Source organism: Malus sylvestris, chromosome 7, assembly GCF_916048215.2.
Source record: "Malus sylvestris chromosome 7, drMalSylv7.2, whole genome shotgun sequence".
NCBI classification, from domain to species: Eukaryota; Viridiplantae; Streptophyta; class Magnoliopsida; order Rosales; family Rosaceae; genus Malus; species Malus sylvestris.
In genome coordinates this window covers 7279631-7340578 of record NC_062266.1, presented here as the reverse complement: position 1 = coordinate 7340578, position 60948 = coordinate 7279631, and the positions used below count along the sequence as shown (strand labels likewise).

At 35.6% G+C, this 60948-nt stretch overlaps 2 protein-coding genes and 3 long non-coding RNA genes across 9 annotated transcripts; 3 read left to right on the top strand and 2 right to left on the bottom strand.

The window, feature by feature from the left end:
• The first annotated feature begins 7588 nt into the window (after positions 1-7588).
• Positions 7589-11288, top strand: LOC126627989 (probable 2-oxoglutarate-dependent dioxygenase SLC1). Its single transcript, XM_050297572.1, has 4 exons — positions 7589-8099; positions 8349-8596; positions 9905-10247; positions 10865-11288. The coding sequence occupies exons 1-4, from the start codon at positions 7800-7802 to the stop codon at positions 11117-11119; spliced, it is 1146 nt and encodes a 381-aa protein (XP_050153529.1). The 5' UTR covers positions 7589-7799; the 3' UTR covers positions 11120-11288.
• Positions 11289-13382: 2094 nt separating this feature from the next.
• On the top strand, positions 13383-24076 carry LOC126627906 (uncharacterized). The gene is made up of 2 exons (XR_007625172.1): positions 13383-14138; positions 23942-24076. It is a non-coding gene; the product is annotated as an uncharacterized LOC126627906 (long non-coding RNA).
• LOC126627905 (uncharacterized) lies at positions 14457-18602 on the top strand. The gene is made up of 2 exons (XR_007625171.1): positions 14457-17805; positions 18355-18602. It is a non-coding gene; the product is annotated as an uncharacterized LOC126627905 (long non-coding RNA).
• Positions 24077-26975: 2899 nt separating the features above from the next.
• On the bottom strand, positions 26976-33783 carry LOC126629389 (uncharacterized). Of its 3 annotated transcripts, none has more exons than XM_050299419.1 (8): positions 31928-33783; positions 30959-31077; positions 29976-30018; positions 29392-29894; positions 28992-29304; positions 27738-27903; positions 27474-27576; positions 26976-27365 (listed from the first exon to the last, which is right to left on the bottom strand). In XM_050299419.1, exons 1-8 carry the CDS (start codon positions 33083-33085, stop codon positions 27248-27250), a joined length of 2523 nt encoding a protein of 840 aa, XP_050155376.1. In that variant the 5' UTR covers positions 33086-33783; the 3' UTR covers positions 26976-27247. The 3 variants fall into 3 exon arrangements, with proteins under 3 accessions (XP_050155376.1, XP_050155375.1, XP_050155374.1); XM_050299418.1 differs by having other exon boundaries at positions 29392-30018; positions 31928-33389; positions 33520-33782; XM_050299417.1 differs by having other exon boundaries at positions 29392-30018; positions 31928-33782.
• Positions 33784-42462: 8679 nt separating this feature from the next.
• Positions 42463-52070, bottom strand: LOC126630524 (uncharacterized). 3 transcript variants are annotated; one of them, XR_007626022.1, is made up of 9 exons: positions 51690-52070; positions 51448-51607; positions 51274-51342; positions 50517-50575; positions 44837-49475; positions 44595-44754; positions 44421-44489; positions 43664-43722; positions 42463-42674 (listed from the first exon to the last, which is right to left on the bottom strand). It is a non-coding gene; the product is annotated as an uncharacterized LOC126630524 (long non-coding RNA). The 3 variants fall into 3 exon arrangements; XR_007626024.1 differs by lacking the exon at positions 43664-43722; XR_007626023.1 differs by lacking the exon at positions 50517-50575.
• Between the last annotated feature and the right edge of the window lie 8878 nt (positions 52071-60948).

The window sequence follows — 60948 nt, the reverse complement described above, 5'->3', positions numbered from 1 at the left end:
ATTTCATCACAAGTAAATGAACAAAACTGTAAGCCTTCAAACAGTAGATTAGATTATTGGCTTGATCGTGGATGTCATCCTCTTTCCTCAGCAATGGCATGATAATACCGTTAAGCCTCTGTCCAAAAATCACCTTGAAAAAAGTTGAGATTATATCATAAAAACTAATTGGTAATTAAGTAGTTCAATTACTTTTACGCAAACGTACGTAAGGTCTGCTCTTTTCCCAATGTAAGATTCAAAGCTAACACGTGGGCTACATAAATTGAGTGACATGGAGCATATATGTGACCGTTAGGCTTCATATATGAGACAACATGATCCGATATCATAAAAAAAAAAAGTTGAGAACTATAAAACAATTTGGCAACACGAATGAATCTTTTAACACATGGATATAACAAGATAATATTTCATGGGTTGACCTACTCTCCACTTTCTTGTTCTTTTTTAATATTCATGATGGTTGACATCCATCCATGTTTTGCAAACAAACATAGCAACGGCGACCCAATTCACATTTCCTGGTTGAAAACTTCACCATGCTGATAACCTGCTTGATTAATTTGATTAAATACAATCAAAGTCATAGGTTTGATTAAATACAAACATAGCAATGGCGACCCATTTCACATTGCCTTGTTGCACATGCTTAATGCAATCGTTTTGCTAGCAAAAATAGTCTGATTAGATTATACTGTTTTGTGTGTTTTTAGTTTCAATCTTGGTTGAGGAACTTCTATATAATGCAAAACATATTCTATATACGTGATTGTGAATCTCTTAGATGAATTGCTTATCACTTTTTGGTTAAACTCCTCCATATGTATAATCATCCACACACTTCGCTCTTTATAACTTTAACATAAAATTCCTTATTGTTTCAACTTTCATGGAAGAATTCATACTCTAGCTAGACTCAGAAATTTCATTATGTACATATATGTGTGTGTACATACACAATTCTTTTCAGTTGAAGGGATCCTCCAGAATAGTGTGGCCTTTGAAAATGTTAACTTATGCCTGTCGAATTGTACTCGAGAAAATATGCGTCTGCAGGTGAAAAAACTCTTGAAAAACGTGACTTCTAGATTTGTTTTAGAAAAATAAGTGATGTAGAGTTGGCTTCAAGATTTCTAAGAAGTCCAGAATTTTCTATAAAAAGCCCAAGGCAGCATTACATGAAATTTAAATAGAAAAAAGGCCCATGATTTGTGACTTGAATTTGAGAATCGATCGCTCTTCTACAATATCAATTTAGGATAACACTATTCACACATTTATTTTTTCTTTTTACATGTTTTTGTTATTTTTTTGTCATTAAACTTCTTTAATTCATTTAATCAAGGGCCGAAATTGAGAGATGTGTGTAAGAAATAAAATTTATATTTGTCATTCATTTGTGAGTTATATCTTATGTTGGAGAATAGAATTTCATATAAAAAACTTTATAGAATAACATTATAATTTACACTAAATGGTACAATTTCTAATTGCACCAAGACAATTTGTAATAAAATTTAATACGTGTTGAATGTTATGAAATTAAGGCGACATTTAACGTAATTACTTATGTACCGCTGACTTCATCTAATGCATACTTGCAGCCATAGAAATTGAAAGAATATTATGGCAAGGCTTGGAGCTTCTAGTAGTATTCAACCGGAAAGGGCCACGTACGGACAAAAACTAAAGAAAAGGTCACGGCCACGTACCCAAAGAAAACTTCAGAAAGGGTGTCGGCCGTCACAAACACTGATGGCTTATGTGCATGCATTTACATTTTACATTTACACCGACGAGATTGGGATTAGACATGACATCAATAGAAAAGAAAAAAACAAAAAAAGAAAAACAAAACTAATGTGTGCCTTAAAATTAAGACAAAAATTGGTGTCGCTTTGTTGGTAGTGGTGAGACGCATTAATTAAGAGATTTAGTTGTGATAACATCAGTATATTGATGCCATTAGATCAACGGATGTTAAGAACATTAAATTTGTAGATAAAATTTAAACAATAAAATGATATAGAAATTGATGGTTAAATTATTACTTAAATATTGATTAATGTGTTTATTTCTATTGGTAACATATCATTTAATTTGCAAATTTGGTCTACAATTTGATCTACCTAACATTACTCTTACATCAAATGTTGTGAAATTGTATTTTTGTGACAATTGTGTTTGTGTGTGTGTGTGTGTGTACACAAAGTCTTATGTTTTATTTTACAGAATTTTGCTCTGGTGTGGTTTACTAAACTTTTTGAAAAGCGGACAGATTAGAGGTTTGGTTAGTTAATTGGTTACTCTTGTAGTAAAGCATGCATGCATAAATAGCCTAAGCTTGTATTACTTGGTCATTAAGAAATATATCAAGAAAGTTAGTTTTTATCTCCTTCTTCCTCTACAAGATTCTCTCTGTATTCATACATAGCTGCACAGGTTTACATGGTATCAGAGCCAGATTGCCTAAGCAAGCTTTCTCGATTCTCCTTTTGCTTCTGCTATCGTCATCAACGTCTTTGTCTTCCTCTATTTCTTCGTCTTCCTCTGTGAATTTCTGTATTTTGCCTTCGATTTCTTGAACAGTTTCACAGTCGGTGGTTTCTGGGGTTTCTCTATACTTCTAAAATCTCTGAACTTTGCAAGTTTGGTGACTACATCGCAACTCTAGCTTTTTCAATCTCCGATTACAATTCTTATCTCGACGATTTCAACTTCAGTTAATGTTATACTTGATGACTCCAATTACATGAATTGGAAGTTCCAGATGCAACTTCTCCTGGAAATCAATGGTATTCTTGGTTTTGTTGACAGTTATGTGCCTCATTCGGCTCAACACTCATCTGCATCGGATGAATCTAGTATAAATTCTCCACATTCGTCCTCTTTATTGAAACTGATGAGTTTGTAGTATGGAAAATGCATGATAGGGCTATTATGCAATTAATTACTGCAACTATTTCACCGGTTGCTTTATCTTGTGCAATTGGAAGTACTAGTTCGAGAGATTTGTGGATTCGATTGAAGGAACAATTTTCAACTGTTTCCAAAACTAGTATTTTCCAAATGAAATCCAATCTTCAAACAATCAAGAAAATAACAGATTTTGTTTCTGAATATTTGCATAGAATCAAGGAAGTTAGGGATTACTTGTCTGCTGTAGGGGCATATTTTCTTGAAGAGGATATTGTCATTCTTGCTTTAAATGAGTTACCCTCTGAGTATAACATTTTTCAAATAGTAATTAGAGGCCCTGAAAGTGTGATATCTCTCAAGGAATTTCGATCTTAGTTACTTGTTGAAGAGATCATTGTTGAAAATTCTACAACTGCCCCATTACTTACTGAAATGGTGGCTACCAATCTGTCCAATGGTCTAATGGGAGAAATGAAGAAGATTATATGAAAACCAACTTGACAGTGAAAACAACGTAGAATTGTTTTGAATTGTTTTGTTTCTAGTTTTCATTTCATGAACATTCTTTTGATATTGTTCATTCTTCCTTTTTCATAAAAAATTTCCTCAGAAAAATTAAAAACAAAATGATTATATCAAACAAGCCCTAGCATCAGTCAATATCAGCCAACTCCTTGCGTTGTTACCAAAACCTTTAGTTTTGGCAGCATCATTCATCATACATATATAAGATTCAAAATTTTCTACCTTAAAGATGATTTACTTCGGGCTAATTTGGTATTGTTGTGCTTTTTAAAAAAAAAAAACTGATTTTGTTGTGCTATAAGAATAAACAGCTGTAAAATAAAGTAGTTGAGTGTTTGGTAAACTTTTTTTATAAAAGTGCTTTTAAGTGTAAGGTGTTTGGTAAACTTTTATATAAAGCTGCTGTGATTATGTCAAATAACAAAAATGAGTATGATATTAAATGTAAAATAAGAATAATTTTATGTATATTTGACAAAAAATAAAGAATAATAATTTTATTTATTAATACTCTCTCTAGAGTCTTTCCACTTTATTTTCTCCATCTGCATCGAACTAGCCTTTTCCAAAAACCTAAAAAATCTCTCTAGAAGTCTCCCCCACTACCCCAATTTTCTTAGTTTTTATTTTTTCTGCTCCGTCTTCTTTTTTATTTTCATCTCCATGGATTTCGAAGGCGCCAACGCCGTGACTATGCCGTCTTTGATGGGTTGTTCGTCAATCTCTCTCACCTGTCTCACTGCATTTTTCTTCCTCATTTTCTTCGTCTGGGTAATCTGGGCTCTCCTAATTTGCAAAAATATGAAAATCAATCTCCTGTTAGTGGTGCAATCTAAGAAATCTGGGCAAGTCCACGATGCCAAAACCGAATCTGAATCCGAGTCTAGTTATCACCGAAAAAGATGGTGGTGTTTCTCGGCGCGATTTTGTAGGCGTGGGAGTGAGAGAGGACGAACAAGAGATGGGTGAAAGGACAGAGACATAAATGATGTCGTATGGTATAAAATCCAAGGTCAATAACGGTGATTGTTGAAGCTGGGAGTGAACGGCGTTGTGGCAGAGTCGATGAGGACAATCTCCCAATTGAAGTCGGCGACGTCTTCCAATTTGTATTATGTGTACTTTATTTAATTGTTTAAGGCCATTTTGTGTATTTGAAAGTTTCATTAAAGGACTCAGCGCCTTTTGCAAATTAGGTTTGTGCAGAAGCTATGGAAGCAAAAAAAGCCGATTTTTCAAAGCTAGCTTTTGCTGCTTCTGTTTTTTGGCTTTTTCACCCAAAACAGTGAAAAAAAGTTGAAGTTGAAAGTTTACTAAACACAAAAAAGCTCTCAGCTTTCTTTGATACCCGTTTTTTTTTAAAGGCACCTCAATACCAAACCAGTACTTCAACGACTAAGAAATGAAGAGTTGGAAGACAAAGTTGATTTACTGCTAGAAGCTAAGCCTATAGGAAATATCTAGGGCTATTTTGGTATGGGATACCAAACCGAAACCCTTGTCCCGATTTCCAAATCGAAGTTTTCGAAAAATCCCAATTTCAAGACTGATCCCAAACCAAATTTTCAGGAATCCAAAATTTCGAGAATCCCGAAATAGTTTCGGGATTTCGGAACAAATCGGGAATCTCAAAATAATTCAAAGGATGGGAACTTCTACAAGCATGGAAACTTCTACAGAGAAAAACGAAACAAATGAGCCAGACATTCTAATTAATTCAAAGGATTATTAGTATCTATGACAAACAAATAGCACGTAGCATTGGAAAACAATTCGTGGATCCTTTGAATACAAATTGAATAATAGAAGATCACCTTTCACCACATTCAGCAAGCATGTATCACTTGATATACTTAATCATTCCATATTAAACAATTGAAGCATCTTAAATCATGAATCATACACCAAAACATAGCTGCTTTCAGGCCTCAGCTAATAAGAAATCATCACAAACTAACCTTTCTTGATTTCATCAGTCCCGAAACATACAATCCTCAAACCCTTACACATTCGACAAAATGCTTAGAAATCAAGTTAATCAACATGAAATTTGACCCTAAACCCTAAAAAACAAAAACCTAGTGAAAATCAGAAACCTTTACCTGGATTTGGGGACTCGATTCATGTCGGATTCGCATCTTCCTGCATTATACCCACCCAACCTGAAACCCTCCCAAAAACCTGCATCCATCCTAATCTGAAACACACAATCCTTAAATCTTCACACATTCGAGAAAATGCTCATAAATCAAGTTAATCAACATGAAATTCTACCCTAAACCCTAAAGAACTGTAATACCTTGAAAAATTTTAAAATATGTGGCTAGGTGAATTTTTTTCGACAAGTAGAAATGATAGAAATGCCCTAATGGGGGGGGGGTTAAACGTAATTTTTCAAGGATGTATTTTATCCTCATGTATTTTGTTATATTTCTTGACATATTTGGATAGAATTCGATCCTACGAGTGCGTAGGCGAAAACCGTTTGTGAAACAGAATTATAACGAAAGAGTTATTAACATTTAAAACAAGGGTTGTATTTGTAATTTTTGCTTCATCTTGAAGGCTCCATATTTTGAGCCATTATAAGTGATGACACGTGGACTGCTCAGATTAAAAGAAAATAAGAGAAAGGAAGAAAAGAGAGTGGTGGATGGGGATTTTGGCCCAAGGAGGAAGAGGGAAATGAGACATGGGAGAAAAGAAAAGAAAGGGATTTGTAAGTTTGTAAAATAAAACGTCGACCATCACTTGATGTTGTGATTGGTGGAGATCCGACCGTTGGATCGAAATAAAATTTTAGTATGTTGATCTAGAAGTGAAATGTGAACTACAATTGGCTTGATCCCTTAGTGGGGTACGTAGACAGTCTAACGAGAAGGTTAGATGTGGTCATAATAAAATACCTAAGATTTTTTTTTCTTTTAGTGAAATTTGGCTAAGAAAATAATTTTGGGCCTATCTTAGTAATTAGCTTCCGAATTAGAAATTTTGGGTCGTTACAAGAACAAAAACCCAGTGAAAATAAAAAACCCTTACCTGGATTTTGGGGCTCGATTCGTGTCGGATTCGCATCTTTCTACGTCTATGTGTGTGGTCGGATGAGCACCGTTGAAATGGACAGAGGAGCGACGTTCAAACTGGACGGACTCAACGGAGGAGAGCTAGAGCGGCGTTCGAACTTGTTTTTCGAGAGAGTGAGCGATTGAAAGAGAATCTGAGGAATTAAGAGTGAGCGATTGAGAGAGAGTGAGGAATTGAGAGTCTGTGAAGGTAAGGGGGAAAGAGTGAAAGAGTAGAGGTCGAGAGAGAGAGAGAAAGAGAGAGAGAGAGAGAGAGAGAGAGAGAAAGAAAGAAAGAGAGAAAAAGAGAGAGAGAGAGAGAGAGAGAGAGTTAAGGAGTGAAGGTGGGTTTGGGGCCGGGCGGAGAGTTTCAGACTCATATAGTCTGAAAGTGAAGGTGAGGACCATGAGGTCTGAGAAAGGGTTTCATTTTGAATGAACGGCTAAGATTAATTCTCTACCAATCCAACAAACTATAATATCTAAAACTATATATATTTTAACTTCAGTTCGGTTTGGGATTAACGAAAAAGTCAGATTGTGAGATTGATTTTCGTACCGAAATTTCGGGATCGGTTCAGGATTGAGTACTAAATTTTTCAGTTCGGTTTTGGGAATTTTTCGGTACCATTTGAGATTTTCGGTAAAGGAGAAATTTTTATTGTGACGGAAACACAGGTGGTACACCACGTATTTTTATGTAAGTAGTGGGAAATTTTACTTTTTAAGTTATTAACTTTTTAACACACATATCTCACAATTTGTATAGTAACACATTATGTATCACCTCGTATACTGATCACACTAAAAAATCTTTTAGTAGGCCTAGGAAATGTTGACTTTGTAATTCTACGCGGTCCACTTGTAGATTGTCGAAGTTCCTCACCAGCAGTCATGCTCCACCGCCTCATGATTTAGACTCAGCTTTCGATCTTTTTGCGATATATAAGGTCAGACTAAACTTGGTCAAAGGTCTCTCTGCACAAAGAATATGGAAAATATATATATTTTTTTTATGGGACCAGGCCGTGTATAAATCTCAAAACTTGCTACTTTCTAACAAGTCCATTATTTCCCTCCCTTTGAGTAGTACACCACCTCTGAAATTATTCATTAACTTATTACCTCTAGTGCCACCCCCCCCCCCCCCCCTTTGCTTCCCAGCCACCCCTTTTCTTCTCCACACATCTCTAGAAATAAACGGTTCAAAGCCACCCAATATTTTCCTTCTTGCCATCCATTGATTTGCTTTGTATTATAAATATATTAACTCTCTTTGATAATATCTGTATGTTACGTGAAATGGGTTCAAATAGGACTGCTGACGGTACATACAATATCGAAAATGAAGAAACAGAAATCCAATACCTCCAGAAGGGAGTTAGACATTTATGTGAAAGAGGGCTGACTAGGGTTCCAAGCAAGTACATATTGCCCGTCCAAGAACGACCCGACTTGGGAGACACTTGGAATGCTAGCAAGCATAACCTCAAGTTGCCAGTTATTGATTTTACTCAGTTGCAAGGGTCCAACAGATCCGAAGTAATAGAGTCCCTTGCAAACGCTTGCGAAGAATTCGGGTTTTTTCAGGTTGATGTTCAATCGTATGCATGTTCCTTCCTTCTTTAATGTGATCATCATCTAGTTCATATTGTTGTGTAACTGTCCATATGCATGTCATATAATTCTGCTTCTCTAACGGGATCCCGCTTGGTTTGAATAGCGCATAAATTTTTGTGAAAAGGAACCCTAAATATATATAGGTCCATATGCATAACTAGTCATATGACAAAACTTATGAAACTAAATATAAACTCGTAATTATTTTTATTGCTGCAGTTGATAAACCATGGTATCAAAGACGATGTTATTCTTGAAATGATTGATGTAAGCAGAAGATTTTTCGAGCTCCCTTTCAATGAGAGATCAAAGTACATGTCAAAGGATATGTCTTCCCCAGCTAGGTGTGGAACAAGCTTTAACCAGAACAATGATAAAGTATTTTGCTGGAGAGACTTTCTGAAACTTAGCTGCCATCCTTTACAAGACACTGTGTCCTGTTGGCCTTCTTCTCCAGCGGATTTAAGGTGATTCTTCGCTTTCTTCTCACACACACACACACACACACACACACATGTATATATATATATATATATATATATCTCAAGTTTAGGGTTCTGTTAGTCATCGATGAGTAAAAATTTCTATCATGAGCTGTATTCGACTATTGTATTTCTCATCAAGTGACCTAGCACGTGTTCAAAGAGATCAGCACATAATTATACAACCAGTGATTGTATTTTTTTGGTCATGCATCGACTTGCTACCGTAACACACACATTTGGATATTCAATTTGTTTTGTTTACTTATATTGATTTTTATGTACATCCTAAGAGCACTTCCAGCGTGGTGGAGGCCGCCTAGGGCTATCCACTATGTTATCCATCATGTGAACAGTAACTGCCTTTAAAGAACAGTAATCGATTTTTGCATCTCCACCTTTACACTGAATAGTCCTGACAATTAGCAATAAAATATTATTATTTTATTTATTTATAAAATAATATAAAATAATTTTATTTGTAATTTCGAATAAATTTTTTAATCTTTCTCCTTACTTCCCAATTGCCAATTGGGATTGGAATTTTTGGATTTTTGAAATCGTTAATTCCAAAGCGACAACCCAAAGCCAAATACTATATAACCCTCCAATCCAATCTCACACTTGATTTCATCACACCACCATTAATATTAGAGAAAGAAAGAACGAAAGAATCAAGAGGAATGCGAAATGCCTCCGCCCCCGATGAAACTCAAGCAATCTTCTGCTTCCGCTTCTTCTACCAATCAATCCCTCACCACAACCGCCACCAGCGCGCAGGAAGCGCGCCTTCTCGTCCGTGAGACGCTGCGTATCAGTGCCACCCTCGCTTCCTCCTCTCCTTCCCAGTCCCAGGCCCTGCCTTTGGACGCCCAACCCCCCAAGCAGCATCTTCCCCAGCTGCTCCACCACGATCAGGATTTTGTGGGCTTCAGCTTCCGTTTGATTTGCTGCGGGGAGATCGACTGAGGCAGCTGTGCACGAGGGCCCCAGCAACTGACGCAAAACAGAAGAAAAAATGTGGCTGACGTCAGGGCGACGTCAGCCTTGCATTAAACCCACTCCAGGCTCTCGGGCTGGCAACTCTCCACGGGCCTCTTACTACGGCCTGCTCGGGCTCCCTTGCCAGCACGCTGGACTTGATTGCTCGGGCTCTCTAGCCCTATTCACTCGCCTGTCCCTCGAGCTCTAGCACACGCTGAAGCTGCTCTAATAATATTTGGATGCAATCACTTTGATTTTTAATAGAATTCTAATTCGAATTTTAAACATCTTGTCATTATATATGCATAGGGAAGCAGTGGTAAACTACTCGAAGAGCACCAAGTTTTTGTATCTAATGCTAATGGAGGCCATCATGGAGAGCCTAGGATTGGTGGAAACTACAAAAGGCGGTGAGGCTAAGGGCAGTTTGGAGGATTTTGAAGATGGAAGCCAACTCATTGTGGCGAATTGCTACCCTGCGTGCCCTGAACCTGATTTAACACTAGGCATGCCACCACATTCGGACTATGGCCTCCTCACTCTTCTACTTCAAGATGAAGTTGGAGGTCTTCAAATACAGAATCAAGGAAGCTGGGTAACCGTGGAACCACTTCCAAATTCTTTCGTTGTCAATGTTGGTGATCATCTTGAGGTTGGTAATCATCAATTAATTAACCGTGAAGCATGCATGTGATATTGAATAGGTGCATCATATATTGTATCGATCCCTGCATTCATCTCTTATAAGATTTCCAATTGTCATACCAATCATAACACAGTTTCTTTCAAGCTCTTGGAGACACAGAAACCTTATTAGCTAGTTACAACTATTTGGCTGTACATGACTAATATCCCCAAAATAACGTATTAGTAAATGAAATCTAGCTGAATCCAAAGTAGTGAACCCTAGGCACAGTTTAGGTGTTATAATTTGTATAGATTTGTAGTGCCACGTCGACATAAGGTCACATGTACACAAAAAAAAAAATTCTTCTTTGAGTTCCACAAACACAAGCTAGTTACAAATGTTGGCTTGCTTCAATTACAGTCATGCTGACTATTTTCCACGAACTTAAACTTTTAAATTTCATGGTTGTCTAACAGATTAACATTATTACTAGCCCTTTAATTCCCATTTTTTTGGGTTGAACGGTCTTCCAATTAACAACACTAATCATGTCATAACTAAGGGCATATATATATGGATTAGTAAATTGAGTTTGATATATATGTGTGTGTGGTGAACTGTTGGGGATGCACGCAATGCAGATATTTAGCAATGGGAGATACAAGAGCGTGGTCCATAGGGTTCTGGTCAACTCTTGCAAGTCTCGAATATCTGTAGCTTCATTGCACAGCCTGCCATTCAAGAGCACAGTTCGGCCATCACCTAAACTCATTGACGAAGCAAACCCTACACGTTACAAGGATACAGACTTCGCCAGTTTCCTCCAATACATTTCTAATTCTTCCCATGACGAAATGGACGCCAAGACTTTCCTACAGTCCAGGAAATTGACCTGATCGTTTACCCAGAAAGTAGATTTCTCAAGATTCTTGGCGTATTGACTTCCCCATGCATGCTCCTAACGACTTCATATGAGACAAATTTTACTGGAAATATTGAATTTTTTGCAATCTTTGACTTTTCCCTTTTTTTGGACCCCATAATCAGAAGTTATATTGAAGATCACCAAGTTAACTTAAGATTATTATCAAAGATCACCAAAAAGGGATTCTGTAGCATGGAATATCGGATATGAATTTTCTAAACGTTCCACTTTTATTCAAGAGCACAAAATCGAGATTTAATGGTTAAAAGTTCGAAATATCTTATACTCTTAAACACCATACAATTTTTCAACAAAAATAAGAGCGCACAAGTATAACTCACCCCTTTGAAAGGCCTAGTGTATTTTGAGTTTTCTTGGGATCACTAGTCTGCATTACAAGCTACGGCCTCATTGTTAAAGAATCCAGATCCTCTTTGTGAGGATCTTAGGGATTCGTGAATTATGTTCGTTCATTGTACATCATACGGTAAGAAATTATTTTAAATATTTTCATTTAAAATTATACACAAATAGTATTTGATAAAAATTGATCGCACGATGTATAATAAATAAACACGATTCACGGATCCCTAAGATCCTCACCAAAAAGATCCGAAGAGAATCCTGTTGGATTGTTAAACAACCTTCTAAAGGGAAAAAGCCCGTAAAGTAATGCATAAAGGCATCTTCTAAACAAAGGGCTATTTCATGCCAAATTACGTAAAATCTTTTTGGCTTATTTACTAATTCGTCATAAAAAAAAAAGGAGGCATTAATGAGTTGAAGAGATCAATTGAGGAAGAATGGAGATCATAAATTAGAATCGAATTCATGTTGGAAGTGTTTGTTAAAATATTATGAGATCGAGGTAGGAATGATATTAGTTCACACAAGCAGTTTACTAATCTAATATAATCCAAATAAAAACCAATATGATTATTAAAATGCCAGTGAAAAAAATTACCTGATATGCTAATTAATGAAAAAAATTAATAAATTTATTTTCTCACCAATAGTAAACACACTTTTTTTAATACATACGATATAATCTACACTAAGGGATGGAGAAATTCACTAAACTTGACAATGGTGTCAAATCCTAGACCGACTCCGTCGTAGCACGATATTGTCCGATTTGGACTTACCATTCCCTCATGGATTTGTTTCTGGGAACTCAGACGAGAACTTCCCAGGAGGTTACCCATCCTAGGATTGCTTTAGCCCAAACTTGCTTAACTTCAGAGTTCCAATGGAATCCGAAGCCAGTGAGTTCCCAAAAGGCATCGTGCTATAGGGAGGGGAGCATGTACATATAAGGCATATCACCTCCTCTCCGTTGGTTGATGTGGGATCTTACAATCCACCCCACTTAAGGGGAACCCGACATTCTCACCTGCACATCCGTACTGAACGGCAAAGTAGCACGATATTGTCCATTCTGGGCTTACCATTCCCTCATAGATTTATTTCTGGGAACTCAGACGAGAACTTCCCAAGGGGTCACCCATTCTAATGGAATCTGAAGCCAGTGAGTTCCCAAAATGCCTCGTGCTATAAGGAGAGGAGCATATACATATAAAGCATATCACCCCCTCTCCGTTGGTCGATGTGGGATCTTACAAATGGGCTAGTCATAATAATTTGTTCTAGTTCGTCATGGGTGAGAATTAAATCTAAGGCCTCTCACTTACAAGTAAAAAGAATACCACTAGACCATAGTAGTAAGTGGTCCAAAAGTAACACACTTAAACACACTACATTATTAAATTTTAGTAATTACTGATATATTTAAAGTTTCATTAGCAAAAACTGATATATTTAATTTAAGAAATTTTTATTACGATAACTGCTTACGTCGCATCTGGACACTGATACTGGGATATGTGTAGTTGTACCATCAATAGCTCCAATACAATCATGAAAGAGTGTTAACTTTATCTTTTGGAATAAATTAGAATGATACAAAATAAAAAATAAAAAGAACGACATACTATGCGTACCTTCAAGTAAGGGTAAAACCTTCTACTTTCCCTTATTTCATGTGGCACTGCTAATCCAGGTTTGGCCATCATCTCCAGTGCTATTATGTTCAAGGCCTTCAAAACTTTGTTAAAATTTCTACTGATAGTCCAATGTGATCGGCCATACGCATCACGTAGTAGGCAATATCTATTATTGTGTCCAACAATGAGCAAAAATGTTGCCAACATTTCTTTTATGTAAATTAATCTTGTATCTCATAAGAGTTTTTTTGTCTAATAATAGTGCATAATTTCATAAACACATCAGAATACATTCTATACCTTTGTCGAATCCTCTAGGTGGTCATCTTTCAATACTTTATGTATATAGTTGCATCCTTCCATAGTAGTTAATCGTCGATTTAAGGGACGTTCAATAGGTTGTCCACTTGTGATTATAAACTCTTTTAGGACGTGGACTACGACTTGAATTACCATCACTAAATACTTAATGGTTTCATAAAGTTTCTTCTTCAATTTTGTTCTTGCAAAAGATCTATAGTTTAAACAATGAAGAATAACATGAACTGTGATGAAAACCCATTCAGAATTTTGTAAGCTAATGACAATGGAGAACTAAACACAGATTAACAACTAAACCCAAATATATTTCCAATAAAAAAGAACAATTCTTGAATTCTCACAAACCACAGGTATATGTTACTAAATAATGAAAATTCATTAAATTTATCCAAGCCCCTTTCAATTATTTGGAACAAAATATCAAAAGTTCCTCACACAAGTGCAGTGCAGCAGCATAACTTTCTAGGTTTTCTCTTTTCATTGCATAAATTCATGGTTTTTCCTACTATCAAATAGAGAACCAATACAATTGAAAAATAATAAATTCAAAAACATGAATTTGGAGTGATGAATGATGTAGGTTGTTGTTAAGTGACTATTAAAGTCTGTTAAGAAAACTGTTAGTAGTTGTTAGTTTGTTAACACTGTTAACAGAAAGGTTGTTAGGTGGTTAGTTATGTTAAAACAGATATCTTAGAGTGTAAGCCATGTGTGGCTATATAACAAGTGTAATAATTTTGAACAGATTACGAAAGCAATACAGAAATACAATCTATAATTCTTTTCGTTCTCGCTCTAAGAATTTTTCTTCTTTCTTCATTTGTTGTTTTCACTGCAACATTGCTACATTATCTGCAATCAAGATATCAATCGCCGGACGATTCTCGGTGCCGATCTTCCGCTGGGTTCTTTGAAGTTTGTGGAGTAACAGTTGTGCTTTTCTGTGATTTGGGTCACGATTTCAACTACCATCAGGTTCTTTTGTTTTCTGGTTTCTACAATGCACATCACCTGTTTGTATCAATGTATCAGTGAACACTTTTTCGTGTGTTCTTGGTTAAAATTCAAGGCCAATAGCCAAGTGTGAGTCTTTGTAGTAGAGATTTGATAAGGTCGATAACCAAGATTGGTTTTTCAAAATCAAAGAGTTTGATAAGGCTGATAGCCAATTTTCTTTGGAGAATTTAAGTAATTCTTGATTGTTGCCTTCTGTAAGGCTAATAGCCAAAGTGTATTGTCTGATAAATCTTGGGATTTTGAGTTGGTTATTGGATATAATCTGCATTTTTGTTTTTGCAAGATTCTTGAAATATCATCATGTTTGAGTCTATGAAGATTGAGGGGTTGCTGGGAATGCTTACAGTTCAGCTTCAAGATGATAATTTTGTGAAGTGGAGTTTTCAATTTCAATCTGTTTTGAGAGGTTATGATCTGTTTGATTTCTTTACTGGAGATTCGCCATGTCCACCAAAGTATGTAGTCAATACAAAAACTGGAATTACCAAAGAAATCACTACGGTGTACAAAAATTGGGTAAAGAATGATCTTGCATTGTTAAGTCTATTCATTGCTACTCGTTCTGATGATGCCATGGAACATGTCATTGGATGCAAGAGCTCACAAGAAGCTTGGAATTGCCTACAGGAAAGATTTGCATCTGTATCAATGGTTTGTGTGAATCAGATGAAAACAGAATTTCACATTGCACAGAAATGAGGAGATTATGTGGACAAGCTCATGCTTAGACTCAAGGGAATTAAAGATCAGTTAATTTCTGCTGGTGAAAAGGCATAAGATAATGATTATATCATTATTGTTTTGTCTTGACTGCCTGTTGATTTTGAATGATCAAGATAATGATTCTTGCAAGGGATTCCATAATGTCACTTAAAGATTTCAGAGCACAATTGTTGGGTGCAGAAGTTATATTATTGAGTCTAGAATGCAGTCACTATCCAATTCTATGTCTGCAATGTATGTACAAGGATATGAGGCAAGCTCTAGCAGGTTTCAAGGAGGAAATCAGAATTATGAGCAGGGACAAGGTTCAAATTCACAAGGGTATAATAATGGCTCAAACTTTCAAGGAGGATCAGGTTATATGAGTAATGGGAACAGATTTCAACAAAGGGGTAATTTCTCAGGAAATTCAATGGGAGTAATGAAGGAAATGGAGGCAATTTTTTTTTTTTTTGGAAACAATGGAAGTAATTACTCTGGAAACAATAACTCAAAGTCTTTTTCTGGAAATTTCTTAAATAGATATGGTAACAACTCTTTTTCTGGTAATGGGAACAAGGAAGGTAATTCATATTCTGGAAATGGGAAAAGCCCTCAATTCTTTGGTAATAATTTTGGAAAATGAGGATCTTGGAATGGCAATACTAACTATAAGAATGTTATTTCACCTAAGTGCTAAATTTGTTCGAGGAGGGGACACACTGCACCAAACTGTTATCATAGAGCTGACAACAATGGACAATCTTTAGGTTTTGTGATATGTCAAATATGTGGAAAGAGGGTGTCATATTGCCCTTGAATGTAATCATAGGAACAATTTCTCCTACCAAGGTAATCCACCAGCACTCTCTCACAACTTTATCTGCATAAACCAATATGAGGCAAGCAAATATAAATGTTGTCAATGACAATGGATTCAATGTTGCTGAAACTCGGATTCTGGACACTGGTGCAACACGCCACATGACTGCCGATGCTACCAACATAAATCAAGTTGCACCATACAATGGAGACGAGAAGATTATCATAACCAATGGTGAAGGTTTGATAGTCAAAATCATTGGTTCCTCTGACATTACTCCTTCCTCAAATCAATCTTTAATATTGAAAAATGTTTTACATGTGCCAATGATAACTGTCAATCTATTATCTGTTAAGAAACTGTGCAAAGATAATGGTTGTTGGTTCATATGTGATGATGTGATGTTTTTCATACAGGACAGGCTCGAGGGTGATTTTATATCAAGGAAAGAGTGATGGTAAGGATTTTTTCAGAATTCCAGTAAATACATTTTCAGATTCATTTGCTGCAAAGTTGAGTAGATATGTTGCTTTCATTGGCAAAAAGGTCAGTACTTCAATTTGGCATCAACAATTTAGACACCCTTTAGAGGAAGTTTTACAAGCTATATTAAAGTCTGCAAACATATATGCTAGTATAGATATAAATCCTACTGTATGTTCTTCTTGTATTCAAGGAAAAATAAGTAGGCAACTATTTCCTAGTAGAGAACATAGAGCTAGTTATCTGTTTGAGAAAATACATAGTGATGTAGGGAGTCCAGCTCTAAGTCAATCTATACAAGGTTCTAGATACTACATAAACTTTGTAGATGAATATTCAAGGTTCATGTGGATATTTCCCATGACGAATAAATCAGAAGCTTTCTCAAATTTTGTCAAGTTTCGAGTTTTTTGTGTTAAATCAATTTAATGCTACTATAAAATGTTTACAATTTGATAGTGGAGGGAACTACATAAGCAAAGTATTTGTGGATTTTTTGGCAAGCAAGGGTATTACTCATATGATTTCTCACCCTTACACCCCACAACAAAATGGGATTGCTGAGAGGAAGTATAGGCATGTAGTAGAAACTGCAGTTACATTAATGTCTCAAGCTAATCTTTCTCCAAGGTTTTAGTACCATGCATGTGCATATGCTGTTTTGTTGATTAATAGGATGCCATGTAAGGTGCTAAAGATGAAATCTCCATATCAGCGTGTTTTTGGTCATAATCCTGAAGTTTAGCAATTCAAGATTTTTAGGACTGCATTGTTTCCTATCTTGAGATCATTCAATAGTAACAAATTACAACCTAGATCAAGTCAATGTGTATTTTTGGGATCTTCCTAGGGGTAGGTTCAAAAAATTAAAAACAAAAAAAAACAAGATCGAAAATTGAACTGAGGCCAAAAGAAACATGAATCGAACTAGGTTGGTTCGGTTCAGTTTTTTAGGTTTGAAAATCAAACTGAACCGAAATGTTGTCAAAACAACGTCATTTTATAATTAATTATTAATTAATAATTTTCACGACTAGAAACGGTGTCGTTTGTTCTCGTTTCAGTCTTTCAGACTTGCATTTATATTGGTAACCCTAAACATCGTTCCCTTCGTAGCCTCTAAACCATCTCATTCCAAGTTCCCAGCCTCCACCACTCCACGTAAACCACTTGCTCTCAATCAGTCTTCATCTTCTTCTTTCCCAACAACCTGCGACTTTCGTCGCACCTAGTCGATTTGGAAGAGTTGTCATCTCACTCTCAAACTCTTAGTCTCTCACCCCCGTGACCCGCGACTTCCTTTGCAAGGTTAGTCTCATGGTAATTTCTCTCATGTTCTGCAGATTATCTTTTCAATTTCATGGGTTTTGCATATTTTATTTTCAATTTCATGGGTTCTGCAACTTTTCAATTTCATGGGTTTTGCGATTTTCTTTTATTTTTAGTGGTTTTTGTTGGTCATATAGTAATGCTGACTATTGTTATGAATTAGAAGAATCTGATTGAAAACCACGATTACAGCTATGTATGCATTTTGAACTGCTTAGTGCTTATAACAAAAGAAATGCATATCTCGTTTGTTCATATAGATCATTATTAACACAACTATTTGGCTTATTCAAAGAATCACTTTTACATGGTTTATTTAGTATGAGTCAATGGATATAACAGTCTTAACAAATATCTTGAAAAAAAATAAGTAACAAGGCATAGTCGCACAACAAGCAATTCAATGGAAGTTTGAATTATATGTATTCAAGAGGTTTTGGCTGAAGTTATGATATAAGATGCATGAATGGCGCTATAAGTGTAATCTATTGAGAATGTGTTTGACAGATAATGATTTGTTGTTTATAGTGTCGAGATATGAGGGCTCAAGTGGTACATGTTTGTTTGCTAAATTTAAGAGCTTTGACCATCCAAATCTATTTTTGAGCGAGCAATCAATCAGTGTAAGGGGCCCCTTACAACTCCTCATTGGATGTTTTACGTCGAGGACCTTACAATCATCCCTAATATCACCTTATAAAGTCTGATATGTTGGTTGCGTCTGGATGGATTACTAGCTTATTTAATTGAAATTTATCAAAGTGTGGATTTTTCTACCCTTTTCTGTTGCTTCCCCCTCCCCCGGGTCCCTAATATCACTTTCGTATCAAAAGAATGTTTTTTTTTTTTATGTATGTAGAAATGGCATGTGGAAGTTCAAGGAAATGTGTTATGTTGCCTCCTAGGCTGACACGCCCCGACCCTGATGTCCTCGGGACATCGGGATGGTCACGTGCTGGCCGACACCCAAAGTGTGACGAAAGCCATTTAATTTAAAGCTAAGAAATAAGCCAAAACAGTCAATAGGAACTAATAACATAATACTAAAGTTCAACTACTAATTAATAAAATTATGGTCATACACACAAATTCAGAGCATACGTCTATTACAGAGTACAAACAGAATTTAAGATAGAGATGTGCTATATTACAATAGATGTCAAAGCAGAAGAAATATAGCACTGAATCACTGGTAGGGAAATGCCTCGTAGCTTAAATCGTAATCCTCGTTCGTAGGTCCTGAAGGGGGCGCAAAACAAACGTGAGTGGACCAATTTGATATAAATATAATAAAACAGTTATCAACATACTAACCCCCAGGTTTATGAAAACACATATATAATGAAAAACATAGGTTTTCCGAAACCTAGCATGATGTGCAGTGTCTCAAATTCATAACTTGTATAAATAATAAACACTAGTGATTGTCCGATAACCTCCAGGCCCCATGCCGGCTCCCCGTCTCTGTGCTAAATAGTCAGAGGAAACACACTCCAGGCCCTATGCCAACACCAAACCGTCGCCGAGGATGGACCAAAATCTATCCCTACATCCCGTAGCATAAAGGACCACTAGGTAAGTACAAAACCATTGAAAATATCAATATTGAAAACAACTTCATAATATAAAGTTATCCATCATCTATACTATAAAGAGGTGTTCTAAACATGTTCTAAATATCATATCGTCATCCATCAGATATTCTATAAGAACATAGGTTATAGGAAAAATAGTAATAATTCAATCTAGCCTCAGTAAGCATGTTATCTCACAAAACATTTCATAAAACATAACTATTAAATCATGATTTTCATGTATGCATTTCTATTATTAAAACATTCTTTTGAAGGGGTTCACTCACCTTACATCGATGGTGCAAAGCTGTACCAAAAAGGTATAACGGAATCACCATTAATAATTGCACCTAATCACATAAAAGAGTACCTTTAGTCAAACTCTATTCAAATGGTTGAATTTGGGAAAACGGACTTCAAGAACGGGTCAAGAACGTTGAAATTAGCCTAGGACAGGTCCCGGACGAAACCCCAAAAAGTCAACTCAAAAAATCAACGTTTACCGTTGACCGGTCAAAGTCAAAGTCAACTCTGATAGTTGACCGAGTCAAAGCTGATCGTTGACCGAGTCAACAGTCAGAGTCAAATGGTCCAAGGGTCAAAGTCAAACTGGGCTTTGGATTGGGTTGGGCCGATTGGGCCCTAAGGGTTTTGGGTTTAAATTAAGGTTAATGGGTTTGGGAAAGGGCTGAAAGCCCAAACTCAGATTGGCCCAAGGCCTTTATTTCTAAAACAGAAAATAATTAAAACCTAAAAAGGTTTGGGGTTGATCTAATGGGTTACAGGCCCTAAACATAACAGCCCGAAGGCCTTTGGGTCTAAAACAATTAAAAGGATTGGGTTAGGGTTTTGGGCTAGACTCACCACGGGCCTAAGGCCCGCTTGTCCTAGAAACGGCCTGAAGGCCTGGCGTCGACGGAGAGAACGCCGGAGCTTCTACAGCTCCGGCCGGCCACAAACTACAACCCTAGACTTCGATCTAGGTACCAAAACGAAGCACAAGGCGAGTGAAGTGTTTTTATACCTTCCTTTCACCGTAGAACGGCCGGAGATGCACGGAAAGTTCCTCGACACTCCCGAGTTCCCCGGAGATGGGTGTGCCTACACCCGCGTTGATTTCGTCCTACAACCTCCACAATCACGCAATAAAACTCATTTAAAACCCATTTAAACCACATTCCAGCAAGATTCTAGGACGAAAAAGGAAGGATTGGAGGCTTACCTAACCGGAGGAATAAAAATCTCGCCGGAGTTCCTTTCCGGGTTTCTGTCCTCGCAGCACGGGAAAGAGGGAAGAGAAGGATGAGGAATTGATGATGATGATGATGGCTTCTCCGCGCACGAGTGTGCCTCAGCGTGTGGGTGTGTGTGATTTAGTTGAAGAGAGGGAGAGAAACAAAGAGATCTGAGAGGGAGAGAACGAAGTGATAGAAAGAGGAAGAATATGAGGGTTCACGGGGGGGGGGGGACAGAGAGAGAAATGAGAGGAGTGATGCGGTGCTGCCACGTGGCAGCTTGAGGAAGAAAAGAATCCAAATTTTAGGGTGCGTTTGGTACCCAGACGGGACGGAACGGGACGGGACGGGATGGGACGGAACGGAACGAAGGTGTAATTTTTGAAAAATACATGGGGTATATTTGTCTTAAAATGGTAAAACAGTGTGTTCCACAGACGTGGAACAAACCCGTTCCAGGGGGGGAAGGTGGGACGCAAAAACACCCAAAATCTGTCCCGTGGAACAGCCCGTTCCACCCATTTTTGGCGTACCAAACGCGGGACGGAACGCCTCGTTCCGTTCCGTCCCGTCCCGTCCCACGTACCAAACGCACCCTATCCTGATAGGGTAGTCAAAATAGGACCAAAATGATAGATTCATAATATTTTGGGGGTAATTACATAATTATATTTTTATAAATGGGGGTGGGTGTTACATAGGCTGCCTAAGCGTTTGAGCTTGAGAACTTGAAGAAAAGAAGTGTGTGCTAGACATGAAACCTTGAAGGTTTATTTGAATTTATGATTTTAGTTAAGTGGAATATTTCTTTAAAGTTTGGACTTTGTTATGTTTATTTTAGATGTGGAAGACTTGAAGTTTGATGTTTATTTTAAATTTGGACTTTTTGAAGACTTAAACTTTGATGTTTATTTTAAGTTTGGCCTTTAGAAGACTTGATTGATGATTCTAGTTGAACTTTGAATGTTTATTTTCATTGTCTTTGATTCTAGTTGAAATGCTTATGTTAATATTTTATTTCAGATGTTAAAATTTTATATTTCAAACTTTTTTATTTTTTTGAAAAAAAAATAACCGAAATTGAACTGAAACCAAACCAAAATTAAACCGAACTAAAAAAAACAGAAAAAAAAAAAGTAAATTGAACCAAAATTTCAATTTGGTTTTGGTTTTGACAAAAAATCGAACCGATTTGAATTGATCCCAACCCTAGATTTTCCATTGGTTATAAGAGGGTGATTTGCTATGAACAACATGCTGGAAGATTAATCGTGTCAAGACATGTTATACACGATGAATATGTCTTTCCGTTTAAGTCTGTAGTAAAGCCACAGAAAAGTGATAAGTGTAATTCAGTTTCGAATAAGCAAGTTCCTATTATGCTTCAAATGCCAATTCCAAGAGTACAACAGTCACAATCAGTTATCAATACAGTTCAAAGTCAGGATTCTAGTGCTATAACTATATCAGAGGGTGAATGCTAGTAATATCAAAGTCAGGATGCTAGTAATATCAATACTGGTACTACAACATCATCTGAATCATCAATAATGTCAGATATTCGTCCTCATAACCATCACTTTCCTACAACAACAGATATATCACTTTTGTTGCCTATCCATCATGAGTCACAACTTGAGGTACTTTTTCCCATATCTTTAAACTCTACATATATAAATGTCAATTCCCCATTGTCAAAGTTAAATTCTCAGCATCATATGGTAACAAGATTAAAGAGGAGAACTATTATGAAGAAAAATTATGCAGCTTATTTGGCAACATTTCCTGAGTTACAGTCTTTACAAATTAGTGAAGATGAGCCATTCTCTGGAGGTTTCTCTTTTGTTACTGAAGTAAGTGATTGCACATAACATTCTTCATTCAGGAAAGCCTCTAGTATACCTCAATGGCAACAAGCCATGCAAGAAGAGTATGATTCTCTTCGAGCTCAGGGAACATGGATTGATGTCAATCACCTACAGATAGATCAATTGTGGGCAACAAATGGGTATACAAAGTGAAAAAGAATCCAGATGATAGTGTGTCCAGATATAAAGCTAGGTTAGTTGCTCAAGGGTTTTCCCACGAGCATGGAGTAGATTATTCTGAAACTTTTAGCACTGTTGTTAGACATACAACTGTGAGGATTCTCTTAGCACTAGCTGCAATGAATCACTGGGATTTGAAACAATTGGACATCAAGAATGGATTTTTGCATGGAGACTTGCAAGATGAGGTTTATATGAAACAACCTCAGGGATTTATTAATCCAAAGCATCCAACACATGTGTACAAACTTATTAAATCTCTATATGGACTCAAGCATGCACCAAGGGCCTGAAATTCGAAATTTACAAGTTATCTCTTTGATGTGGGATTCACTGCCTCAATGTCTGATACAAGTCTGTTTACAAAGAAAGATCACTCAGATATTGTCATCCTTTTACTATATGTTGATGACATAATTTTGACTGGGTCTAATCCTGCGACAATTCAAATAGTGATAAAGGAACTACATGCAGTGTTTGACTTGAAAGATCTAGGAAAGCTGACATATTTCCTAGGGTTGCTGGTTAAATATTAGGACAATGGAGACATATTTGTAAATCAGGCCAAATACATCAAAGATCTCATTCACAAAGCAGGAATAGATTCATGCAAACCAACTCCAACTCCTTGCAAACCACACAGTTCATTGTTAATAACAAAAGGAACATCACTTGCAAATCCTAGTCTTTACAAAAACTTGGTTGGATCATTGCAATATTTGACCTTTACTAGGCCATATATTGCTTTTGTAGTGAACTTTGTATGTCAATACATGACAAAACTAACTGATATACACCTAGGGGCTGTGAAAAGGATTATAAGGTATCTTCAAGGTACAATTCAAGCTGGTATTGTTTACTCAGCTATTGCAGAACCATGCCTCAGTGCATTCTCTGAGTACAAAGCTCTTGCACATGCAGCTTCTGATATTGCTTGGGTGAGGAATATTTTAAAGGACTTTGAGGTTTTTCTACCTAATCCACATGTGATATTTTGTGACAATATGTCAGGTATTGCATTAAGTGCAAATCCAGTGTTTCATTCAAGAATTAAACATCTTGACACAGATTATCACTTAATTCGAGAAAGAGTTCAACAAGGAGATTTGGAAGTTACATATGTCCTAACTGATGAACACACAGCTGAGATTGAGGAGGGATGATGAATGATGTAAGTTGTTAAGTGACTATTAAAGTCTTTTAAGAAAACTGTTAGTAGTTGTTAGTTTGTTGACACTGTTAACAGAAAGGCTGTTAGGTGGTTAGTTCTGTTAAAACATATAGCTTAGTGTAAGCCATGTGTGGCTATATAAACAAGTGTAATAATTCTGAACAGATTACGAAAGCAATACAGAAATACAATCCATAATTCCCTTCCTTCTCTCTCTAAGAATTGTTCTTCTTTCTTCATTTGTTGTTTTCTCTGCAACATTGTTACATTCTCTACAATCCTTCATTTCTACTATCACGGTGAAGCTCGGGAATTGTGATATTATATGTATAGATATGTATGTGTGAGAAGGAAGTAAGGGAGCAATATGTTTATTAAGTACCAGTGGGGTTGTGCAACAAATAAATCATACAAGAATTATACAAATTGGGGCGAGAAAAGCATGAATACCATGAAGGATACAGGAAGACGTCTAAGAGAGGAAGATTGTTCCACTTTTGTGATGAACGTGAAAAGAAATCAGAGGGGAATGGTTACGTTTTTTATGGCATTTGGTATTTATATCACCTACCGTCAAATCCATCAAAATCCATCATTTATTAAGATCATAACAAATCTTTGGTATTCTCACTACACCTAGATTTAGGTGGTAGCTCGATTTGGATGGACTTTTTTAAAGACATAATTGATTAACCATGAATTTGGATGTAGTCTTTAAAATCCTCTTTCAAAATCCTAATTGACTACATCATGATTTATAGTCTATTAAAATCTCTTCAAATCATAATTTGACTACATCACCCCTTATGTGCACTCTAACATTCTATGTTTAAAAAAAAATACTCTTATGAGGAGTGTAGAATTAAATTTTTAGAGTGCTAATAATAGATTTCTAATTTAAATCTTTTAATTTATTTTATTTCTTTAAGAGTGAAAGACAAAAAACCCCTAGATTTTTTTTCAATTATTGCCCACATATTTACTTTTAATAAACTTTTAAATTATTACCCACTAACCTGGGTGGGCTAAGTCTAACAATGCAGGTTTTCCTTGTATGTCTTAACCCAAAACCATAACTTCTTCGATCGATCCAGTGCTTGGCTTATCTATGTCCTATCTCATTTATCTAGTACGATTAAAAACAAAACTAACCAACCGTACGGGCTTATCAAATTTGATTTATACATTTTAAAATTACAGTGAAAGGTTGACACGGACATTTTTCATCCAGTCAGAAACTGAAAGTAGAAAAGGATGAATTACAGAAGCATCCAGATTGTCAATACAAGGTAGGCACAGACGCATACATTGCGAAGATTAGTGACTGTTTCTGTTTTGGTTATCTCTTATGCGTGACTCTTTCCGATTCTGGTCGGTAACATGCAGCAGCATGGCGATATTCAAAGTTCTCAGGCCACAGGAACGGATCCTTAATGTGTGAAAGATCAAGAATCTCAGTAATATTGAACTTTCCAATTACAGATATAAAGCCCAAATTAAGAGAGAGATTACGGATTAATAACACGTAATCACTATTTCAAAGTAGTAGGTGCAAAATTTTGTGTGTTCATCTGTCATACACCAGTCCATGCTTCCGTCTCACTCTGATTTCTGTTTGGTTAGTCTGTGGTCCAAGGAAATAGAAGCAAATCCACATGAACACAAGCAGGTACTGTCACTAGACACAAAGTTACGAGAAATGCGCGAATTCTAATTCCAAAAGAGCCTCAAATATGCGAAAGTAGAAGGGCGTTAAGTTAGAATATTGAACTGGCTTTCAATTGTCAAGTTGATCGCATTTGGTGACTACATTCTCAAACCATATTGACCTTTATGGTTTGCAATGTCATACAAGTATAATAATCCGGATTAGTTAGTTAGTTTATTGAGTTTTTTTATAATTTCAGAATGAGGACATCAAGAATGAGACAAGTTTACAACATTTTTTTTTTTTTACAAACGATAGCATTACTGGATTAAATGGTAGAGGTGAAAGGGGATCAAAACCGCACCAGTTGTATAAGTATTATTGCTTTCCGCCACTGCGGTAAAGCTTCATTTGCTTACAACATTTTTTTTTTATTTGGTCAGAGTTTTATTGGAACCCATAAGTTGCCTTTTTGCTTCCTAAATTAGTCAAAGCCACGTAGAAAAGGTATATGATGCCATTCCAGACCAATTCAATTTGATCGGGTTTGATGGCTCAGGAAGATTGAATTGGATGTACAAATTCATAAAAAGACTTTTTCCTGTGGTAATTAAATAAAACTGAAACTAATAAGATGGAAATGGTTTCATGCCCTAAAAGCTTTTGAGTAACTCCATTAGAACTTATGTCGCTTATCTTGCCCTAAAAGCTTTTATATTGATTCAAAATAAAACAGGTTACCCAAAATGATCATTGTCTCAAGTTGTGACAAGCTCAAGGAAATACTCATGTATTTTTAGTTTAGAGATCAGAAGCACAGGAACCAAAACTCTAATTTCTTTTTTGGTTTTAATGAGTTGATTTTGCAGATTTCGAACTGTAATATGCTGCAAGGAGCGAAGCAAGCTCTCTTTTTTAATCCATGATGTAAATATAGGTGTTTGGTTTTGTAAAGCTCACCACTTTTTCGGGTATACCGAAAAATCTCTTTTTCGGGTACTCCGGAAGATCACTCTGCATGTACCAGAGATTATAGCAATATAGAAGAGGAAAGACAAGACAAGAAGCCACTCATTGATAAAATGTCAAGGATACATTTCCAGAAGCAGATTTTTAGAAGTCTACAAGGAGGGAGAATAATCCTTACACGAAAATCATCAAACCTAAAGCTTCAGTACAAAGATAACTTCTGCCCTTTTTTTTCTGGTTTTTTTTATATTTTTTATGCTATTGTTAAGAAATAAATCTGTGGAAAGTAAATAATTTGCAAGTAATTCCGTTAAAAACTAAAGTTAATACAGTAATTACACATTATCTTACGTTTACCAAGTCCCCGTTTTATTCTCTCACCTGCCCCACTTTCTCCGCCCTACTATACTGTAAAAATTTGTACCAATTTTACTAATCACGGTTATGCTTGCCTACGATAGCTAGAGCTGAGAACCAGGGGGGGGGGAACGAAACACGCGAAAAGAAAAAATTCAGAGAAGATTTTATTTACGTAAGAATGATGAATCGAGAGTGCCATATGTTATTCTAATTACACAACGCATTCGAATTTCCATAAATAATCAGAGAAACATCGGAAACTAGTAAACACTCTACAGAGAAAAGGACCACAGAAGCTTCCCATTCATCTTCATCCTATGGAACAACCACTGTCTCCCCTCTTTCCACCATTCCGGTCATTCTATTCAGTTTATATTTTTGTCCTTTTTTCTTTTCTTTCCTGTTAAGAGTTAAATTTACAGTATGGAGTATGCTCGAATCACCTCAACAATCGGTGCTCGACAAAGTGGGCACTTCCCTCCACCACGAATCAACTCGTTTGCACATTTTGAACAAGTGCACATGTGCCCGCATCTGCACACGAAAGAAAAAAGGGACAAAAGGCACACAAAACAGTTTAATACAAAATGATAGTCATCAACACCATCAAAATCAAATGTATCGAGGTTACAAGCAATATACCTGTACAAGAGAGAATCGATTTGACTATCACAACAAACACAACAGGTCCCTTTTCTCACATGACCCCATTTGGACCCATCCTCTGATGTCTCAGCGCCCAAGCCTGCAAAGTGATAGCATCTTTCATATGAAGTACCCCAAGATTAAAATGCAGCTTTAATGGAGGCAGAGACCGCATGCATACAGTTTCGTTGAACACACACACACAGATTCTTGAAACAAACGTGTTTCTGTGTCATTTAACATATTGAACCTGAAACCAACCTTTTTCACCAGATGAACGATTCAAAGCTGCGGAGACTTCCTGTCTAACAGAACGTTGCAACTCCAATTGCATATCCATGCAGGCCTCCAACATCCTCTGCATGTGACTCATGCCTTGCTGGAGTCTACCCATGTCTGCTCTGAGATCATTAATCATCTCCCATTCCTGCTTCGTGTACGAATCCACATTCAGAGAAAGCAAAAGAAAGAAAGAAAAAGAAAAAAATAGACACGGGATACAAAATCCACTCCAACACCAGTTTGCATCAATCAACTAAACAGGCACAATACACTATATGACTTTACATTGTACTATTTTATACTGTTACAAGTAGTTTAGTTATGGTATGCTGTCTTAGCAATGAAAGACCCTTAAAAGTCTGTAAAAAGTTCGATAATTTCCAAATATATTTAAGTATTATGAATGTCTAAAGATAGCAACTACAACACATTGTATTACAAGAAGTAATGGAATAAAATAAATTACAAACAGAAATTATAAATGGACTAAATTGAATTACTAATGGAATACTAGCATTTGCCTACACACCTTTGTGTGTATGAACATATTTTTTTAGAAAATGAGGAGAGAGGGAGAGAGAGAGAACTTGGGGGGAGTGGGAGGTTTTTTTTTTTTTTTAATATTGGAGGTATTTTACATCACCTGTAGATGAGGCTTCAATAAAAAATAGTAAAATTTGGACCTGTAAAATTACATTATTGCCCATTATTTTTTTTGTGTGATAGAAGACTAAGTAATCTTTTCACCCTCTTTTGGTTGACAAAGAAGGTTTCATTAATTAATAGAGATAATGAAAGAGTGAAAAAAGGAAAACATGTGTCATTTAATCCTAGAAGTGATATCTTACTGAGGTCCCAATTACTTAATGACCAACAAAATGAATTATAAATAGAAATTAGAATTCTATTTCAAATTATATATAGTTTTACTCTATACACTATGAATTCTTATACATTTTGAATACAAAATAAAAATATAGCAACTTTAAATCAAATATTAATACATATAATAATAATAGTATCCGTATAATAGATATTTGACACTAATATATTTATTGATATATTAAAAATTTAATACAGGGAAATAATATATTATATTTATTAACCTGGTATAAAACCTTAAAAGCCACAATCATAGAATATCGCGATTATGTATAGTAAGCCACATCTAAAATTTTGAGAGAAAGATCGGAAAGCCTGAAAAAAGCTGCATTAAGAGAGAAGATTGCTCACAATTTCTGAACGATGCATGCTATGACGAGACCAGCCTGTGTGATGTAGGTCCTGGTGCCATAATGGCTGTGGTGGGGGCACTGGTGGAGATGGTAGAACAAGTGAAGGTCTGTTAATGGCATCATGTTGATCTTCATTCTGCCCACCCCGCTGTTGCTCCTGATCATGCTCTGGTGAAGCTGGAATTGGTGTTGGCAAGTTTCTATGCAAATCCCAATCAATGGGAGCATGACTTTGCCTTTCAACATATGACTGAATCAGTTGGTCCAGACTTTCACGGAACCCACTCCGAAGAAGATTAGAGACACTTCTCCTACAATATAGAAAAATCATAACCATCATAAAAAACCAAATAATAAGTTTATGTTGTACATATAATCAATCTACAAGAATCAAATACCTGCTTAGAAGTTCCCGTAGTTCCATGCTGTACACATTATCATCCTCTGGCGGATGAAATCTATTGAATCTTCTAATTGGAACTGAACGGCGATTTCTCATGGGACCAGAAGGCCCTTCGGTCCAATTTCCAGCAGCATCCCGAGTACCATTCTCATGCCAAATTCCCTGGGCTTCTTGTCGATGATCTGCTTCTCCATCAACATTTCTGGGTGTTTCCTCAGGCCAATTATCGACTGAATTTCCTTGCCAATTTTCAGCCGTATCTTCGGCATTACCATTTCTCCATTCATTCAACTGACCGAAAGTTGGCTGCTCCAAGTTTCGTGTCTCATCTTCAGCAACTGGTTCCTGCCAATTCCCTCCTTGATTAGCAGTTTCTTGCCAATCTTGACGCTCATCAGTAGTGTTGCTCTCCAAGCTTCCCATTTGATCAGGCAACTGATTGATGTCAGTTGCCTGACTAGCGGGCTGCAATTGATCATTACTTTCCTGTTGGACATCCTGTGAAGCATTTGTTTGAGTATGCTCACTTCTAGATTCATTAATATTACTGTTAATCGTAGAATCAGTTTGGCTGCCAACCTGACCACGAACAATATTTTCTAATCTGTAGCGGAACCCTTCCCTAACAAGGAAACAAACTTGTCATTATGCAAACAACTAACATCCACAACTCTTGTTTGTCTTTCAACAAAAAATTATCATCATTCACTTAATGGAATAAAAAATACTCAAAAGATATAACTGGAGCATTAAAACCCAAACGATAAAGTAAACCAAAGTAAAATCAAGAGTAAGGCAAATCAAACGAGTGTCTCATATTTATTCTGTATTTTTATTATCATCCCAGGAAGAAATATTATAAAGCAACTGCAAGCCTTATAGCATAGCCACTCATTAATATGTAATACTGATGCATATTTATTCATCTATAAGACTTTATCTGTTCTATTTGAAACCCAGAGAAAAAACAGATGCTTAAAGTAATGGCCATCCATCTAGAAATCTTGTGTTTCTCCCCCACCCCCACAAACCCATCACTAGTAATGCTTCTACGCAGCACAGTAGACTTGAAGGAAAATCTCCTACAAATACTAACAAATAAATGTGTTCACAAAGGAATTCTCTAACCTCAACCAAATTATTCATATAATGTAGTAAATTGATTCAACAACAAAACTAGAGAGAAATGACAAAGAGATGATAAATGTGTTCCTTCAAGACAACATAAAGTATGCTATGTTCCCTTAGATTTTTCTCATTAAATAGATAGCTTTTCAAAATCAGAACTACTAAGAGTCTAAACAAAATAATAAACGTAAAAAAAAAAATACCAACATTAATTTCAAGAACAAAAAAAGGAAGTGATGAAAAACATAAAGTATGCTATGTTCCCTTAGATTTTTCTCATTAAATAGATAGCTTTTCAAAATCAGAACCACTAAGAGTCTACACAAAATAATAAACGTAAAAAAATACCAACGATAAGTACAAGAACAAAAAAAGGAAGTGATGAAAAAATTTGGCATCTTAAGACGTACGGCATGACTAAAAACATCACATACCTTAAACCAGAAACAGTGTGTCGCTGTCTCAACTGGACTAATTCACCAGCAGCCATGGAAGGTGGTCTTTCTTCTTCAACAGGTCTTTCATTGCGCAGGAATCTACCTCTGAGTAATGACTGGAAATGTTTAATTATATTAGTAGCCAAATCATGCCCATTTATGCAGGAAACTTAATCTCTACAGTGTCATAAAGGGAAATTTTTGGGCAGCAGAGCCAGAAAGAAATACACAATTCCATTATATTGGGATAACATCAATGCAACTTGTAGTATGTCTATGTTATAGACAATGGTGATGAGAACTGGCATAAATAGGAAACAACACCTTACAAATATGCATGAATACTAAAAGGGGGAAAAGATAGGGGATAACTAATAGCTATTCTTCTCATATTAACATAAAATCATCATGCACCTTATAGCAATACAATTTCGGATAAGCGTTTGAGTTAAAATGTATGCTGCAGGGTGTACATTCTAATTTGGGAGCAAGCCAAGTGAATACAATGGTATCTTTGCAACCGGATATAGCACCCAAAATGATACACTTAAGAATAAGCCCATATCTCCCACTGAGACAGAAGCAAGGTATATCAGAGAAAGAAGAAAACTCATTCCATTTTGAAACATAAGTTCTGGGCCTCTGGCTCATCCTTATCCACTAATACAAAGATACAAATAGGACCAGAAAAAATAATTCATCATAGAAAATGGGATCATAAACATAATATGCGGACTTAATCTGCAACTCAAATGACAACAATTGTACCCAGTTATTTTGATCTTCTAAAGAAGCCAGACAAATTACTGAGCACAAACTTTAAGTATTCTAGAAAATCCTGTAAACTACAATCATAGAAATCACAATCATTGATAAAGACAATTTTTAAATATCAACCACACCACTGGAGCAAATTGAATTATGTTTAAAATGACATTATTAAACAATCTTCATGAGACAACTGACCTGAATGCGGTTTCGATGAGCAAAATCAGAGACAGCCCGATGCTCCACCAAACAATCAAGCTCCCTTTGTCGTTCCCTCTCAATTCTTACAAGCAAATCAATTAGAGCTTGTCTTCCACGCAATCTCCGCATGTCCCTGCGAATGTGGTCTGGTTGGCCTTCTTCATGGTCAGCAACCGTCCCGTCACGAGCTCGATCAACTTGAGCACCACCACTGGCAACTTGATCATCCCTCTGGCCCCCACGAGCTCCTCTTTGCTGACTTGCCATTTGCACCCATTCACGAACAATTCTCACCCTTTCACGCTCTGTCTCACCAAGCCACTCTGCTCTGGGACTAGTGTTTCTCTGAGCAACATTGGATGAACGATCACCAATGCCAGTTTCCATCCATCCCCGTACAATCTGACTCACTCTCTCCCTCTCCACTTCACCAAGATCAGGAGATTGCTCTCTACTAGACACGTCATTGGCACCGCGTTCACGTTGTGAACCTATTTGATCATGTGACCAAGTTCCAAACTCATTCTCACTCTCACTTGCATCCGCCAAACTACCCTGATTCTCACTCCCCCGACTATCAGACATATTTGTGGTCGAGTCATTAGTATTAGACTCAACACTCCTCCTATGCCTCAACCTTTCCCTCACTCTTTCACGCGCTCTATTCAACACATGCTCATCCTCTAATTCCCTCCACATTTGCAATATTGCGGATGCCTGAGTACTTGGCCTCTCAACAGCCCCCTGCCGCCTTGAGGTAGGAGACTGTGACTCCCTCAAGAACGAGGAGTCAAGCATCGAAACCGTGTGCAGGCCTGCAAGTGCCATCAACTCTGATTCACGATTCCTCCTCTCAATCGTTGTTATCATTTCCTGCGCCTGCTGCGCAGCCCAACGGCTCAGAATCCGCGAGTGGTGTCGCCGTGCAGCAGATGACTCTGCTAAATCATCACCCTCCAGATCCAACCTCCGTCTCCTCCGCACAAGCTGCTCACCCTCGTCATCTTCATCATCAGGATTACGAGGAGAACTACATGATGCAAATGACATACATTCATCCAAGTGCCCCCGCATGAATTCCTCAAATCCACGCTCAAAATCGGCACAGGCATCAGCAGATTCCGGCTTCTGTTGTAACGGCTCAAAATCCGTCATCACTAGCCTATCAAATGCGACACTAGGGCACCCAAGCACCAACCTCTACCCCCTCTATTCCATTCCCACCACTCACCTACACCTTAACACTCCATTTCCAACCCCAAAAGTCAAAACTAACATATTAAATAAATAAATAAATAAAAAGTTTGCAACTTAACCAACATTCACATTCTAATTCTATAGCAATCCAGAATCAAACCCCCAAATTGACTCCGTATATAGAAAATACACAATCGAAGAAACAGTAAGCACCGACCTAAATCAAAATCAAAACTCATTCATAGGTCGCAAACGCACACCCCTAAAAACAAAATTACAAATACCCAATTCAGAAAATTGGAGGCAAAATAGATCGCCCTGTGAGAAATCGCGGGAATGTTGGAATTTTGATTGGTTTGAAGAAGAAGAAGAAGAAGAAGAAGAAGACGTACCTCTGAAGCTTCAATGTTTTGGTTTCCTAATCTCACTGGGTGTATGTTAGAGAGAGAGCGAGGGGTGAATAGGGAGAATTTCGTCTGTAACAAAACCCTAAACTTCAGGCAAATGTGAGTGAACGAGAGAAATGTTGAAGACGCAGAGAGAGAAAAAAGGAAGACAGAGAGAGAGAGAGATCAGAGAAGAGAGGAGAATTTATAAATTAACATTTCAGAGAAACACAGGAGAGAGAGAGAGAGAGAGAAGAACGATCCAAAAGAGCAGAGAGAGAGAGAGGAGCGGCAGCTATTAGGTGATGCCACGTACTTCATTGTTTTTCATTTAAATACTAACTTCCATTTTCTCAGTGGGTCAGCGGTATTTTCCACGTCACGTCAGAAATTACAAAACCCTTTTTTTCAATAATTGAGTTTTATAAAACCAAGCTAATATCCAAAACTGTCAAAAAAAGGAAGAATAATATCCAAAACCAAAGCTACGTGAGGAAATAAATCCAAAAAAATGAGAGCTGTAAGCTGCATAGATGTTTAACCATGTTGATAGGGCATAGGCACTTGTAAAACATTTATCCATAAAACTACAGGTTCTTTTAGCTGGGATCGTATTGGTCCAGAATATTTTTTTAATATTTTAACTGAAGATTTAAACATTTTAATTATAATTTAATAAGATTTATTCTTTGGAAAGAATAAAAAAAGTTAATAGGTCATATGGGTAGTATTATCCTCACACCTGTTTTTATTTCTCACACACTTCTCTCAACTTTTAGTCGTAAAATCGAATGAATTAAAGAATATCAATAACCAAAAATTAACAAAGAAGTGTGTGTGGTAAAATGGGTGTGTGAGTAGCACTATCCATGTCATATTTGAGTAGTTTAACTTGATATGGCGCCGTATTATTGTTTCGTGTTATTTTTTCCACTTATAAGTAAAATATATTAGGTTCAAATCTCATGAATTATGAGATACTAAATTAATATGGCAATCCTATTGTGTGATTTAGTTCCAATCCTCTTACCCCTATAAATATATTGTTGTACTAAAATTAATTAATGTGAAACTAGCCTAAGCCTACACACTTTGTGTGTGAAGCAGAAACTTTTCTTTTTCAGTTTTCTTTTAAAGTATATGGGACATAGAGAAGTTAAAGGGAAATACAAAAAAGAGAGGGAGTGACAGTTGGGAGAAGTTTATATTTATATTTTTAAAATTAGAGATATGTTATGATGACATGTTAGTGAGGAAAGTAAAAGAATTTAAAAAAAAATTGTTTTTGCAAAATTACGTTGTTGTTCATGATTTTATTTTTATGATATAAGACTAAATTATTTTTACACCCTCTTTTGGCTGACAAAAAAGATTTTGTAAATAGGTAGCTTAGATATATAGACTCGTTTGGAAGTGCTTTTAAAATGACTGAAAAGCTTTTGGTGAAAATGTTTTTGGATCCAAGCCTTAGTAAAAATACAAATGAATCTTGGATAAGCACTTCAAGTGCTTTTGGAACCCTAAATGTTTTTAGTGAAAATATTCTTTAGAACTCCAAAGTATTTTCTCTAAAAGTGTTTTTAATTATTTTAAAAGTACTTTCAAACGAGCCAATATTAGAATACGTATGAACCAAAATGAAAGAGTTCTTTTTCTCATGGTGTATTTAGTTAGTTTGCACGAAGACTACATAACACACGTTGATTTACACATATTCTACGGGAAATAAATAAAATCATTTTTCGAATTAAATAGCATATGTGACATCTACTTTTCATCCACTTAAGCAAAAAAGAAGCACACAAAAATGCCCCATAAACTAAATAGCAATTAACTTGATATAGATTTGTGTAGATAAAATTACCACACAATCGAAGGGTTATGTTTGCAATTTTTGAATAGGAAGAAATCATGAGGTTAAATTATGAATTGTATTCTAATTTTATTACTAGGTTTTATTTATGGAACATTTCACTTTTTACTAGACTGTTCCACATAGAAAAATCTGATGTTAATTTTTTATTTTTTATATATAAAGTCCACTAATTAAAAATTCAAAACATTATCATCCAACTAATGAGGGACAAAATAGTAGTTTCATGGCTTTCCTTCATTTTCTTTTTTGAATAAATTTTAATAGAAAAAATATAAATCAATTATTCAAATAAAAAATCTAAAAGACAATTTAATATAAAGAGGCCAATTTCCGTGTTCCAAGAGGCTAGTAGAAACAAAATAAGATAAAGAATATTGCTTAATTCAACGAGAAAATTCAGTTAAATACGAATTTTAAGCAAAATTACCAAGCCCAACTCATCTACATTTATAAGGCGAAGACAAAAAAAAACAGTGAAACATTCATAATTTCAAAATTACCCCTCCTTAATTAAAATTTTAAAATCAATTTAATTTTAAAAATATCCAAACTAACATAATAAAACTACCCATGTTCTGGGCAGTATTTTTCTTTATTTTTGTAATTTTTGAAAATAAAAAATATTTTAAACAAAAAAAAAATTACAAGTAAAGAATAAAATGTAAAAGAGCAAATTGCCACACGGAGATGTGTGGAAAGAGACTAGTTCTTTAATTAGGCCGGAATTTGTAGGCGAAGACATCATAAGCATAAATATATTTACATTTTTGCCCCCATTATGTCATTTTTCAACAATGATAAAATAGCAATAGATTCAACTTTTTCATTTTTAATTATATGTGTTGCATGAGTTTATTGTATTTTAACGTGTATATACAATAAAATTAGAGAATTACTTATTTTTTTAAAAAGTCATTCTTTGACACTAACCTTGAGATCGCAAAATTTGATCAGTCAATTACCAAAAAATTTGATTGGTCGAACGCTAGAAAAAATTGGCAGTCATAAAATATGGTAGGATTGAGTGAAAATCATGTAATTATGTTGAATTAGAATAATATTTATAAATTTATTTTGGTTTACTTTATTATTGGTACCTAAACTAAAGTTATGGTATTTTAGCTAAAACTTTTTCAGAATTGGTATTAATGTGACGACTCGTCCCTAATTTTACAATTTTATAAATTTCAAAAGAGTGAATTTATGAAAATGTCACTAGAGGCGAGATCGTTGACTTTCGTTGACCGTTATTCGTGATGTGTATGGGCTATCACTTTACCGTATACTCAAAGTACTTGACAGTACGAATGTGTAGGCGTAAACAAAATCGAAGCTAGGGTTACGACGAAGTTTTTACGGAACTACAAATCCGAAAAGTACTTTTGTAAAGATTACTATTTATTATTTTATATATTTTTCAAAATTATTATATTATTTTTTATATATATTAGAAGAGAAAGAAGAAAAGAGGAGGTGGCGGAGAATGACCAGAAGGAGGAGAAGAGAGCCTTGTCGATTAGGGAAGTGGGACGAATAAGAGAACATAAGGGGGATGGACCAATCAGGGAGGAGAGAAAGGAGAAAAATGAGAGAAAGAAAATGAGGGAGCCAGCGGGTCAGGTCGGAGAATAACCCGCGTGACCCGATTGTTGACCCAACAGTAACAACCTCGAATTCAGGCGATTTTCCGACAAGATGAAGTTCGCCACCACCTGTAAACGTCTTCTCATCATCCCTCCTGCAATTTCCACCTAAGTATCGACGAGTTTTTATGTTATTTCTCAAAGGAAACTCGAGGAACGAACATGTTCTTCCCGAAATCCACGACGACAAATCCCACCATTTCTGAATGGTATCATGTCAATCACCACCACCATTAGACACCCCTTGAGGCCTAGAACAAAGCCCAAACAACTATAAGGGTGGCGGAGCATCGAAGGTGACAGATCAAAGCCACCCATTTCTAGGGTTTCCAGTGAGTTCGAGGGAAATTGGAGCTTTTGCCGATCAAATTGGACTTGGCCACAGGTATAAAACTTGATCTACTCATTGTGATTTTCATTTCTATAAAATTTGGTAATTTTTTAAAATAGTTAATTTTTCTAGTGAGTCGGGGCGGCGGTGCGTGGGTTAAGACCCGACCTGCCTATCCTAGGCTAATTTGGATGCCCTGATTCCATATTTGACATCTGATTGACGGAATTCCATTGTTTGGGTATAACTTCATTAAGGTCTGCGACTTGAATATTATAGCAATTGATGATCCAACGGGAGGACATTAGGAACTTACGGATCGGGAATCCTACGTACGGATCTTCTTGAATTGGATTTGTAAGTTCATAAAATAAAACGTTGACCGCCACTTAATTTTAGCTATTGGCGAAGATCCGACCGTTGAATTGTTCCGAAACTTTATGATGTTGTTCTAGAAGCTTATTGAAACCCTTAGGAAGTTTTGGTTTGGAAATCCGACATACGGATCTTTCGAATTGAGTTATGTAGGGTTGTGGACCCTACCGTCGACCTTTGACCAACGGTTGATTTTTGGTCAATGGGTTACAAATCATTCTAGAACGTCCTTAGGGATGTGTTTTTATGTAAGTTACATGTTCTATCGATAAGAATTCTGAGACATTATTTGATAATTATTCTAGGCGACGATTGTTCGTGATGCCTCGATATTTATGCTAAGGAGTTGTAGCGCAGACTTGAGGTGAGTGAGTCTTTTCCTTTTTATAGTGTGTGTGTGTGTGTGTATATATATATATATAATTGATAGTTTCCATTTATGCATTGAAAAAGAATTTCTTACATACGTCTGGATTAGACTAAAGTTGATTAGAATTAGCGAAATGACGGAATTTATGAAATATGCTAAATCCTACAGGATGCGCAGGTAAGTTTATTATGTTGACTAAAATTATTGAATTGTTATGGCATGCTTATATATGTGTAGTCTGCTCATCATTGTTGCACCCCGGTGTTAGTGCTCGCCTAGGGTCAGGGCCAGTCTTTCACGTGTATGTTCACCTCCGCACTGCACGCTCGTCCTGGATCCACGTAGGTGCATGTCCTGTCGTACATATTGCATTTGGCAACTCTAACTCGTAGGTGACCATGAATAACGCCAGTCTTCACGTGATTGTAGCACTAAAGTAGATATTATGATTACACCCAGTCCTGTCGTATAGGTTGCATTACGCAACTCCGACTCGTGTGCTAGCATAGATTGATAAGCATCAGTTCAGTCATATAGGTCGCATTAGGCGACTCCGACTTATGTGCTAGCATAGATTGTTTGAGCACCTAATTTTACTTATATTACTGTTGAGATTTTGTGATTTTGGATATTCTGCCCTTAGTTACGAGATATTGTGCCGTAACGAATTCTTGAGATTTTGAAGGCTACAGGAAGTATTTTTATACTATACGTAGTAAGTATATTTTGGAAACTATACTTGTTTTACGGCGAGGGGTTACAATGTTTTCAAAAAGATTTTTATAAAACTTTACTTTCAGGCCCACTCACCCTTATTTTTCGCCCTTCCAGGTTTTAGTAGCTGAACTTTCTTATCGACGAGGATTCTTGGCAAATCTTGGTGTAGACAATTACCTTTGATGGTATAATTCTCACCCTATCCTATTTTACTGTACTTATGCTTTGACATCACGTGTGAAATGAGTTCATTCCCACTCACAACACACTCTTATACTTAGGCACTTTTAGGTTTAAATTCTCACATTTTTCCACATCACTACACTTTATGGCTTCGTCACCTTCCAGGTGTTGGCCAACATAGCTCGATTCAGAATACTAGTGGACATTTCGAGTCGAGGTGTGTCAATTAAACTAAAAGATCCCTCCTTTTTTATGCAATAATCATTTAAATTTTTTCATTAGCATAACAAAAATATATTAAACTATATGCTTCTTTCTTAATCGTTGAATTAAACTTGAATAGTTGAAATGCATGGTTAATAATATATATTTTCATGCCTTTTTCAAAGGTCTGTAGATGTTATAAGTACCAAATTGCTCATTTTTTTGACTAGTTTGAGTTCAAAATGATTATTTTTGTAGCTTTTGACAAAGAAAAGCTATGTTGTCTTGCTTAATTGTATTCTCAAGATTTTACGGACCAAGACTTATCTTCACTTAAAGATCAACTTGATATTTATATTCAGTTTATGCGTTTGAGAATTGAATTTTCCCAATTGCAAAGGGATTAGTGATCTTGCTAAAAAAATAACAGACAGTATTTATATTTACTTACTGAATTGATTTTGGTTTTACCGATTTAACTACTTCAGTGGTGATAACATTTTTCACCATGAATATCATCAAGTGTTCATTCCGCAAGAAAATGGAGGACCCAATGGTTAAAGATAGTTCAGTTGTTCTCAATGAGTAAGAAGATTTTCATTGTATTAATAATGAAACTATCATGACATGATTTCAGAGTAATTAACCTTGTCGTTGATAAATTTAGTGTTTGTAGCTTGTAATGTTGTTTGTACAAAAATTATGAATGAAAAATTGGTAGTTTATTGTTGAATTTTTCAATATATTTTCATTTATTATCTTTTTAATGGGATTACCCGATATTTAAATCCTGAAATCGCTATTGCCTATGTATAAGAAAATATAGACACACACACATATCCTAGAGTCATTTAATATTTGTTGCCGTGTCTGTTTAAATGACAATTTTTAAACTACAAAAAATAAAGAATAAAATTTGGTGAGAGACACTTTTCATAAAATTATATTAAATGCATATATGTTGACCAAAGGAAGATATATTATAAACAAAAGCATCAGCCTCTGGGTGTCATGTGTTAGAAAATCCTCATCGGATTATTCAAGTGCTATTTTTAGACATACAAAATTAATATATTTGTCGATACAGGTTATGATAATACAGATAAAACTTACTTATAATGATAAGATCTCTATGTATTAAAATGTATATCAACAATTACATTAATTTTATAGGAAAAATAATAAAAAAAAGCTTGAAAACTTAGATTTTTAATGAAAATGACAAAAAGATGTTGTAAGTGAATAATATCAAGATTGACTTTTTAGAGTTAAAATGTTATTTTTGGTTAAAATGAACAATACTGAAAGTATTTCGTTAAAGTTCTCTAATTTTATATGTCTGAATAATTTTTTTCCCAACCGATAAAGATTATATTGAAGAAAAAAACCCCTCATTGTAGTAAAATTACATTTGCATCCTCAAACATCAAAGAGCCACCACGACTCCCGACATGAAGCTACCTTTCTCCCTATTCCCTAATAACAAAAGATCGGTCACGATCCTTCTAGTCATGCTTGAAAAATGACCCCATTGGCGTGCTCCTTTTCAAACTATCCAAATATTTAATATCTTTATTTTGTCATTCAGTATTACGGTCTGATAATATTTATCTTTATTTAGAAGTAAGAAGTCTTGAGTTCGAATCTTGTGAATGAAGAATTCGAAACCAAATTAAGTTTCCAATTGTATGACTTAGCCGAATTCATCCATCTCCCTAATGTAAAAATATCGATGTATTAAAAAAAATTCTTTATTTTGGATCGAAAAGGGGCATGTCCAAATAGTTTTATTGATAACATCCACTCTGGTGAAGTAAAAATTGCCTTGAAAGGTTGTCATCTTGACTCAAAATCCAATTTGTTTTTATGAAGAACTGGGAAATAGATTAGTTTCAAACTCATCATCCATGAGATCTAAATTTAAGACCTTTTATTTACAAATAAAAAAGAATATCATGATTTTCACTTTTATTTTCTTTATTTGCACTCCTTCCTTTAATATGTATGTTTTATCTATACTAGTTTTATCAAAACCTTCATTGTGTGAAAAGTACTAGGGTTCTTTAGAGAAAGGTCCTTGAAATTCCTATTTTTCAAACAAAAACCCAATTAATATTAAACATTCAAATAAAACCCAAATTTCAAATAGACTACCATGTAGATAAATATATAACCAATTATTACAACATATTTACAAATTATGCCACAAAACCCTAATTATGTTAATAAATATTATTACTCACCCTAATTATGATTAGCAATTAACCCCATATGAAAATTTTACCTTTTTTGTTTCATAAATATTATTAACATATATATATATATTAATTTACCCATATTCATAAACAATTATAGGCATATTTTTTGTATAAAAAAAAGGATCCTTTGTATAATCAGTTATTTTGCATCAAATAATATTGTTTGATAAAAAAAAAAAACAAGAATCAATTAACATTCTTTTATTTTGTAGGTAAATTATTTTACACAGATTATTACATACATTAGCCATTTTGATTTGTTATTATATATGCGTGTCAAAAATATTTTATCTATATTTATATGTAAAGTATAAGTAAATTAATTTTTTATAAGAATTAAATAATAGGTAAATTATATTGTAGGTACAATATGTTTTTTTTTTAAAGAAAAATTGAAATTTATAAACAAAAAGTAGTACATATATTATATTTTCAATCAAATTACATTCCTTTATTTTGTAGATAATTTTTTTAAAGCATTGTTACATATACCGGGCACATTTTAGTACTAATATATATATATATATATATATATATATATATATGTGTGTGTGTGCAAATATATATTAGTTTTAGTAGGAATTATATATTGTAGGTACATTACATTTGTACAAAAAAAAAAGGTAAATTAAAATTCATAAAAAAAGGTAGTAGATATATATATTTTTTTAATCAACTTACATACCTTTATTTTGTAGGTAAATAATTTTACATGCATTATTACATATATTGGGCACATTTGAGTAATATATATGTGCAATTATACTTTATTATATCAAATGTAGATAAATTAATATTGAATCAAATAACATTTTTTTTATTTTGTAGATAAATTATTTTGCATGTATTATTACATATACTGGGAATATTTTATTACTAACACATATGTCCAAATAATTTACCTATGTTTTTATGTAAATTACTCCATAGTTCTCTTTCAGTTTCCATTTGGTAAGAAAATGACAAGATTAAGTTAAAATTGTTATTTATTTATTTATTTAAAGGAAAGTATAACTGACACACCCCGTCCCGAAGGAGGGCATGCTGGCCGTCACGTGAGAGTGACGTAACCATTTGCACAGTACGGAAGCTTTAATTATACAATTTATAAGTTGATACACCCGAAGGTGAGTCCTAATTTTGTCCAATCTGTCAGAACCCCGCTGTATTCCTCGTAGTCACCACACCTTTGTGATTCCTGAACCTGGAGGGGCGCAAAACCAAAATTGAGTGGGTCAGTAAAACAATTCTTTTCCAAATCCAAACATTTCTCAAAACGTTGTAACCCCTCTCCGTAAAACCTGTATACTTTCCCAGAAATGTAAAATATAAATATACATATATATTCTCAAAACTTCATTTTTACTATCTCAACATTATCTCTTTATCAATCATGCCATGCCATGTCATCTCAACATTTCTCATATTAATTATGCCATGCCACATCATCTCAACAGTAATAAGGTATGAATGCATCAACATAATCATATCAGGTGCAAGAAAGTAATCAACCGTAGGCCCTCTAATAGCCCTATACGGTTGAACCTAGAGCTCAAAATCTATCATTATCACTCTACCGGAGTCACCTCTGTGACCCGTCCGGCCTTCTGCACACAAGTTACGCTCTAGTGCTTCTCATAAATCATCTGTGCACATAATCTAAGGTCACCCACCAGTCGGAATCTCACTAACACTCTCGCGACTGGTCTGTCGTACCCACTCCGCGTGGACTGTACGACTAGCATCTACTTGGATCCAAGGCGAGCGTGCGATGCGGTGAATACTATAAGCACTAAACCATGGTGCAGGATTTGAGCTCAATATATATCATCATCATCATAACAGTAATTAAATACTCATCTGTGCGTCCACCGCACCATTTCATACATATGCATCATAAATCAATTCTTACCTGTGCGTCCACCGCACCAATTCATACATATGCATCATAAATCAATTCTTACATGTGCGTCCACCGCACCAATTCATACATATGCATCATATATTAATTCATGCATGGCATTTCAACTCACATTTCTATATACTTTTCATATCAATTCTATGCATGGTATTTCACTTCCCGTTTTTCCACATAACTCATATGCATTTCATTTTAAACATATTTTCATTTCAATTCAATTTCTGGGAAACGTCAAGTATATATATATACGGAAAACAAAACTGCCCACTCACCTGGAGTTCGTCCAACAACTCCCTAGCACCACACATCAAGGCGTCATGACGATCGCCGCCTAGAATAGTAATCAAATCCAGGCTCAGAATTCATATCGATAGAATACATAACTTATATAAAATACGTCACTACGTTGATCGATCCGGAAGATCTGCCACTCAGATTTTAAATCCATAACTTCCAGAGGTCCACATTATACCTCTAGGACAACATCCTAAAATTTCATTACCATCCAACGGTCGGATCTCCGTCAATTTCCAAAACTAAGTGACGGTTAACATTTTATATTATGGACTTACAATTCCAATTCCGGAAGATCCGTAACTCGGATTCCCAATCCGTAAGTTCCAATAATCCTCAAATATTACGTATTACAACGTATCAAATTTTGGTGACGATCCAACGGTCGGATCATCAATTCACATTTTCACCTAAATGTGAAAACTATAAAACGTTATTTGAACACCTAACCAACAATCCTCAATAACTTTCTCATACGGTGTTCAATTTAGGTATATGAATATACCACAGTGATCTACTCGACGTCACGGACGTCGACATATTTTTAAAATAATTTTATTTTTATTTTTTATTTTTACTGTAGCACCTTCTTCTTCCTTGGGTCGCCGGACTGGTTTTTCCGGCGGCCGTTTTCCGGGCAGTTTTTCAAATTGCCATAACTTTGTCATTTCTCAACGAAATCAAGTGATTCAAAAACGAAAGTTGTAGCCCTTGAAGAGAAAAAGAGAATGGTACCTTGCACAACACCTAGTTCGCCGTGGTTTGGCCGGAAACTGCCTCGAAAGCCTCGGAGGTCGCCGGAAACTGGGTATTTTTCAAATGAGTATAACTTCTTCAATACTCAACGAAATTGAGTGAAACAAAAAGTAAAGTTGTATTACTTGACGAGACGAAGAGATTGATACCTACCTCGACTCCTAACTCGCCGGGGATTCGCCGGAAAACGCCTCGAAAGCTCCGGCCAAACTTTGAACTTGTCGATCTCCGTGTTCTTACGTCCAAAAACTTCCAACGAAGCACTCCGAGCTTCCTTGGGACCTTACTAAACTCGCTGTGATCTTGTTTTAGCCTAAAACGTAACCAATTCAAAGCTCATGAACAGTGTCATCTCACGGCAACTTTAGAACTAGGGTTTTCGAAGTGAAACTCACCTGAAATTGGTATCCCCGTGCTCGTGAAGTCCCCAGGATCACGATGGTGGTCTTAAATGGAACGTTGGTACAATATTGTGGTGGTTCTTGGTGGTTGCCGTGAGTTCGAGAGTAAGAGAGAGAATGAGAGAGTTTTCAGAAAAGAATAAGAGAGAGAGAGAGTATGGAATGAAAGAAGAAGAGAGAAGAAAGGTTACGGGTTTTAGGGAGGGAATTCAGGGTAGGAGGTCCTACCTAAGTCCAAGCACAAATTAACACATACAAATATAAATCTAACCCTAGTTTAGGATCTTAAAGTAAAACAAATGTCATACATTTACACACCTTAATCCCGTTTAAGGTCACATTGGTCATCTCACGTCCTCGGAATTAATAATTCCGGGACGGGCTGTGACAATCTCCCCTTCTTATAGAATTTCGTCCCCGAAATTCCAATCACCAACCAGAACATCAAAACTCATAAAATAGTCTCGGATACATAACTCTCATCCGTTCTTCTGTCTCCCATGTAATTTTCTACTGAATGATTTCCTTCACAAAGCTTTTACTACTTACTCTGTCTTAATTCTTAGGACCTTCTTTTTCCAATCCAAAGTCGACATTAGTTCCTCACCAATCAGATCCGGCTTAATTCTCAATAGTTGCACCAAAGTCCCATGTAACGACTCTGCCACTTAGTGACAACGCATCGAACACAAAATACATTATGTGCCTTAGCCAATTCTGAAGGCATCACAAACTTGTATGCAACTTTATTGATTCCTTTAGTGAAAAAAAAAAAAAATGGTCTGATGTGTCTAAATCTTATCTTGTCTCTTTTCCAATTCTCGTCATTTCTGTTCGCGGTGAATTTTCCAAAAATATCAAACCATTTACCTTACACACTCGATTAGTGGCATATCCATCTGTTGATCTCTTTTGCCATTCCTGGTTACTTCAGGTTAACTTAATCACCTGAATACTTTGAGGAGACTCATCCATAGTCTCAGGGTCTACTAAAACTCTTTCTTGATCGAATCTTTCTCTACCCAGAAACATTCCATTCACAAGTCATCAAAAACCGACTCACGTGACACATTTCATGGTCCTTATGGCGTTACTTCGGAAACTGCACAACCAACATACTTAAGAAACTCAGCAGTTCCGTAAACCAATTCTCTTTTCCATAAAACAAATAAGTAATGTTGCACTGTCTGGGAAAGGTTGTTACTCAACACTGGAGTAAATGTACTAACTTGTTACTTAACAAGTATAACTTCTTCTCGATCTTCCATTCTTAATTTTTCTTCCGTTGGTTTTCAATCCACAAGATGATACTCTTGGCAAACGTGCCAGACATTAATCTTACTGTAGTCTTCTCACCAAGTGCTTGAGCTAGAACAAACTTTACGATCACCCTGATCGTACAATCATGTTCATTAAGCAATTCAATCCACCTTTGTTGCCTCATATTGAAATCCTTCCGAGTAAACAAATATTGGAGACTCTTTTGATTTGTAAAATCTTGCATTCTTATCAACATAGAATGTCTCCATAACTTCACAGCAAGAATGGTAATCATGACTTCCAAGTCACCCGTAGGGTAATTCATCTTATGAGATTCCATTTGTCGTGAAACGTATGCAATCACCCTAACATTTGCATTAGTACATATCCAAGAACATTTAATGTAACATCACCATATACCGATAATTATCGCTATCTTCTGGGAATATTAAAATACGTGCATGAGTGAGGAAATACTTCAGTTGTTGAATCCTTTGCTCACAATTTCCTTCCCACTCATACATAACCTCCTTTCTCAACAGTCTCATCAATGACAAAACAATGACTAAAAATTCTTTCACAACCATCCAAAATAGCCTGATAAGTTAAGAATTTCCGAATCTCAATTATGGCTTGTGGTTGTTCCAATTTCTCAATTCCTGCAATCCTTTAAGGATTCACTTGAATACCTTAAGCAGACATAACAAATTTTAGAATGCCACTTGATCCATTTAACTTTAGCTTTTGCTAAACTTAGCATACAACTAACGTTCTCTCAATCTTTGCTTCATTGACTTAATACGTTTACATACTCTGCTCTGGCTCAGAATATGCCAGAATATCTTCAATGGAAATGATATCAATTTATCAAGGCATTATTGGAATACTTCATCCAATAACTCATAAAACAGCATGAGTATCCATATAGCATCACCAAACTTCATAAAAACTATAACAAGTCCAGAAAACCATCTTATGATCAACGTCACTTATAATATTCAATTGGTAGTAACCAGATCTCAATTCAATCTTTGAATCTTCGCAATTACTTTTGAGCTGATTAAATAAACATCAGTACATCACCATGGATAACGGTTCTCAATCGTTACCCGACTCCATTATCTATAATCAAGGAATAGTCTTTAAAGTCCATTTTCTTTCTCACCAACAAACTGGTGCTCCTCAACAGTGTTGTACTAGGTTGAATAAAACTTTTATCAACCAATTCTCTCAACTGAATTTCCAATTCCCTTAACTCATCCTGAACCAATCTCCAATATAAATTTATACCTGGCAACAAATCAATAATGAACCTCATATCTCTGCCTGAAGACAATCCAGGTATACTTTCAGAGAAGACATCAAGAAAAGTCTAACTCTTTCGACATTATTCACACTACTCCAAACAACATCATTTAGCACCACATGAGCTAAGTATTTTTGACAGCCTTTCGAAAACAATCTCTTTGCTCTCACAACATAAATAACAGCCTGACTCAATCCATTTTGCATACTTACAAAAGTAATCTCTGTTCATCCAGATCGATGGAAAGTACTGGTTTCCCATAACATTTCGTCTTGTCACAATTATAACCAACCAATCTAAAGGAACAGAATTAAGTGATACAATATATATTCTATTATTATTAAGCATTCCAAATAAGTACAATACTAACATAAAATAATCTACCGGTTTGCTTGCTTAACGAATCCACGAATGAGTTATTAATATTACGGTCTGCAGCCCGCAATACTGATAAATCATCGTTGTCTCGATAAGTAGGCAACCACTCTCAAAGATATAACATTACTATTTTGTCACTCAATGCAAAATACATACACTCATCTCAACTACATTTATTTACTACTCTCAAGGTAATAACATACATAATAAGAAATATATCAGCCGAAGTCAACTAGAATGATCAATACGACTGATTCAACTCTTATCTCAATAATACGTCGGCCGGATCCACTCCGCGTGGTCGGTACGGCCGAGCCTATAACTCACCAATTTCTCATGTGTCAGTCGAATCCACTTCTCATGGTCTGTACAGCTGAACATATAACTCATCAAATCTCTTTGTACTCACGGTCAATCCGACCAAACTACTAAGTCCATAACTCTGCTGAATCGACACTATGATATCATGGAAAATTGTTGAGTACAACTGATTCTAGGGACGATTCACAATTCTGTGTCCCCTCTGTTCACATAAACACATTCATTAATTTCACATTTCCCAAAGTGTTAATTTTGTACCTGCTGCACAAAGTACATTTCCTTTACTCGAGACACCTTGTCTCAAATATCTGGGATTACCAGTATATCCATCACTTTTACTCTGACCAGCGACATTAAAACCTCAGCTGGAAGAATTAACTCTAGCTTCACTTCTTTCGAAGCTCTGAATCCTTCGATATTCTTGATATGACGAATCATTAACTTTATTGTCTTCTTTTAATTCCCATTCTTTTCTTATTCTTCTTTATTCTCGTTGCTCATGTTCTCAGAGTCCTCAAGGCTCAACAACATCTAGCATACTCCTGATAAGAACTACAATGGATAGTGGTCACCCAAAATACCACTTCCCTTTTTGCCACCCAGCTTAAAACAACATAACACCTCCACCAAATTAACAACAATATCTGGATGGAACGAGGCAAGTCTGAAAACTTTCTACAATATCCCTCGATCATCACCTTCCTTGTCTCATATTTGTAAACTCTTGTTTACTACCATCAATAAATGCCGGAGGGATAAACTTTTCCTTAAAAAATTTTAAATCGGCTGATTCCTCTGGTGACAACAATTAACATTCCTGTTTCCACCAGGATGCAAATTCATACCCAAAACCAGGTAGTCGTCTCGACCCACCTGTCAGAAGGAAATTTCCTTTGACTTGCATAATCTGAAACATCTTTTCCAAATGGTTAAACCGTTACTTCGCTCCCTCAGGTTCATCATTTCATAAAGTGATTCAAATTCAACTCATAACCCGTCTTAAAATGTCCATTTTGATAATATACCGAATCACCATAATAATAGTTTCCCCCAACCCGCTAAATCGGGGAGACTAAGTTCCTCTAACTACGTGGTTTGCTACGAGGCGGTGTAGTTCTGACAGAATTCACTATAAACTTCTCAAGATGTCCAAGATTGCAACCATGCTCTGATACCAACTGACACACCCCGTCCCGAAGGAGGGCATGCTGGCCGTCACGTGAGAGTGACGTAACCATTTGCACAGTACGGAAGCTTTAATTATACAATTTATAAGTTGATACACCCGAAGGTGAGTCCTAATTTTGTCCAATCTGTCAGAACCCCGCTGTATTCCTCGTAGTCACCACACCTTTGTGATTCCTGAACCTGGAGGGGCGCAAAACCAAAATTGAGTGGGTCAGTAAAACAATTCTTTTCCAAATCCAAACATTTCTCAAAACGTTGTAACCCCTCTCCGTAAAACCTGTATACTTTCCCAGAAATGTAAAATATAAATATACATATATATTCTCAAAACTTCATTTTTACTATCTCAACATTATCTCTTTATCAATCATGCCATGCCATGTCATCTCAACATTTCTCATATTAATTATGCCATGCCACATCATCTCAACAGTAATAAGGTATGAATGCATCAACATAATCATATCAGGTGCAAGAAAGTAATCAACCGTAGGCCCTCTAATAGCCCTATACGGTTGAACCTAGAGCTCAAAATCTATCATTATCACTCTACCGGAGTCACCTCTGTGACCCGTCCGGCCTTCTGCACACAAGTTACGCTCTAGTGCTTCTCATAAATCATCTGTGCACATAATCTAAGGTCACCCACCAGTCGGAATCTCACTAACACTCTCGCGACTGGTCTGTCGTACCCACTCCGCGTGGACTGTACGACTAGCATCTACTTGGATCCAAGGCGAGCGTGCGATGCGGTGAATACTATAAGCACTAAACCATGGTGCAGGATTTGAGCTCAATATATATCATCATCATCATAACAGTAATTAAATACTCATCTGTGCGTCCACCGCACCATTTCATACATATGCATCATAAATCAATTCTTACCTGTGCGTCCACCGCACCAATTCATACATATGCATCATAAATCAATTCTTACCTGTGCGTCCACCGCACCAATTCATACATATGCATCATAAATCAATTCTTACATGTGCGTCCACCGCACCAATTCATACATATGCATCATATATTAATTCATGCATGGCATTTCAACTCACATTTCTATATACTTTTCATATCAATTCTATGCATGGTATTTCACTTCCCGTTTTTCCACATAACTCATATGCATTTCATTTTAAACATATTTTCATTTCAATTCAATTTCTGGGAAACGTCAAGTATATATATATACGGAAAACAAAACTGCCCACTCACCTGGAGTTCGTCCAACAACTCCCTAGCACCACACATCAAGGCGTCATGACGATCGCCGCCTAGAATAGTAATCAAATCCAGGCTCAGAATTCATATCGATAGAATACATAACTTATATAAAATACGTCACTACGTTGATCGATCCGGAAGATCTGCCACTCAGATTTTAAATCCATAACTTCCAGAGGTCCACATTATACCTCTAGGACAACATCCTAAAATTTCATTACCATCCAACGGTCGGATCTCCGTCAATTTCCAAAACTAAGTGACGGTTAACATTTTATATTATGGACTTACAATTCCAATTCCGGAAGATCCGTAACTCGGATTCCCAATCCGTAAGTTCCAATAATCCTCAAATATTACGTATTACAACGTATCAAATTTTGGTGACGATCCAACGGTCGGATCATCAATTCACATTTTCACCTAAATGTGAAAACTATAAAACGTTATTTGAACACCTAACCAACAATCCTCAATAACTTTCTCATACGGTGTTCAATTTAGGTATATGAATATACCACAGTGATCTACTCGACGTCACGGACGTCGACATATTTTTAAAATAATTTTATTTTTATTTTTTATTTTTACTGTAGCACCTTCTTCTTCCTTGGGTCGCCGGACTGGTTTTTCCGGCGGCCGTTTTCCGGGCAGTTTTTCAAATTGCCATAACTTTGTCATTTCTCAACGAAATCAAGTGATTCAAAAACGAAAGTTGTAGCCCTTGAAGAGAAAAAGAGAATGGTACCTTGCACAACACCTAGTTCGCCGTGGTTTGGCCGGAAACTGCCTCGAAAGCCTCGGAGGTCGCCGGAAACTGGGTATTTTTCAAATGAGTATAACTTCTTCAATACTCAACGAAATTGAGTGAAACAAAAAGTAAAGTTGTATTACTTGACGAGACGAAGAGATTGATACCTACCTCGACTCCTAACTCGCCGGGGATTCGCCGGAAAACGCCTCGAAAGCTCCGGCCAAACTTTGAACTTGTCGATCTCCGTGTTCTTACGTCCAAAAACTTCCAACGAAGCACTCCGAGCTTCCTTGGGACCTTACTAAACTCGCTGTGATCTTGTTTTAGCCTAAAACGTAACCAATTCAAAGCTCATGAACAGTGTCATCTCACGGCAACTTTAGAACTAGGGTTTTCGAAGTGAAACTCACCTGAAATTGGTATCCCCGTGCTCGTGAAGTCCCCAGGATCACGATGGTGGTCTTAAATGGAACGTTGGTACAATATTGTGGTGGTTCTTGGTGGTTGCCGTGAGTTCGAGAGTAAGAGAGAGAATGAGAGAGTTTTCAGAAAAGAATAAGAGAGAGAGAGAGTATGGAATGAAAGAAGAAGAGAGAAGAAAGGTTACGGGTTTTAGGGAGGGAATTCAGGGTAGGAGGTCCTACCTAAGTCCAAGCACAAATTAACACATACAAATATAAATCTAACCCTAGTTTAGGATCTTAAAGTAAAACAAATGTCATACATTTACACACCTTAATCCCGTTTAAGGTCACATTGGTCATCTCACGTCCTCGGAATTAATAATTCCGGGACGGGCTGTGACAATAACATTAATGTTTATTTATTTTTTGCCAGAAGCATTAACATACAATTTGTTATGATATATTAATATACAATGAATTTAAACATTAATACATTTTTTTTCATTAATCCCTCCCTTCAAATCTGCATAGAATTAAATGTATACATTAAAATTGTAATTAAGGGTATTTTAGGCATCTGAAAGATGCAAAATGTGTAAAGTCAAACATAATTAATGAATTTGCTTATGTGGAGCCTAGTCATTGGGTTTTATTCAAGTAAAAAGACTATGTCGGGTTTTATGTAAAGAAACTTGAGTTTCAAGGGCTAAAATCATATTTGCAGAAAGTACTATATATCAGTTTCATACTTATTGAAGAAAGTTGAGGTTTCATAATAAAATCAATTCACAATATAGGGAATAATCCAAGCTCTTATAAGCACATGCAAGGTCCATTTCCTCAATAACGTGAGATTCATTTTCAATACTTATTAACTTAAATAACAAATATAAATTTAAGGGCAAGATAGTAATTATCTTTATTTTACTCATAAACCTTTTCTCCCCCACATTTTAATTTTTCTCTCATAACATCCATTTTCAGCCCTTTTTTTTAGGATAATACTTGCACCCGTATGGGAGAGTGCACATATCTCACCCCTTGCTAATAACATGACTTTACCGTAGAAGTTTTATAATTAGAACCAGTCAATTTCTTAATCTTTATATGAAATTTATCCCTACAAAATATCTTTCAAAACCATTACCGTTTATACCATCAAATGTATAAAACAAATCAACGGTATGAGTACCAAGTAATAGATTTTTGATGAAAAGTCCATTAGCACATTTAGATGACCAAACAATACCTGATTCGAATAATTTTTTTTGTAATAATAATCTTCAAGTGAAGATAAAAAAAAAAACTCGAACATATAAAATTTATTCGAAGAAATTACGTTATTGTATGAGTCGAGATATTTGAGGAAATTCAAGTATTATCCTTCTTATATTTACAGACATAAGCTGGGCTCCACCTAGTAATTGAATACAGAGAAGGATGACAAAACAAAATAAACCAAAGTTTCGCGTGTACACAAAATAAACAAGTATTCAAATTAGAGAACGCGTAGTGTCCAATATTATGACCCCTAATGTTTGATTTATTAGATTTGTTATGTCAGTCTTTGTCAGAATATACAAGTTGATCAATTACGAGTTAACATTTGGATAGAGAATAGTTCCTTCCACTCTCACGTGTATGATGTATCCTTCAACATAATGTGGTTGATCAAAGTGAATGGAGCTTCCAACTTACAATTTACATTTATCAATCAGTCGAAAGGGAAGTTAGTCATCTATTTGTTATCGAATAATTATTAAAAGATGCCGACAAAAGGTGAGAGCTTGATCAAAATATATTGGGTCGAGAGCATATGTAACTGTAGGACATCACATACAAACAAATGTTAAGCACGAAACTTATCGAAAATAAGTGAAATATAACTGTGAGGCTTTTATTTCTCGAGACTTTGGAGTAGTCAGCAAAGATTGGAGACTTTGGAGTGATATGTTTTAGTTTGTAAAAGTTACTGCTAAGGACTTACATTTTATGTTTAGTAGTCTCAAAGTAAAGTAGGATTTACATGTAACGAGTTTACTGTTACTATGACGTTTAAGTCAAATAATTCATAGTTATGTAAAGTTTATTAGACTAGGACGCCATAATGAACACGTTGTTTTGCAAGTTGCTCTTTTCAAAGCCAAAGATCGAGACTAAAAAGTAGGTTTTCATGAATAGATCGACTGAGTACCTCTTTTTGTGGGTGAACATTTCAAATTGGGATATGTTGGAATGTGGCACACGAGCAAAATCAGGTCCTTGTCTTACTCTTAACGTACACATTGGGTGTTGCGTGCCGGTGTGGTTCTTGTACGTTAGGCTGCCTATTTCAATGTTGCTCTCTCGGTGGTTGGTCGAAATTTTAACTCAAACAAAACAACGCCATGTTGGTTGTTCGGGGCAGACAAACAAGGTAGTCAAGCATCTAAACTTTAGATGTTGAATACATGTTGGTGGAGAACCTGGAAAACAAGCATATCGCTCTAGTTGCATTGCCACTACTGCACATATAAATGATTGATCAAACCTATTCGCGCATGTCTACGAAAATATGTTCGGTCCACAAGATGTGTACTTTCTTGAGTCTCCTGTATTTTGTCACACGACAAAGCCTTGTTGTGTAAATTTATAGACCATGTGGTTTGGCCATTACTCGATTTCCTTGACAATTCATTCTACATTACTTAGGTTGGCATTTTAAGTGATCGTGGTTTTGTGTTTAACAAAATGGCTTTTTGCCATCTAAATTGTCCTCGTTTCTAACACACATTGTAAACGAATGTTCCTTGCTATTTTTGAGTGTTGCATTATTATTCTTCACGACTTGTCAGGCTTTTTTTTCTATCACCAAGATAAAGGATATTCGAACTTGGGATGCCTTTCAATATTTAAATGATAAATATTGATAAGACTAATTCTTAAAATGAACTATCCAATTACGAAGTACTCGTTGGAAATATGATTAACTGGTTCATATATTGATTGATGTGGAGACATAAATTAATCACATCAAATAAGTAAAGGACTTGGGGACTTTATACTCGCTATATTAATGGTTACCCTCAACATTGTAAGCAGACCGTAGAGTACTCCAGATAACGTGGCATCGTCTGCCCCACACGAAAGAACATAGCACTAGTCTATCCCGTGGGGGTACAAGGCCTTCATGTCACTAACATATCAAAGGTGCCTTATGCCCATATATAATATGTCATGTCACCACCCCAAAACCCGGGCCAATGGTGGCAGGAATCCGACTCTTCAAATTTCTCATTTGGGTGTCCAACACTTCTACGCTTTGCGAAGATTGGTATGCACCATCACCAGCAAAATATTAAGGTTTGTCTGGTATGGCCTACACCCACCCTCCCAGCTGCATGCTAGGGTTTAGGTCTATTAATAGCCAAGTCAAACAGAAAAAATGGTAGCTGCCACTTACTACTCCGAATTCTTTGTTTCTCTCATACTATCTGTTTGAATTGAGCATCAGAGGGCCTTTGGCAAACATCCTCCTTTTTTTTTGAGATGTTCATTAATTAGGCTAATAATGTTTGTTGTCTTGCTGGTGTAATTTCATCAATCTAGTCTCATACAAAACTTGCATCCACAATGGTCTTTTTTGTTAATTAATGTTTCATAGTTTAGCAAAAGTATATGATTATGTTATTGGCCCGTGATCTTGAGAATATGATTAAAAGGTTGCCACGAGTCTTATCTTGAGTTTCATAAAGTAGCTCTAAACAAAGCCGCATGAAATTATAGATATTAAGACAAGTATCAATTTCTTTTCTTTTCCAATGATAAAGTAGCAATTTCTTCTCTTTTTTCATGTCCGATGCAACAAAGTATATAGTTTTCTAGTTAATTACCTCCTTTATACCTTGGGTGGAGTGAATACTAACCTAAAAAATAAAATAAAAAATAAAAAACCACTTAAATTACATCTACAAAAATCTCCTTCAAAATATATCATATAGGGAGACTATATGCATATATTTTGACCCAAGAAAAGGAAGACTACCTACACGAAGAATATGAAAAGTGAAAACTTAAAGATAATCTATAGCATGAAACAAGGCCCTAAACACAAGTTAATAAACAGATAACCGAGCACCTTTTATGATTGGAGAATGAGATTCCCTAAGCTAGCTTTATCTCAAAGTCAAGAAAGTTGAGAAATTGTCATAATTAAATTTCTCTTTCTCATAAACTACTAAAGTCTAAAGTATATTAATGAAGCTGCTACTTAATTATATTATATGGCTATCTCTTGATGTCGATAGTGATATTGGAGGGTGCTTATGTTCTCTAGCTGCCTATAAATAATATTGAACTAAAACTAAATAGTTTTATTGTAGACCAATGTGTGAAGATTTAAAACGCTCACTATCATTACGCTTGACCAAACCGCAGTTTGATCTTTATTCTTTTCGTTCTGTTAGAGTAGAATCCTCATCTTCGGACTCGAAGCAGGGAGGGGTTTTGGTTAAAATATAATAAAATATTTGCAAATATATAAGGGGGTATTTGAACTCTTGTACATATGAATATCGCGTGAAAAAGAGCACTGTGAATTGTATCTCTCTTCAGATTTATAGTACATTCCTTCAAATGCTCATTCCAAACTATAAGTTATATTTCTTTTTCTTGCTAGTCTAATCTTTTATTGGAAAGCGCATGTTTCTGTATACAATAATTGATCAAAATAATCTCAACAAATTCCTATTAGATGTTTTCATTATACGTTACTAACGGACGCCCACACACTTTGTGTGTGTGAACATTTTTTATTTTGGTTTTTAAAAAGGGAAGGAGAGAAGGAGAAAGAGATCTTGGGATTGGGAGAGAGTTTTTTATTTTTTAGATATGCTAGGATTACATATATGTGAGACTTTAAAAAAAAAGACAAATTTAGTTTGTGCAAAATTACATTACTGCCCATGATTTTATTTGTAATAGAAGACTATGTTGTCTTTCACCTTGTTTTGATTGACTAAGAGAGTTTTGTTAATGAATAATGTTAGAGAAACCAAATTTCTAAACAAAATTGCAAACCAAATGATGTGTCATTAATAAGAAATAAGTACTTTAATCAACATTTAAGTAACAGTCCAATCATCAACAACTACATAATTTTGTTTACAAAATTTGGTTAAATTTTTTGTCTTTCTAGCATTACCCTTTGTTTATAGGTAGTTTAGATACATCCGGCATCTATATAGAGAGGTTACTTAGTATGAATAATTCTAGGGAGACTACTTATTTAAACCAAATTTGCAAATCAAATTATATGTCACCAATAGAAAATAAGTACGTTAATCAACACGTAAGTTATAATCCAATCATCTATATCCATATAATTTAATTTATAAATTTGGTATCTATAACATTATCCGCTTAATATTCCCTCTTCATTAATTTATCAAACACGAGGACTACTTGCCTGATGCACGATCCACATACTTTTATAATGACTGACTGTCCACTTCTTGGGCTCCATTCATAAATCATCTTTCTATTTACAAAAAAAAAAAAAAAAAAATCATAAAAATCATTTGGTAAAAAATCAATTTAATCTAAAATTATCTAGCCATTTGATTATCAGGAAATTGCAATATTTCTTGCAACATTATGATTACCAATTTGTTTGATCAATTTCCGACGTGACTAATGTTTCGTAAGAACGATCCATAAAATCAATAGAACTTGAACAAATAAACCGTTCATGTCATTAAATTTTAGGTAAACTATATATGTGTGTGTATATATATATATGTAACAGTACGTAGTTCGTTTTGCCCTTTTGCGACAAAAAATTAGGAAGATTGTACATCCTTAATTACAATTAATATGTATGGTTTTTAATATTATAAAGGATCATCTTTGCAATCTTTAATGTCATAAAAATAAAAACTATTGATCAAAACAAGAGGGAATTGGATAATAATAACAATTACCGAAGAATTCTCCTGCATAAACCACGAGCTGGTGCTCCAGTGGTAAATGTCGGATTACGAAGCTTCCTTAAAATTAAAAACTGGAGGTCTTGGATTCGAAACCCATTGTTGGTGTGGAAGTCAAACTTATAGCCGGAGAGAGACTAAAATGTCTGTGTGAGTCTTTCCGACCCTTAAAAGGAGATGGATAATTATAGCTTGTCATCAGTTGACTCCTTAAACAAACAAAAAAAAACAAAAAAACAAAAAAAAAAAATTCTCCTGCATGGGTCGTTATCTTCACCTATTCTGAAGGTACAGGTGTCCTGCATTGAATTGAATCTATCGAGCATGTATGTCCAAGAAAGAAAGAATGTTACAAGGGAGCCCACGTGCATCTGGTTCTGCAGAGCGACACATTGCGTTCCTTCCCTTGGCTTCGAAAGTTATCTAACGTGTCCAAGCCCATGCATGCTTCGACATATGGCAAGAAGTAGAATAACAAGATTATAGCAGTAAGTAGCGACCATTTTTATATTTTAGATACGCTGAAAATATTGCTCGAATAACAAAAGAAATGTCATCTTTGTTTTGTACTTTGTTCTGCTCGAAAAAAATAGAGAGAATGAATGCAACAATTTCCTAAATATGAATGGAATGAAATTAAGATTAATAAACCGTCAATGATTTTAATTATTCATAGGCGAGAAAAATAAAACATAAAAATTAAAATGAAAACGTGTGGAGGCTATTTGGCAATGATTTTTCAGACATGCATGCCATATCATATTGGATGAGTGCGGAAAGCCGTAATACAAGAATAATTATTTACATATGTCCATTAACATATGGACAAATGCATCGGAGTAGAGAAAACAGTGTTGGTTATGTTAGGTAAATGGTCTATTTTTCTTACAATTCCATGCAGCTTGTCCCCTCTCAATTACTCAAATCATTCTCCGGGGTTCCAACTTTCAGCAAAACTCCATCTCCAAGAAGCCAGAAAATCATTTCCTCCATGACACTTTGGTCCCTTGAAGTTATCCAGGCACGTACCCAGCTGGGGGTTTGGTCTTCCATGGAGAATAATTGGGTAAGAATTTGTGGCTTTTTTGGGAAACAAAATCACATCGCAATCCCACAAAGATTGTTGGTTTTTTAGAGAGATTTAGAGGTGGGAAGGGATGAGGGATTAGAATCCTAGGTTATGGATAGTGATTTTGATGTTAAAAATGAAAGAGAATATGTGAGGTTGGGTCCATAAAATACATAAAATACATCTCACTTGGGTGTTTGTTACTGTCTAGTTCTGTTCAAGGGAATATGCCATATATGTATTTATCATCTGTTAACCCAACTAAAACCAGTCACTTTTCATCAGGTTGTCATGAGGATTCTTCTTTCTTGTTTTCAAGTGGGCAGTTGCATATAACTATAGAGAATGTGAATATACAGGATATGCACGTGGTATTTTCTGTAGGAACAGTAACCTAGAAACTAGAAGAATGTAGAAGGTTAACAAAAAAAAAAGTTACATAATTTAATAGAAATGAAATAGAAAAACATAATCCGCACAAGTAAACAATTAATTTAATAGCATTGTAACCAAGTAGAACACTAAACTTATCTAAAACATAAGTCAACAGATTAAGCTCACAAATCATGTAAGTATCAAAATCACAATTCAGTAAACACAAGTATCTAACCGATCCTATAGAAGCAGTCGAAAAAGAAGCTATATCAGACTCCAAAACATAGCTCCTTTCTCTATAGAGATCAAAGATGATGAAGCCGTCAATCTTCTATAGCAATCCTTCTCCTCTTTGACAAAACCTTCAATGCTGAAATCAATAATAGGCCTGTTATTCAATATAGAATGTGTGTTTCGTGAGAGCAGAGGCCTACCATATATACACGTTCAATCCACTCATCTCTCCTATTAGAATCCAAGCGGAACACTGACAAGAAATCTTTGTCCAACAATGAATGCATAACCTAGCTAGGATGGAAACCAAATTTCAATCGACATAACTTCTAAAACAATTCAAAGCCTCTTTCTATTAGACTTATTTGCACCAATTTAAATCATAATAGTCGGCTATAACTTACATACTCATATTCTAACATGTTAGACATTGTCAACCCGACGTGGTATGAGCTAAGGGTTTTTTGATGTCTAAGTTAGACTTAGAGAATGAAAGCGAATTTAAAAGCTTGAGTTTCTTGGTAGAAGAACAATTACTTATTTACAATCGAAGGTCATGTCCTTATATACTTGTAAGATTAAACTTAAAGATGATTCAATAGGGCACAAGTGACATGTTGGGATTGGTTAATTGGTTTAATTCTTATAAAGAATGATCACGTTCATCAAGTCAATTAGTCGTTTGACTTTGAGAGACATGATAAGTGACGTCACTAAGAGTCTCATATAGGAAAAACTCTTAATCACATCAAAGATCATATAGAGCTTGTTGGGAAGAATTTTTAAATGGCTGAAAACATTTTTGATGAAAATGTTTTTGGAACAATCCTTAATAAAAATGCTAGTAAATTTTAAGAAAACACTTAAAGTGCTTCTTGGAAGAAGCGCATATATAACAGGTGATTCTTACAAAAAGCACTTCAAATGCTTTTAAAACTCAAAAACGTTTTCTCTAAAAAAATGTAAAAGCAATTCAACACGAGGCTATAGTCCGTAGGGATTGTTATCCCATCACTGATTCTGGGTGATCATTTATTCAATCGGTTGGGCTTATCCTCTCACCAGGTGCTGCTAGGCTTGAGAACTAATTTACATTTTTATGCTATTACTTGTATATGTAGAATTGTAGATTGTTTTTCTTTCTTAACGATACCAAAAAATTTTAGTCAGTGCCCTTGGGTAGGTGAGCTATATTTATTTATTCAATTGTTTTTTCCTTTAATTAAGATTTGTTTAATTCTCATTAAAAACAATTGTTTAATTATTTATGCAAGTGAACTTACAATCACTATAGCTGGAAAAGGATCATGTTTAAAGTTTAACAATTTAAGGCACTCTTAAAAATGCTTTTAAAATAACTAAAAACACTTTTGATATAAATGTTTTTGAAATCACATCATTAGAAAAATTTCAAGTGGAACTTAAAAATGCACTTAAAGTGTTTCCTGCACAAAGCGCATATCTGATGCTTTTGGAACCCAAAATCAATTTGACCATAAGCTTTCAGTCATTTTGAAATGCACTTATAAACACGCCCTTAAGCTAAAGGGCTGTTAGTGCTAGTAAACTGAAGGAACCAGCCACTGATGTAATTCATGCAAAGTCTGGTATCCTAAACCAA

Coding starts and splice junctions, on each gene's coding strand:
- LOC126627989 (XM_050297572.1), top strand. CDS start 7,800: ATGTTACGTGAAATGGGTTCAAATAGGACTGCTGACGGTACATACAAT. Junction 8,100..8,348: donor AAGAATTCGGGTTTTTTCAG/GTTGATGTTCAA, acceptor TTATTGCTGCAG/TTGATAAACCATGGTATCAA. Junction 10,248..10,864: donor ATGTTGGTGATCATCTTGAG/GTTGGTAATCAT, acceptor CACGCAATGCAG/ATATTTAGCAATGGGAGATA.
- LOC126629389 (XM_050299417.1), bottom strand. CDS start 33,085: ATGACGGATTTTGAGCCGTTACAACAGAAGCCGGAATCTGCTGATGCC. Junction 27,577..27,737: donor TCGTTCATCTGGTGAAAAAG/GTTGGTTTCAGG, acceptor ATCACTTTGCAG/GCTTGGGCGCTGAGACATCA. Junction 27,366..27,473: donor ATCGATTCTCTCTTGTACAG/GTATATTGCTTG, acceptor TTTCGTGTGCAG/ATGCGGGCACATGTGCACTT.